This window comes from Alosa alosa, chromosome 3 (genome assembly GCF_017589495.1).
Source record: "Alosa alosa isolate M-15738 ecotype Scorff River chromosome 3, AALO_Geno_1.1, whole genome shotgun sequence".
NCBI classification, from domain to species: Eukaryota; Metazoa; Chordata; class Actinopteri; order Clupeiformes; family Clupeidae; genus Alosa; species Alosa alosa.
In genome coordinates this window covers 27,618,066-27,689,657 of record NC_063191.1, presented here as the reverse complement: position 1 = coordinate 27,689,657, position 71,592 = coordinate 27,618,066, and the positions used below count along the sequence as shown (strand labels likewise).

The 71,592-nt window shown below is 41.1% G+C and overlaps 5 protein-coding genes across 5 annotated transcripts; all 5 read right to left on the bottom strand.

The window, feature by feature from the left end:
* Positions 1-34,089: 34,089 nt before the first annotated feature.
* Positions 34,090-38,142, bottom strand: LOC125292159 (zinc-binding protein A33-like). Its single transcript, XM_048239348.1, has 6 exons — positions 37,594-38,142; positions 36,807-36,902; positions 36,492-36,722; positions 36,212-36,243; positions 36,026-36,135; positions 34,090-34,823 (listed from the first exon to the last, which is right to left on the bottom strand). Exons 1-6 carry the CDS (start codon positions 37,978-37,980, stop codon positions 34,288-34,290), a joined length of 1,392 nt encoding a protein of 463 aa, XP_048095305.1. The 5' UTR covers positions 37,981-38,142; the 3' UTR covers positions 34,090-34,287.
* Positions 38,143-40,224: 2,082 nt separating this feature from the next.
* Positions 40,225-43,765, bottom strand: LOC125291661 (E3 ubiquitin-protein ligase TRIM35-like). The gene is made up of 6 exons (XM_048238482.1): positions 43,718-43,765; positions 43,312-43,413; positions 42,990-43,220; positions 42,697-42,719; positions 42,493-42,611; positions 40,225-41,652 (listed from the first exon to the last, which is right to left on the bottom strand). Exons 1-6 carry the CDS (start codon positions 43,763-43,765, stop codon positions 41,105-41,107), a joined length of 1,071 nt encoding a protein of 356 aa, XP_048094439.1. The 3' UTR covers positions 40,225-41,104.
* A 2,672-nt stretch (positions 43,766-46,437) lies between these two features.
* LOC125292152 (E3 SUMO-protein ligase RanBP2-like) lies at positions 46,438-50,299 on the bottom strand. The gene is made up of 6 exons (XM_048239339.1): positions 49,842-50,299; positions 49,035-49,121; positions 48,396-48,865; positions 47,373-48,166; positions 47,071-47,256; positions 46,438-46,956 (listed from the first exon to the last, which is right to left on the bottom strand). The coding sequence occupies exons 1-6, from the start codon at positions 50,172-50,174 to the stop codon at positions 46,682-46,684; spliced, it is 2,145 nt and encodes a 714-aa protein (XP_048095296.1). The 5' UTR covers positions 50,175-50,299; the 3' UTR covers positions 46,438-46,681.
* A 4,678-nt stretch (positions 50,300-54,977) lies between these two features.
* Positions 54,978-59,736, bottom strand: LOC125292174 (E3 ubiquitin-protein ligase TRIM35-like). The gene is made up of 4 exons (XM_048239366.1): positions 59,451-59,736; positions 59,347-59,369; positions 59,143-59,261; positions 54,978-55,050 (listed from the first exon to the last, which is right to left on the bottom strand). The coding sequence occupies exons 1-4, from the start codon at positions 59,556-59,558 to the stop codon at positions 55,016-55,018; spliced, it is 285 nt and encodes a 94-aa protein (XP_048095323.1). The 5' UTR covers positions 59,559-59,736; the 3' UTR covers positions 54,978-55,015.
* Positions 59,737-63,239: 3,503 nt separating this feature from the next.
* Positions 63,240-67,202, bottom strand: LOC125292163 (E3 ubiquitin-protein ligase TRIM35-like). The gene is made up of 6 exons (XM_048239351.1): positions 66,937-67,202; positions 66,723-66,818; positions 65,904-66,134; positions 65,226-65,248; positions 65,022-65,140; positions 63,240-64,539 (listed from the first exon to the last, which is right to left on the bottom strand). Exons 1-6 carry the CDS (start codon positions 67,141-67,143, stop codon positions 64,001-64,003), a joined length of 1,215 nt encoding a protein of 404 aa, XP_048095308.1. The 5' UTR covers positions 67,144-67,202; the 3' UTR covers positions 63,240-64,000.
* Between the last annotated feature and the right edge of the window lie 4,390 nt (positions 67,203-71,592).

Sequence of the window (71,592 nt, the reverse complement as noted above, 5' to 3'; positions counted from 1 at the left end):
CTGTGAACCCAGACCGGCTCGACTACCTCTTTGATCTCCAGCCCCGGTAATCTTGACCTGCCTTCCGTCTCTCTTCTACTTAATACAGCCTAGCCCTTGACTGTACTGCTGCTTCGTTTCAATTGCTGTTGTGTGTGTGTTTCCCCAGGACTTCCTGGATCATCCAGCTCCTGCCATTGCTGCTCGGCTATGGGGGAACACACACGCAGACTCTTGAACTCCGAACCCCTGTAACCCCAACCCTTAAATAAACATTCTAACGTGGCGCTTTTGTGGTCCTCGTCCTGTTTGGTGTCTGACAGGGCGAACTTAAACTGTATGGCTATGCTGTGGTTCCTGTAGGCTTTGCGTGCGGGGGGGGGGATGGGGCTCTATGTCCATTTTGCTTGGGGCCCCCAAATTCCTTGAAATGGCCCTGCCTAGGTGGAGGTAGAAGTGCGTTTTTTTTTTTTTTTTTTTTTTTTTTTTCTAAAACTGGCTGATTTATGTTGTTCTGTCGGAGCATAGTGTTTGTTTCAGTGAATATGATCAAAACATCTTGCCAACTGCAGCTTTATGGTGGAGACATGAAACTATGGCTTGCCAGCTTTAAGGTGCAAACATGAAACTATGGCTTTCCAACTGCATCTTTAACTGAGTGTCTATTACACCCCTGGTACAAATAGCCTTGGCCACACAGCTGAGCTATTCATACCCTGTGACATAACAACAAAAAGACGTTGCTCACATGCACAAAAAACATGGCGGACATAAAGGTTTCGGCACTATATCTGTTCAGATTAAGTTTTAGATTGAAAAGTTGTGTTTTATTTTCATAATCTTGGTTCAGTGAACAAATACAACTGTCAGTTTGTTAGTTAACAGAAATTTCGTGAATATGACGTTTAGGCCTATAAACTATAAGTTTACCTGCAAACACTATTTCCTTGTGGAAGCAGATAGTACAGTGGTCACAGACAAGGGCTGGCATGCAGGAGACTGGGGTTTGATTCCCGTGTGATGCATTTTGGCAGAGTGAGTGTGCATGTGTACCAACGTCTCTGGAGAGAAGGCGCACAATTTGAACAAGAAATTGGTTCTCAAACGTAAGTTTTGATTGCAACAATTAGCTAGTTCATGCACTAAATAGCATGCAGTACTATAAACACCAGGGTACGAATAGCATCCACTTCTAACTGTACATTGATGCAAACAGCACACCTCATTGTCACGTGCCGTGCTGGGTGTGCTCACTCCACCTTTTGATATAATATGTTTGGCGGTCTCTTTCCCCCGTCTGAAGGGGGAGCTGTCTGTTCAGTCCATCTGGTCTAGACAGCAGCTGATTGGCGGGACTGTTTAAAAACCATCTCCTGCCAGTAGTTCACTCTCTGCCATGCACAGCTCTGTTTGACTGGGCTTAGCTCTGGCCTCCATGCTGGCGGCAGCCTCATCCTTTTTGCCTTTTTGCATTACACATAGTCTACACTTTACTGATCTGCACTACACTTTTGATTAGCTTTCTCTTGCTTCTCATTTACTGACTTGATACACTTATTTATGTAAATTATGTTTTCATGGTATAAGTTAATGTTTTAATAAATTACTTTGGATTTAATGTAACAAACGGTGTGGTCTCCCCATGTCATTGCTACTGTGAGCCAGGTAGTTATGACATATGGGGGCTCGATCCGACCATTTTGATCCCGAATTGTAAGTAGACTACTATAATTCGCACTTTTGTTTAGGCTAGGCCTAGTTGCGTGGGTAGTGCTACGTCATTGGTTCACATTTTGTGAATGAAACGTACTTGTAGTAGCCTAATCAGCTGGCACGTATTGTGTTTGTTTGTTGGGGAGTTCCACATCTATTGTTCAGTTAATGTGTTGAATGTTACTTTAGTATGGTGATCACTAAAGTTAGTTTTGGTTCTGGCAAAGATAAAGAGTATTTGCGCAGATTAGAGCAATTTAGCCAACCATTTTGTTTGCTTAGTTTGAGTGGCGAAGTGTGTTTGTACTTACGTTAAGGGATTGCATTTTACGGAGCCTGTTTTATCCCCAATTAGTGCGCTTCGGCGTTGTGGGTTTAGGCTGCTGGTCACTGAAGTCCGAACGAGGGCACCGCCGTGGAGCACCGGCTGGATTGACTTTTGTCGGGACAGTACGATTCCATCGGTATGGGTGAGTAAATTAGCCTTGTTCTTGGGCTTAGTGTGAAGATAGGTCAGAATAGTAGGGGGGTAAATATTTAGGGGGAAGCTCCGTTGTTGTCCTGTTGACGTAAACTGCATTTCGCTTTGCCCAATTGTAATTTGTGTGGTTGGAATTGTTTAGGCTAACCCAAAAGACGTGGAGGTATAGGCCTAGTTTTTGTTTGTTTGGCCAGTAGTATTGCTATTGGGTGTTTGTTTGTAGACCATAACCGGTTTGGATTGTTGACTGGTGACTTGTAATTCCAATTGTAGCCTAATAATGAGTACACTTGAGGCGTTTTTGGCTGCTCCTTCAGTGGCCTTGCTTGCGGCGTTGAATATCAAACAATTACAGTGTGGCCAAGCACTATGCAATTGTAGTGACATTGCCGAAGGGAGCTAAGAAGCATCAGCTGCTTGACTTCTTTTGTGCGTGCTTGGTTGACAAGAACGTGTTGCCTGACGAGAAATTGCCGGAGCGCAGTAGTCAGGGAGCGTCGGGTTCAGATAGTGAGCACACTCCAGATAGTGAGCCCACTCCGAGTTTGAATGTAGGCACACAGCCAAAATCCAGTGTATTAACGTTTGAACAACAAGTCAAATTGTTAAAACTGCAACATGATTTGCAAGTGAAACAAAAGATGTTGGAATTGGAACAAGAATTGGCAAGGGAAAAAAATAGATGATGAATTGGCTCAAAAAAGGCTGGATAATGAATTGGACCGTAAAAGGTTAAATGAAGAATTGGCTCAAAAAAGGCTGGATAATGAATTGGACTGTAAAAGGTTAGAAGCAGCACAGAAAGACAAAGATCGCAAGTTGGAATAGGAGAGGCTTAAAAATTTAGAACAGGATCATGAAATTGAACGCACTAGGCTGCAATTAGTAGCTGAAGGCAAACTTGGCAGATCGCAACAGTCTGGCCTGGCCGGTATGATCAAGTCCCTGCCTAAGTTTAATGAGCATGATCCAGACATGTTCTTTTCGTTATTTGAGAATATTGCTGAGCAAAATTGGAATGATAAAGATAAAATTGTTTTATTACAAACTGCGTTAATTGGCTGTGCTCAGAAGGCATTTGTCGCTTTATCGTCCTCTGAAAAGAAGGTCTATCGATGCGTCAAGGCAGCTGTGTTAGTGCTATGAGTTAATTCCCGAAGCTTATAGACAGCGCTTTCGATCATGAAAAAAGTCAGATAAGCAAACATTTGCTGAATGGGGTAGGGACTTAACCAGCTTCTTTCATCGTTGGCTTACAGCTGAAGAGGTCGATTCTTTTGTGATCTTATGATATTAGAACAACTTAGGAACACTTTGCCTGATCGCATAGCCACCTACATTAGCGAACATCACGTCAAAACATCAGCAGATGCCGCTGTTCTTGCTGATAATTATTCTCTCATACACAAAACTCCAGCTCGTGATTTTAGTCCGCGTTCTAACATTAACTACAAAGAACGTCGCTATAGTCGTGTTAATACGGACACATCTGTGTTTCCAATTCAGTTGCACGTGGTAAACCATCGGATTTCGATCTTAAAACAGACTGCAACCACTGTTATATAATAGGGGGAAGGGTGATGGAGGAAAAGTCGGCCTCTGCGCCTCATCTGTTCCTGCCGTGCGCTCAGGGAGTAAAGCTAAGACAACTCCAGCAAAGACATTGGATTGTGCACAATGTACAGTGTTAATTGCTAAAGGTTTGGGTGAGGTACAATGTGATGAGTTTGAATTTCCTGCATCTAGTATAACAGATTATGCACCTTTTGTCACAGAGGGTTTTGTGGCATTAATTGGAGACGCACATCGCGTTCCAGTGAAAATTCTACGTGATACGGGTGCATCAGAAAGCTTCATTTGTCAATCTGTCTTAACCTTTCTCGTCTGAATCTGATACGGGAAATTATGTGTTAATATGGGGAATTGGTCTCCAGTCATTTCCAGTGCCGCTGCACAAAATTCAGTTCTCTGGTTTTGTGAACGGGGAAGTAACCATTGCGGTGCATCCTTCCTTACCTATAGAGGGAATTGATCTGATTGTGGGTAATAACTTTGCTCATGACCTGTGTTTTTCCTGATCAGGTCTCACCACCTCCCGTGGTTAAGACTGGAGCTTCTTTGTTGGATGAGTCAGATAGGTGTCAAAGAGATTTTCCAGATGTTTTTACCGCATGCGCTGTGACGCTATGTGCTATGGCGCATAAGCAAGATGCTAACTCGTCTTATGTTTCTAAGAACAAGTCTGCTCAGGTATTTATTCCACAGTTACCAGTACCTTTATCTCAATCTAACATTGCTGAGGCTCAAAAGAGTGATCAGAGCTTACAGAAATATTTTGACTTGACTGCAGATGATAATTTGGGTCGCTGTTATTTTGTGGAGGATGGCTTGTTGTTAAGAAGGTGGTCACCCACTGCCGGAACTGCTGAGAGAGAGCAGATTTTGCAGGTGGTGATGCCAGAAACGTTTTGTGAAGTGGCATTAAAAACGGCTCATGGGGAATCAGCGGGTCATTTTGGGGTAAAGAAAACATACAATCAATTGTTGAAACATTGCTACTGGCCACGGATAAAGAGGGATGTTGCACAGTTTGTTCAAACTTGTCATGTCTGTCAGGTGGCATTAACTCATTGAATGCCAAGCTGTTTTCGGAAGCTTTGTCCTAGAGTGCCAGCAATCTAGACCATTGTTGATGATTTTTGTACAGCCACAGCATATTCTGTGTTATAGCTATGAACACATACAATGGCTCGTTTAAAAAAGGTGAGACTTTAAGCTCTCGGTGGGTGCAAACCGTGTATTTCTACACGACTCTGTTCCTGAGAAATCCAAAGCTAAACAGTGGCTATAGTTTTCATCAAAATTGCTGTTTTTTTCTAGAAATGGAGATATAACGTCTTTCATGAAATATGAAGTGTTGCCTGTAAACTTTCCGGGAAGTGATCAGCGAGACCTGGCGAGACTGCCACCCTAGTGATAGACCCACGAAAATGGCCTGGTTTTGACCTGACGTGCATGCGTCACTGATTCGACCCAAAGCGGCAACCGAGTTATGATAAAATGTCCAGATTGTGCGTTTTCATGAGTTTTCGATCGTCATATATTTCATTTTCATTCATCACAGAGTTCCCAAAATCACATATAAGGTGTGTTAGAGTGTCTAGTTTCGTAATTAAAAAAAAAAAAACTGGCACTCAACGCATGATTTTGGCACTCAATGAGTTAAGCCTGCACCTTTTAAAGCCCATTCCATCTGTTGGTAAGCCTTTCAAGCATTTGATCATTGATTGTGTGGGCCCCTCAAAATCGGGCTGTGTTTATTTGTTTACAATCATGTGCCAGGCGACCCGCTATCCTGCTGCATATGCTTTGAGGACCATAACTACAAGGTCTGTGGTGAAATCATTGTCACAGTTTATTTCAATCTTTGGTCTTCCCAGAATCATTCAAAGTGATCGGGGTTCAAATCCTGCAACATTCCTGCATGCCCGTCTCAATAATTCAGATACGTTGGCCAAATTAGAGGGAGTTTTGGGTCATTTGGATTTGCAACAGCAAGTAGAATGGAAAGTTACACAGTTAATAGTTGTTTATTACACAGCTGAGCTATTCACACCCTGTTATGTAACAACAAAAAAAACATGTTGCTTGTTTTTAAAAAAAAAATATATATATATATTATTACAAAAATATTATTACATTGTGTGATCAATATGCCAGAATAAATGCACAGGGGTGCAAATAGCATACACTGATATTTGTACCAGACGGGGTACTAATAGAACACATTGCTGTGTGCACCGGGGTACGAATAGCATACATTGATATTTGTACCAGACGGGGTACTAATAGAACACATTGCTGTGTGCACCGGGGTACGAATAACATACATTGGTATTTGTACCAAACGGGGTACTAATAGGACACATTGCTTGTCCCCACTCCAGCCACTGGATTCACTGCCTCCACTCTGACTCTCACTCTCCACTTCCCCTTTCCACTCTTCACTTTTCAGAGAAAGGTGACAGGGCAGTGTGGCATCAGCACCAGGAGATAACCCTGTGGTAACCAGGCTAAAACCTGTGGGGTAGAAGAGAGTGATCATGCTCAAAAACATGTAAACATACTAGGGGTGTAACGGTACACAGAAGTCACGGTTCGGTTCATATCTCGGTTCGGACATCACGGTTCGCTATGAGTTCGGTACAATGGAGGGAAAAGCAAAACAAAAATGCAGAAAGCATTTTATTTTATTGTGCATGTCTCAGGCTGTACCACATAGTGTCATACAGTCTCTCCCCTGCAACAGCCTGAAGTGTGTAAGATACAGTACAATAAGTACCCAGACTCCATCTCTAACTTGTAAACAAAATAAGACAATCAGCTATAAAACTGAAAATAGGCCTACAGCATCTCTTGTTTCTGAAAGTGCAAATTACATAGAATAATGATTTTTAAAAATCCACTTAAGCAAGACCTTCAACATCCATGTTTAGTTGTATATGGAAGGGTCTACAATTTGCCTCAATATTTTTCAGTGTGTGTACAGTAATAATCTACTAACTGTGAAAATATCACACTATTTCACACTATTTAACTCACCGTAACATGATTTGTTTATTATATATTAGCCTGGTTAGCGTTGACACTTTCTTTTACTGTCTATGCACTTATTAACACTGCCAGCTCCTCATGTGCGAAGTTATAAGTTACCCTAACATAAAGGTAATTACCACGCGATTTACATAGCTTTCTGTCATTACGAAATCATTTTAAGCCATAGGTTTTGGCCCTATTTGTATGTGTATCCAAAGGCTGGTGAAGCGCAGGGAAAGTTTTTTTTTTTCTCGTTTCAGTGATTGGTAGCCTACATTATCTGGGTGATGGCGTCGAATATGTGTACTTGTGTAGCATGTTCGATATATTTCCACTCACATAACGTTACCCAACAACTGCTGAACAACGCCGACACACAATTTCGTCTTATCTACCACTCTCTCGCCTGTACTACTGTAACCTAAGTTCTCCAACTTGCGATCTTAAAGAGCAGGTCCTCTAACTTTTATGGGTCGCCACCACTCGCTTAGTGCTGCTATCTCTGACTGACTGACTCGACCGACGACCTGACAAAAAAATAACATGGGCACCAATCAGAGCTAAGGCGAGGCTACAGATTAGCGTTAGGTGTCGCTAAAGAACTCTCGTAACTCTTGTATTTAGCAGTAATTCCGCATTACATTATTTAATCTGCACGCAAGTTTTATGTATTTTTATACCGTGTATTCTCCGTGTAAATTCATGCACCGAACCGTGACGCCTGTACCGTTTCGGGTTAAATACGAATACATGTATCGTTACACCCCTAAAACATACAAAACAACACAGACACATGTAAACAAACACATACAGAGACACATGTACTGTAAACATACACACACAGAGACACGCAAACATGTAAACACACAGAGACACACAAACATGTAAACACACACACACACACAGAGACACACAAACATTCCCCTACACAGGATCAGATACCAAAACATGTAAACATACACACACAGAGACACAAACATTCCCCTACACAGGATCAGGGGCCTATTGCACAAAAGCAGAATTAAGACATCCGGGATAAGTTACTGAGCTGCGCTCAATGAATCCTAAACAAGAGCGTACAGGCTTAATTCATAAAGACTCAATGCTGTTGACCACATTCATCACACCAGAGGGACGCTACTACTTAAGAGGCTCCCTTTTGGAATATCTTCGGCTCCAGAACATTTCCAGAAGAGGATTTCTCAGATGATTGATGGTGTTGACGGAGCCCTGTGCCATGCTGATGATGTCCTTGTCACAGGAAAGGATCGGGCAGAGCATGACGAACGGCTGCACAAAGTGCTACAGAAATTCAGAGAAGCTGGACTCACTCTGAACGAGAAATGCCAGTTTGCTATGGGTGAGATTCGATTCCTGGGCCATGTCATAAACTCAACAGGCATCAGAGCAGACCCAGATAAAATAAAAGCGATCCTTGACATGCCTGAGCCGAAGGATGTAGGGGACGTTCCCGTTTCATGGGCATGGTGAATTATGTGGGCAAATTTTCACCACGTCTGCCTGACCTGACAAAGCCCATCCGTGACCTGTTAAAGTCAGAGAACAGCTGGACATGGCAGGCACCCCAACAGAAAGCGTTCCTGGAGACGAAGAAGGATAGGGTCAGAGACTGTGTTAGCCCAATACAGCCCAAGTCACGAAATTATGGTATCAGCCGATGCCTCTTCCTATGGAATAGGAGGTGTGTTGACAGAAAAACAGCCAGACGGTGAATGGAGACCTGTAGTTTTCATTTCTAGAAGTCTGACCGAATCGTGATACGCCCAAATAGAAAAAGAGGCTTTAGCTGCGACCTGGGCATGTGAGTGCCTGCGAGGATACTTGAGTGGGCTGGATTTTACTATAAGGACTGATCACAAGCCACTTATAACCCTCCTGATACTTGAGTGGGCTGGATTTTACTATAAGGACTGATCACAAGCCACTTATAACCCTCCTGAAGTCCAGCTGGATTTCACTATAAGGACTGATCACAAGCCACTTATAACCCTCCTGATACTTGAGTGGGCTGGATTTTACTATAAGGACTGATCACAAGCCACTTATAACCCTCCTGAAGTCCAGAGCACTGGACGACCTCCCTCCGAGGATTATCAGATTCAGACTTAGATTGCTCAGATTTAATTTCAACATAATCCATGTCCCAGGCAAAAACCTGATAACAGCTGATGCCCTGTCGAGAGCGCCTCTTCCAGCCACAGCCATGGAGGGAGAGCAAGACCTGGAAAAGGAATGTAAAGCTTACCTGGACAGCGTAGTAGAAAGCCTCCCAGCCACACCGACAAAGCTGGAACAGATTAAGAGTGCACAAACCTCAGACAACCTGAACACAGACGAGATGTACACGAGCTGCTGCTGCCCTACTGGCCTGACAGGTCAGTCCTTCACGATGGAGGATTACTCATGAAAGGTGAGAGACTCATAATACCTGAAAGCATGAGACCTGATATCTTGCAGAGACTTCACCAGGGACATCAAGGTATCAACAAATGCCTAGCTAGACACTGCATGAAAAGTGTGATTTCCGTCAGTATGCGGCACTGTTGATTGTCGTGGAAGTTCAGTTTAATGGCTGTTCGCGGCAGTTTGCAGGCAATGCCGAAAACTGCCATGAATTGTCAGAAATTGACGTGGGCCTTGCTTGGCAGTCGTCCGCCCACGACCCCCCTCCTCCTAATTCTAGGGGAGGCTTTAACATGTAAATGAAAGTGAACTGTGCATGCTGGCATGACTGTGGCCTTTGGTCTTGCTTAAACAACTCCCAGTAATACGCTCAACAGGCAGAAATGATGCTGGGTATGACATGTCTGTTCCCTGCAAGCTCCAATAATATAACCTGACTAACAGTCAATAGAGTTTAGATTCAGATTTTCCCTTCACACCAACACAATGAGAATTTCAGAGGCAAATATATAAATGATTGTCTTTATCACTATCTTCATTCAACAAAAATATATGCAAAACTGCATATATTTTTGTTGAATAAGTAGTCTACTACCAGGGAAATAGTAGTAGACTATTTACACAGTCCAAAACATTCTCAGTCTATACGCCACAGCAGGGTCACTAAGTCCAACCGTTACGCCCCCACGCCAGCAGGGGAGACACTTCCTCTAGTGAGCAGTGGTTGCACTGTGGTCGGGCTTCCACCAGAACAGCTGATAGGATAAACAACAGTCAGTGTGCGGCGGCAAATTCAGAGAGGAGCATCTCCAAGCCTCGCCTTCCCACAGGCTGCAACGAGCTGTACTTGGATTCAGCAGAACAGAAAGGCTAGCCTACAGTTTCATTAGGCTATTACTTCACGTTATTTGGATGTATGTGGATGTGAATCATAAACAACGCGCCCGCGATTGTCTGCGCTCATTCCTTCTAGAAGAAGGGACCCTTTTTGCTTGGAAGAATGGAGAGCATTGGATCTAGTGCCAGATGAGTAGTTACTTGTCTTGCCAGGAGAATGGACATCTGCTTTCGGAAAATCAGAGCCAGCCGTAGCCTACCAGGGTTCACTCGGAGACACATAGGCGCTACCGGAGCAATGGTAAGATTTAAAGAATACTATGCTTTCATTCTGCTGTAGGCTATAAGGAAATAGATAGGCTACGTTGATAGATACAGATCTTAACTGTACATTTTGTTTTCACAGACTAACTTTGCCTCTTAATGGGGTCGGTAAGGTAAACTCTAGGTTGCTGTCCATAGAGGACCGGTTGGCTGCTCTGGAGTCGAAAAACTGTGCGGGAGAGACAAACTTTAAGAAGAGAAGACTGGTGCACAATCCCAAGCTTGCGGTAAGAATATGTTCGATGACTGCTAGCTAAGCTAAAAGTACCCTAGCCTAAAACCAAAGCTAAGAGTAGCCTAGTAGCCTTGCAAAAGAACAAGTGAGCAGAACCAGCTTTATTAAAGTCTATTTTTTTGTGTCGTCATTTACAGGAAGCAGTACGCCGTCTTCACAACTCGGAGACAAATTGCAGGCGCTACGAACAGGAGCAATGGTAAGATTTAAAGAATATGCTTTCATTCTGCGGTAGGCAAGAAGGAAATGGATACGTTTAGAGACCATAGGATAGATACCGATCATAACTGTACATTTTGTTTTCACAGACTAATCTCGCCTCATAATGAGCTGCGAAGAGTTCAGCTCTGAGTCGAGCGAGAAGAAAGAGGATAAGACTTTATTTGGTGACTATTTTTCAGGTGCATTGATAGATGTGTTGTATCCATACGCAGTGCATCGCATCACACAGTACTGATTCATTGTTTTTTTACAGCTGCTGGAATCGAGACAGAGTGTGCTAGCAGATGACGAGGTGGAACTCTGGAAGTCCGCCACCGTAGACCTCATGTCTGACGAAGAAGATGGCGTTGTTGGCAGGGTCTCTGGATGGATTGTACGGTCGCCGTCATTTCGTAGGCCGGAGCTCTCTGAACTCTGTGCGAAGCTGCAGTCCCGGTTAGAGGCGACGCCGAAGTACAGAGCCACGCACAATAGGCGTCTGCATAACGGACCTGCCTCGGAAAGAACGCCGCCAGTTACCTACAACCCTGAGGAGGCAAACGGACAGTTCACAGAGTTGTAGTTTTTGGATCATCCTCTACCCATGTGTGGGCAGATCCTCACTTTGTATATAGTTGTGTTTGTTTTAATAAAGCTCGCTCTTTGCATAAACATGTTCCTGGCAAATGTTAATTTCCTCTAAAAATTCATTCATGTCCTTGATGGTAGCCTAATAATAGTGTAGTAGCCTACATAGGATAACATGAATATACAGCATAATATGAATATATATATATATATATACATATACACATTATTACTGGGGATCTGCCAACCAATCACGAGTGATTTTAATTGTTCGAAAGTTGTGGTTTCATCCAATACTGAGTAAGGAAATTCAAGCCTGGCCTGGCCAGGTGTGGTTTTGCTGCCAATCACGAGTGATTTTTCTTGTTTGAAAGTAGTGGTTTCATCCAATACTGAGTAAGGATATTCAAGCCAGGCCTGGCCAGCCGCGGTTTCGCTGCATTCATGCTAATTAGGGCTATTAGCACTCTGAAAGCTCTCCACATACGTCATTGTCTGTTTCCGACAATTTATGGCACAGACAAACGGCTACAAGCGCGGGTTGCAAATTGTCGTCAACTACCGAAAATGAGGGAGATCTCCGGTCGTTTACGGGGACGAAAATCACACTTTTCATGCAGTAAGAGCTAGAGAATCAGTCTGGTGGCCAGGCATCACGTCTGCTGTGAAGCAGATGGTTGAGAGATGTGAGATTTGCGCACGGGAAGCTCACACAGCAGTCAAGCCTCTGCTCACTACCGACCACCCAAACAGACTATGGCAGAGAGTTGCAGCAGATCTTTTCCAATGGCAGAATGGGAACTATTTAGTCATGATAGACTACTTTTCTCGCTTTATCTAAGTTTGCAACCTACCCAACAGCACATCTGCAAAACAGACTATTGCAAGAATTAAAGCTGTGTTTGCTAGGTATGGATGCCCAGAAGTGCTTGTTGCGGACAATGGTCCACAATTTTCCTGTCACGAATTTGCTCTGTTTGCGCGAGATTATGACTTTATGCACGTGACAAGCAGCCCCCGTTATCCCCAGAGCAATGGGGAGGCTGAACGGGCCGTCAGAACCGTGAAGTCCCTTTTGGAGAAAGAGGGAGATTTCCACAAGGCTCTGTTGGCCTACAGGGCCACCCCATTGGCACATGGGAGCTCCCCAGCACAACTACTGATGGGGAGGAAAATCAGAACACCAATCCCTGTCACCGGAGCAGTTACAACCACAGTGGCCTGATCTCAAGAGATTCAGAGAAAAGGACACTGCCTTGAAACTGCATCAGCAACAAACGTTCAACCGGAGACGCCGTACTCAAACCCTGCCACCTCTTCAGCCCGGACAGCAGGTGTGGATCAGACCCACACGCACCAGAGGGACAGATGCGGCGCAACCGTTCGCACCTCAGAGAGGTACCAGTACCTCCAACATCAGGTGATGTGACAATGACTAGGTCAGGGAGACTGACCAGGGCTCCTGAGAGACTGGACCTTTGAACATCATACACACATGCACACCACGGTGGACAAGAGAGAAAAACAATAAGACATGTTAAAAAGAAGAAAAAAGTCACTATTTTCCTGTTTGAAAATTGGAATGTTTATTAGAAAAGACATGTTCTGATTATTGCAAACTAAAGGTTTACGTAATAGCCACAGTGAAATGGAATGTCTTCTGTTAGCCTCTCGGTTTACATTTACTGATGAATATATTACAATGATTTAAAGTTCTGCCAAAAGGGGGAGATGTAATGGCATGATATGACCACTTGGTGGTACTCTGAAGAGTTTACGTTGGAATATAGAACAAGCGAAGCCATATAATAAAAGTTATCCAGTTGCATCCTGATCGTTGTGTCCTTGAATATAGAGTATAGAGGAACAATACACATATAAAGGAATGACACTGAGCAAAGGCAGGCTCTGGGATGATAGGAACTGGACACTGGGTTGCTGATGGCCACATTTGTGATGATTATGCACAAAACTGGCTATGCCACAAGGCCTCACTTCTTCATTCTGCTTGGTTTGAAGGGGGAAACATATTTTCCCCACATTTATATCAAACACAGAGACAATTCAATGTGCATTATATAAACAAAGGCAAATAATAGTAAATTATAGTAAATAAAAGCATTAAAGGACAACATACAAAAACATGTTTAGTTTTAAATCTAAGAACAGGAACACATCAATATTTTGGGAATTTAGCTTATTTGCTTTCTACAACAACAGAGTCAGATAGAGGATATACAGTACCCTTCTCTTCTCAGTTTGTGCAAGAACCCAGTCTGACACTGTTATCTTAGCAAGAACCCAGTCTGACACTGTTATCAGCATAATTCACTGGAGGTGGGTTACGCCAGCCAGCCTCTTCCTAGCCTAAAGTAGAAAATGGTGTAACCTTCCAGTCACCTAAAACTGTTTGATGGTCATTTTAGGAAAACATGTGGAAAGTTCATCGCAGTAATCAACCCTACTGGTGATAAATACATGAATGAGTTTTCCTAAATCATGTTTTGACATAAAACCTCTTAGTTTGACAATGTTAAAAAGCTGATTTAGTTATTGCTTCCATGTGGATGTTAAAATTATTTTCATTCTTCTCCAACGCCAAGTAGGACATTTTTCATTCTGATTCTGCTCGGCCTTTTTGTCTATTTCCACTGTTTTTATTATTTCATTTTAATTTTCTTGAGCAGTTACAACCACAGTGGCCTGATCTCAAGAGATTCAGAGAAAAGGACACTGCCTTGAAACTGCATCAGCAACAAACGTTCAACCGAGACGCCAGACTCAAACCCTGCCACCTCTTCAGCCCGGACAGCAGGTGTGGATCAGACCCACACGCACCAGAGGGACAGATGCGGGCGAACCGTCAGCACCTCAGAGAGGTACCAGTACCTCCAACATCAGGTGATGTGACAATGACTAGGTCAGGGGAGACTGACCAGGGCTCCTGAGAGACTGGACCTTTGAACATCATACACACATGCACACCACGGTGGACAAAGAGAAAACAATGACATGTTAAAAAAGAAAAAAAGTCACTATTTTCCTGTTTGAAAATTGGAATGTTTATTAGAAAAGACATGTTCTGATTATTGCAAACTAAAGGTTTGTTTTAATAGCCACAGTGAAATGGAATGTCTTCTGTTAGCCTCTCGGTTTACATTTACTGATGAATATATTACAATGATTTAAAGTTCTGCCAAAAGGGGGAGATGTAATGGCATGATATGACCACTTGGTGGTACTCTGAAGAGTTTACGTTGGAATATAGAACAAGCGAAGCCATATAATAAAAGTTATCCAGTTGCATCCTGATCGTTGTGTCCTTGAATATAGAGTATAGAGGGAACAATACACATATAAAGGAATGACACTGAGCAAAGGCAGGCTCTGGGATGATAGGAACTGGACACTGGGTTGCTGATGGCCACATTTGTGATGATTATGCACAAAACTGGCTATGCCACAAGGCCTCACTTCTTCATTCTGCTTGGTTTGAAGGGGGAAACATATTTTCCCCACATTTATATCAAACACAGAGACAATTCAATGTGCATTATATAAACAAAGGCAAATAATAGTAAATTATAGTAAATAAAAGCATTAAAGGACAACATACAAAAACATGTTTAGTTTTAAATCTAAGAACAGGAACACATCAATATTTTGGGAATTTAGCTTATTTGCTTTCTACAATAACAGAGTCAGATAGAGGATATACAGTACCCTTCTCTTCTCAGTTTGTGCAAGAACCCAGTCTGACACTGTTATCAGCATAATTCACTGGAGGTGGGTTACGCCAGCCAGCCTCTTCCTAGCCTAAAGCAGAAAATGGTGTAACCTTCCAGTCACCTAAAACTGTTTGATGGTCATTTTAGGAAAACATGTGGAAAGTTCATCGCAGTAATCAACCCTACTGGTGATAAATACATGAATGAGTTTTCCTAAATCATGTTTTGACATAAAACCTCTTAGTTTGACAATGTTAAAAAGCTGATTTAGTTATTGCTTCCATGTGGATGTTAAAATTATTTTCATTCTTCTCCAACGCCAAGTAGGACATTTTTCATTCTGATTCTGCTCGGCCTTTTTGTCTATTTCCACTGTTTTTATTATTTCATTTTAATTTTCTTGAGTTAACATAGATAGTGAAACCGACACAGTCTGACCTCTCTCTCTCTCTCTCTCTCTATCTATATTTTACATTATGTACATTACATTAGAAACACATTTTTAGCCAAAGCAACTTACAACATGGTAAACAGTTTAAGGCTTTTTTAAAAAAATCTCTCAACAATTCTAGCACCATTTAAAACATTGAGAACAATAACAAAAGATGCATCAGTAAGTGCTGTTTTTATACAGTCAAGTGTCAATTCTAGTCAGGTGATAAGTGCTAGAATTCGCAAGGTTAGTTGCAAGGAGTGCTACGAGAGGAGATATTCTCTGAAGAGCTGGGTCTTCAGGAGAAAGATTGAAGATGGAGTGGGATGTTCCTGCTTTAGTAGGAACTGGTGGCGCGTTCCACCGATGAAGAACAACAAATGAGAAAAGTTTGGATTGGCCTGAGCGTACTGGTGGTAGAGCCGTCATATGTCTAAGGAGCACAACGGTCGGGATAGCAGGGTAGCATATGCCTCTATGAGGGCATTCAAGTAGGTGGGAGAAGAACCAGTGTTTATTACAGAAGACTGTTAAGAACACTTACCGCAGTCGCATTGTCCGGAGAAAATTCTTTGGTCACCTCTATTAACGATTTACGGCTCCCCCATTGTTTACATGTGTTGAATGGAAGTCAATGGGAGCCGTAAATCGTTAATAGAGGTGACCAAAAGAATTTCTCAGCATTGCGTGACTGCGGTGCTGGTAGGGGACAGTTGGTAAGTTTTCTTAACAGTCTTCTGTAATAAACTCCGGGTTCGCTAACTAGGTTGTTGGTACTTCGTTTTATGTATGCAGAAAAACACCCTTGGGTCAATTTTCGCTGGAATTACACTTTAAGTAATGGTGTTACCTGCACCGTTTTGAATGCTGTTAGAAATTAAGGTTAGCAAAGCACTGATTTCATGTGTGATAGCTGGTGTGATGATCGGGCTGATGGACTGAAGTAGGCTCATAGGTATAGGGTCCAATGAGCATGTGGTAGGACAGCTACCTGTCAGGAGTCTAGATACCTCACTCTTGGAGAGAGGTGTGAATGCAGAAAAAGATCTAATTATCTAATTCTGTCGCGTCCTGTGGACCTGTAGAGCAGTGTTTCTCAAACATTTTCAGACCAAGGACCACTTAACCAGTAAAAAATAACCTCACGGACCATAGGATGGATCATCATGTTGGATGATAGGATTCATATGATTTAAACTGGCGTAGCTTACATAGGAAGTGTTGTAGAACTGTTTGAATTTACATACAAATTTGTTCAATATTGAAAACAACTCATCTATATTATATTTTACCATGTCTGCTTGCGGACCACTTGGGATAGCTTGCGGACCACACTTTCAGAAACACTGCTGTAGAGAATCTGATTGCCATCACTTTGTAAAAAATGAGGCAAGGGTATCCGCAGTAAGGCTGGACAGAGGAGGAGGCAGCTGAGGGTTGAGTAGCGATTGGAAGGTTGAGAAAAGTTTCTGAGTATCTGTGACACTGTTGATTTTGTCATTGTAGAAAGCTATCTAAGCAGCAGTGATGCTGGCTGAAAAGGAGGATAGGAGTGTCTGGTCATTTTGGAGGTCGTCGGTTAGTTTATATTTGTGCCATTTCCTCTCTGCGGCTCTGAGTTTGGTTCGAAAGGGTATCAATTAGCCGTGGGTGAGTGTTTGGATCGAGCTGATTCAGAGGGCACAGTTTGTCTAGGTTTGAGCTCAGTGTGGAGCGAGTCTGTGCCATCATTAATGTCCAGAGAGGAGAAAGTGCTGAGTGGAGGGAGACCGGAGGCGAGCACAGAGAAGAAGGGGGTTGGACACAGGTTGCGGATGTGACCATCGGCTGAGGAGCCGAGAGGCTGTTCTGTCAGGCTGACGTTGAACCAGATGAAGAAGTGGTCAGAAAGATGGAGAGGCATCGCCATGATGGTGTCTGTGGTGCATTTCCGAGTGAGGATTAAATCAAGCTCTTTGCCAACTTTGTGAGTAGGTGGGCTGAGAACCAATTTGAGGTCAAAAGAGTGGATCAGGTCCATAAGGTCCGCTGAGCCTGGGGCGCCTAAGTGGATGTTCATATCGCCAAGGACGAGTAGCGGACAGTAAAGGTGTTTAAGTCGTGATTCACTCGGATCTTTCACCCGTGTCTTTAAATTAACCCATGAGTCGCGAGTCTCTAGTATCATTAACTCGGATCAGTTGAGTCCTACTACAATTCAATCTAAAACGATAAACAGTGCCACACACAAACCTCTTGCAACATTAGCTAGCCTCCTAGCCATAGCCATCGAAGCTGCCAAAAAATTTAACAATTTTCGTGAGGGCAACCACAACTCCACAAATTAACTCAAGCGAAAGTGAGCAGGCAGTCCGAGATAACTGGTTAACTTCCCGCAGAGCCGAAACATTGCAGACTCACAGACCATGAGACTCAGATTGAGCGGCTGAGTAGCAATCCGGGTTAGTCGGATCAGCCGGCCGGTTAGGCTACGTTGAGTAATGAGTCAGTCGAATCAGCCCGGCTACGCTTGTCATGAGTGGATCTGCGAGAGCGAGTAGCTCCTCCTCGAGGTGAAAAGCAATTCCACAACAAAAGCCATTTTTCCACTTCTGAAATAACATTCAATGTTCTGCATGTAGCCTAGACATAATTAGATTTGGTGTATAGATGTAGCATATTAAAATGCAATTAGGTCGTGCAGACAGTCCGAACTGCACGCTCATGGAGCTGCTTGAGTATCTACCTGGGTCAGTCGAATCAGCCGGGTGGTCGGTTACGTTGTTATGAGTGCGAGTCAGCCGAATCAGCCGGCTACGTTGTCATGAGTGGATCTTTAGAGCAGCGAGTAGCCTAACTCCTCGTCAAGGTGAAAAACAAATCCACAACAAAAGCTATGCTTTCACTTCTGAAATAACATATGTTCTGCACGCATAGCCTACTTTAAAATGCAATTAGGTCGCGAAGACAGTCCGAAACATTGCAAGCTCTGTATGGAGAGTAGGCTAGCCTACCTGGGTCAGTCGGATCAGCCAGGCGGGCCGGTTACGTTGTTGTTATGAGTGCGAGTCAGCCGAATCAGCCGGCTACGTTGTCATGAGTGGATCTTTAGAGGAGCGAGTAACTCCTCGTCAAGGTTAAAAGAAAATCCACAACAAAAGCCATGCGTTCACTTCTGAAATAACATATATTCTGCACGCATAGCCTTCTTTAAAATGCAATTAGGTCGCGAAGACAGTCCGAAACATTGCAAGCTCTGTATTGCTTGAGTAGGCTAGCCTACCTGGGTCATTTGGATCAGCCGGGCGGACCGGTTACGTTATGTTGTTATGAGTGCGAGTCAGTCGAATCAGCCCGGCTACATGAGTGGATCTGTAGGCGCTTTAGTAGCCTAGTTTCTACCGTGTCAAGGTGATAATAATAATAGGCATAATGAGAATAGTAGTAGTAATAATAATAATAATAATAATAATAATAACAATAATTTATTCACTGCAGGGCATTTCTATGTTCCTGTATCTATGTCTACATTGAAAGTCAATTGCTTAGGCTAGGTTAAGACAATAAATAAACAGTCTGGCTCAAACTGCTTTCTTTCCCGTGAGTGGGTGGAGGTTTTGATGCTATTATATTAGGCTATTTTATATTATATTATATTATATTATATTATATTATATTATATTATATTATATTATATTAGGCTACCTAACAGTATAGCCATGATTAATAGTAATATTAGTTGCCTAGTATTAGCAGCCTATAATACTTGTTAGAATAGATTCCTAGTAGCCTATTAGTAGTAGTGGTAATAAACATTGTAGCAGAGTAGCATTAGACCTAGGCAAACTTTTCTATTGTTAACAAAACAACAACAAATAAGTAATTATTATAATATAGGCTACCCTCTCTGTCAATAAGATCAAAGTTTCTGAACATGAGCACCAAAAAGATGAACAATGTGTGGATGCACTTTGACCAGGAGAGCAAAACTCTAAAGGCTAAATGCAAGTGCTGCAAAAACCTGGTTTCAAATCATGGAGGATCCACATCCAACATGAGAAGGCACTTAACTTAAATGAAGCACCCCACGGCACTGCTTGAACGTGAGGACTGAATTTCTTTTTGCGATGAAGCAATACTGACTCAAGTGACTCAAGTGACTCGTTCAACCCGGATCAGTTTAGTGAGTGACTCAGAATAACCAGGATCCTTAAAAGGAATCGAGTTTGACATGCCTAGCGGACAGGCATGCTCAGGGATGGAAGATATCAGAGTGTCCAGCTCGTCCATAAATCCATCTAGTTGGCCTGGTGGGCGGTAAATGACTATCACATAGAGTTTGACCGGGTCCATCATTGTGAGAGCATAGTATTCAAATGAGTTATCTACTGTATCTATCTATCTATCTACAGTATCTATCTGTCTGTCTGTCTGTCTGTCTGTTATGTGTATAAACATACAGTCAGCCGGAACGTCCCTCCCAGTGTTTAACTGAGAACAGCTCCATCTCCTCTGTGTTGTTCCTGATGCCATAACACTGGGAGACATGCTCTCTCTCTCTCTCTCTCTCTTTATCTCTCTACATTACATTACATTACATTACATTTGGCTGACGCTTTTTAACCAAAGCGACTAACAACATGGTAAACAGTAAGTTTTAGAACAATTCTCACAATTTTAGGACAGTTTAAAAAAACATTAGAGTACAGTAAGAATAAGTGCGTCGGTGAGTGCTGTTTTTAACAGTTACTTGTCAGTTTAAAACGGCTGGTGAGTGCTAGGATCAGTAAGACTTGTTGTAAGTGTTGCTATGAGAGTAGATGTTCTCTAAAGAGCTGGGTCTTCAGGAGTTTTTTGAAAGTGGAAAAGGATGTCCCTGCCCTTGTAGGAACTGGCAGTGTGTTCCACCAACGAGGAACAACAGATGAGAAAAGTTTGGATTGGCTTGAGCGTGCGGGTGGTAGAGCTAGGCGCCGTTAGTCAGAGGAGCCGCAGCGGTCTGGAGGTAGTTTAAGTCTGTATGAGGGCAGTCAAGTAGGTGGGAGCAGAACCGGAGACTACTTTGTAGGCAAGCGTTAGAGACTTGAATTTGATGCGGGCCGCCATAGGTAGCCAGTGTAGCTGGATGAGCAGCGGGGTAACATGTGCCCTTTTGGGTTGGTTGTAGACCAGGCGCGCCCGCGTTCTGGATCATCTCTACTGTACATCTCCTCTGTGCCGTTCCTGATGCAATAACACTGGGAAACATGCTCTCTCTCTTGCTCTCTCTCTCTTTATCTCTCTCTACATCTCTTCTGTGCTGTTCCTGATGCCATAACACTGGGAGACATACTCTCTTTCGCTCTCTCTCTCTCTTTATTTCTCTCTACATTTCAGCACACAGCCGTTTAACTGTGAGCAGCTCCATCTCCTCTGAGCTGTTCCTCTGAGCCCATGACCTTGAGGAGAGACGTGCTGAGTCTCTGGATGGCCTGCCTCATGTCCTCGGACTCTGACTTTCTGTCATCAAGCATTTGCCTCATTCTGTCCATCTCTCTGTTCTTCTCCTCCATCTGTCTGTTCTTCTCCTCCATCTCTCTGTTCTTCTCCTCCATCTGTCTGCTAAACTCTCTCTCCATGTCGGCCTTCACGGTGCTGATTCTGAGGAGCTCAGGGAGCAGGATGCTCCTGAGGCTGCTGTCCATCTCAGCTCTGGCCTCTCTCTCATAACCCTCTCGCATCGCTCTCTCCTCCTCGTGTCTCTGTTCCTTCTCCACTCGTTCTCTCTCTCTGCTCAACTTTCCCTCCATTTCAGCTCGTACTGCAGCTAGTCTGTGTAACTCTGTATCTGTCTCTTTCCTCTTCTTCTCGTCCCATCCCTCCCCTGCCTCACTGCCTTGATCTTGCATTGTCTCACTCAGCGTTTGGATCTCTCCCTCCATCCTCTTCAGAGACTCCTGCACATTTCTGAAATGCTCCTCTCTTCTCTCTCTCTCCTCCATCAGTTTCCTCTCCTTCACCTCTTGTTCTTTCTGCATCCTTCTCTCTATCTCTCTGAGTTGTCTCTCTGCCTCCTGGTAGGTCTCGCTGCTGTAGAATCTCTCTCTGTTTCCTGACACCATCTCTTCTATCTTTATTAGCAACTGTGTGATCTCAGTGTCATCAGGCCTGCCCTTAACGTTGAGAAGGTGACACCTGTTCCCACATTTCTCTACCAGCTGCTGGAGGTCCTGGCTCTCTGTTTGGAGCAACTCCTCCACACTCCTCTCTCTCAGCCCCTCAGCATGGGTGAAGAGGATCAGTGTGTGTCCCCAACAGCCCTCCCCAAAAATATCCTCCATTTTATCCAGCATCCTCCTCTCCTCCCCTTCAGACGGCTCCACTGGAATCACCAGGAGGAAGGCGTGAGGTCCTGGGGCAGACAGACGGATACAAAGCCCCACGTCCTCTCTCATGTCCTTCTCAGAGAGTCCACTGCAGAACCAGTCTGGAGTGTCCACCACGGTCATCCGTCTCCCAGCCACCTCCCCTTGTCTGCTCTCACTGTGCTGGGTCTCTGTGGATGTGTGTGTGAGTGTGTGTGTGCCCAGGATGGTGTTTCCTGCTGCCCTCTTCCCAGCAGTGCTCCCCCCCAGCAGCACCAGCCTCAGCTCAGACACGGCAGGACCAGGACTCTCTCCTCCAACTGGAAACACAAATACAATTTACTACACACACACACACACACACACACACACACCAGATGTAAAACTGTAAACTGAATAGAGTTTGAAATTGTAAATGTACTTAGTTGTAAATTAGACTTACAGTTTAGAGGAAGATCAAAACTCCTCCGTTTTCTACTGTGAGGAGGATCTTGATCGCAGAATATGGGCTCAGAGGGCCCTCCAGCTACTTCTCCCACTGGAAACAAAATTAAAAAATCAACCACAAAATCAAATGGCTGTTCCCTATCAATAAGAATTTACATGTTCAACTTCAAACAAACTACAGTTACACCTTAACATACAACATATTCAAAACATAAAGAATTTACATTTGATGGATAACATTTAACATATGAACTATTCGTAACACTTTACTTGACAGTATCGACATAAGAGTGACATGACACTGTCATGACACATGAAGCCTAACCCTAACCTTAACCCTAAATCTAACCCTAATCCTAACCCTAACTTGTTATGACAAAAACCGAATGACACAACAGTGTTATGTCATAAATGTTTATGACTTGTTTATGACACATTCATGGCAGTGTCATGTCACTCTTATGTCGATACTGTCAAGTAAAGTGTAACCAAACTATTTGCCTCAAATGTGTCCTACCTAATGCATGTATCCAGCATTTATCTAAATGCCACTTTGTCAGTGAAGTGTATGAATAAATGGAATTTGTACATTTTTATAGAATTTGCTATCATACTTTTTGTTTTCTCTGCAGCTTTTGGTATTCTAGGCCTAAAGCCTACAGACATTACTCATATGAAATGCATTGAGGATCATAAATAGATCATATAGATAGACAGATGAATAAATCTATCTGTCATGACAAGACGATGCTCCACCACCACCAAGCACTAACATTGAGGTTGGTATCCACCTATTGTATGGTAACTAGCTTGTATACATTCGCCAACTTTAGGCCACTGTTTCAGGACTTGAGGGATCCTGAATTCCCAATAAATGAAGACTGAGAGTGTAGGGGGAAACTTGCTTACATATCTTAAGCGCCCGGACAGATTCCTCCATCACCTTCCTCTCTTCTGCTGTAATCCTTCTGCGAGCTGCAGCAAGAGTGCACAGAGAAAAAAATAGTTGAAAAAAAAACAGCACATTAAAAAACAAATTAACGATAACTGTGAAAATAACTATAAAGCACGCACGTCCAAATGTTAAAGTTGGGGGCTGGACAAAAAGGGCAATACCGAATGAATGAAGCAAGTCCGCCACAGCAATGGCTCCCAATAAGTGATTAATTTAATGTGACGTTTCTGGCGTTACTGCTGGTGCTGGTTTTCAAATTAAAGTCCGCTACACCAATGGCTCCCAATAACTAATTAATTTAATGTGCCGTTTCCGGCGTTACTGCTGGCGCGTCGGGGTCTTGTTCGCCCTGTTGGGACTTATTTTCAAATAGGAAAGGGCTGTTTCTGAAGGCACGCATTGCCTTACTTTGTGTTTCGGATGTCAAATCAGTTGGCGCATACGACTTCTTCCAGCATTTTGCCAATCTGGCTGATACGTGTCTGCACTGTAAGATTCAGCCAGATCTGCACAGAGCTGCAATAAGTCCAACGTGCCCACTGATTTGTATAGTTAGCAGAGGTGGGAAAATCCAGCTTCAGAAAGTAAAGGTCCAACCATGTATTGGCTCTACCTGTGCACTTACAGTACCTTCCAGAATGATTGACGCCTTTGGTAAAGTATAAAACATAATATTTTGGTGATTTATTGTAATCTCACAATGGAAACAACAAGGAGACAAATTCAACCTTCCCTTATGAAAAAGAACTATAGTAATCCTATTAGAATTTTATGGTAGTGTATAATACTTCTGTGATGTTCTGTAATACCTCTAATATTCTCTAATATCCTTAGCCGCCTATAGTGTTTCTATAGTAGTCTTAGTAGTACTTCTATAGTATGTCCCAAAATAGTATAGTATTCCTATAGTATTCAAATGAGATTACTCATTTTTTTCCCCAAAATACTACAAGATTCCTATAGTTTTTATTTCATAAAGGGTTGATGGGAAGCAAATGTATTATTTATATATAATATAAATACATTTATTATATTATGTAAAAACATTATTTTTTTATGCCTGTTTTTAGTCAACTTTACCAAAGGTGCCACTAATGTAACACAGGTGAACTCACCAATTAAATGCTCTACCTGGCCGAAAAGTTGTGCTAATTAGAATCAGTTGGTTTATTGTCAGTGAATGGTATAGGCACAGATATGTGGTAGGACTTCTACTGTCTGAAGCTGGACTTTTCTACTTCTGGTTAGTAGTTAAAGCTGTGCTACATAGGGAGAATAACTTCACAGTAAAACATATACTTTCAATTTTGCAGACATAGTTAAGGGCTTTGATTTTACCGGTATTAATGTGTGTGTGAGGGAACAACAAAACAAACAAATCAGTAAATTCAAAATAGCCATCCAAACTGCCAACTTCCCCCCAAGACTTCACTCACCAGCTCTGTTGTAGCCTCTCTCTCCTGAAGAAGGATTGTGAGCATTTGTGCAAAGAAAAACACACACACACACGCACATACACAAGCATTTTAACAGAATGTCTTTTATCAGGATGCAATACACCTGACTTAAGTGAATGTAATATAATTACTTTTTGAGTTTTCAGTATGTTGTAATAATGTTATGTAGGCTACACTTATATTACCATGTGTACATACACTACTTTATGGAGTCCATTTCATTTTTGATTATTTAATTCAAGCTGTCTTATTCAACGTGTGGCTAAGATATTAGATTTTAGAGTTGAAATGTATATCGTAAAAACTAAAATGCCTAGCACTTACCAGGTTGTATGGCACCTCTTTCCCCTAAAGAAACAGTGATATAAGGTAATATTGAGTATTAGATTGACTACATTATTGAAACAGCTGGGTCCCACATCATAATACAAAGAAGGTAGTGTGCTGTTTGGTATGTATTCTTGTAACAACATCAAAGTGCATTATTACTAGTTAAGTGAAAGCTGTAGAACACTGTGGATTCCATTATCCGGATTTAGCAATTGAATTTGCAAAAATGTAAATAATTCCTCAAGTACAACTTTCTAGAAGTACCTCCACAATATTAACTGTTTATGAAATATGACATGAATAAAGCAGACCAGGACAAGATAGCCACGACACAAAGATGATCGCACCTCTGGAATGGACACAAAGATGATTGCACCTCTGGGAGAAATGCTATTTGTGTCCATTCCATTCCTGCATGCTTATTTGCAGACATACTGTAACTTCTATGCTCACTTAATTGTATTGCATACAGTATATAAGCAGTATATAAGCAAGTTTAGTTTTCAGTGCATGCTTTCCTGTTACTTATGTTTGCTGGAAAGCAAATCTGATGTTTCTCACTAGTTTTAGATAAATGTGCCAATGTTATGAGGTTATTGGTAGATAAATGTGCCAATGTTATGAGGTTATTGGTAGATAAATGTGCCAAGGTTATGAGGTTACTGGTATTTTAGATAAATATGCCAATGTTATGAGGTTATTGGTAGATAAGTGTACCAATGTTATGAGGTTATTGGTATTTTAGATAAGTGTGCCAATGTAATGAGGTTATTGGTAGATAAATTAATGTTATAAGGTTACTAGTAGATAAATGTGCCAATGTTATGAGGTTACTGGTATTTTAGATAAATGTGCCAATGTTATGAGGTTATTGGTTGATAAATGTGCCAATGTTATGAGGTTACTGGTAGATAAATGTGCCAATGTTATGAGGTTATTGGTAGATAAGTGTACCGATGTTATGAGGTTATTGGTATTTTAGATAAAGGTGGCAATGTTATGACGTTATTGGTAGATAAATGTACCAAATGTTATGAGGTTATTGGTATTTTAGATAAATGTGCCAATGTGGTTATTGGTAGATAAATGTACCAATGTTATGAGGTTATTGATAGATACATGTGCCAATGTTATGAGGTTACTGGTAGATAAATGGGTAACACTTTATAATAACTACACACAATTCATCATTTATTAAGCCTTTGTTACTTATTAGTTAATGGTTTGTTCATCATTAGTAATTTCATGTTCATACATAATGTATCATCAGTAAAGCATTTATTCACACAGTTATTAATAGTTTGTTCATAGTAAATAATCCTATATCTAAAATATGTTGATACATTATTGTTAATACTTAATACATGATGCAATAATATGTTTTTGATTAAGTAATATTTCCATTATTTAACAGTTGTTACATACACATGCACTAATGATTAGTTAGGGTGAGGATACATATTTTATAAACCACTTCCTTATACTATAATTAATAATTAACTCAGGAGTTACAGTATAAGTGGTGGTTGTCTGGGCCAAGGTAGTGTAGTGGACAAAGAGCTGGACTAGCATGCAGTAGCCTGAAAAGTTGCGATTCCGATTTCACTGTTATTTCAATGGCCTTTAATTTATTTGACATGTGTACATCGCTTGTCTGCTAAATTAATGAATGAATGTAATCTTTACAACTCATTTGAAAATGTTTTGGAAGGCATAGAGGGTCCTCACTTTAGATAAGCTCACAAAATATCATTAACTAAGCACTTGTAACTCCTGAGTTAATCATGAATTATAGGAAGTGGTTTATAAAATATATGTCCTCACCCTAATTAATCATTAGTGCATGTGTATTTAACAACTGTTAAATAATGGAAATATTACTTCATCAACAAAATATTATTGCATAATTTATTAAGTATTAACAATAATTCATAAACATATTTTAGATATAGGCTTATTTACTATGAACAAACCATTTATAACTGTGTGTACAAATACTTTATTTATGAGAATTAACATAGAAACAATGCTTTACAAATGATGAACAAAGCATTTTGTACTAGTTTGCAACTGGTTTATAATAAGAAAATTATTTCATTTATAAGTGGTTGTTTCATTACTTATTAAGTATAAATTATGTATGAACAGGAAATTACTAATGATGAACAAGCCATTAACTAATAAGTAACAAAGGCTTAATAAATGATGAATTGTGTGTAGTTATTATAGTGTTAACGATAAATGTGCCAATGTTATGAGGTTACTGGTATTTTAGATAAATGTGCCAATGTTATGAGGTTATTGATATTTTCCATCCTTCTGTGTATGTGCAAATATGTATCTGCATGTGCTACACTCTAAACATGCCTGCACTGCCCATATCACCTTTAGTCAGCACTGAGCTAAAGGCCCTGGATAGCACTGAAGTACAGAGACAGGAGACTTACGAGGATACAAGAACCCCACTCTCGCCTCCTCCTGGTGTTCTCCTTGGATGACCTGACACAGGAACCATCCTCTGTCTGTCTCCTGTGTGCCCCTCAGTCTCAGAGACACGTCTCCTCTCTGTAGCTCCTGGGGGTCCACACTCACTCTGCCCTCATAGCCCCTCCCCTCTGTCACCTGACCATTCCTGTACAGGTAGATGCAGTCTGTGTTCCTGAACCACCTGATCTCCAAGGGGAGAGCAGGGATTAGAGCTGACAGGTGACAGGGCAGTGTGATGTCATCACCAGGAGAAAACAGTAGAGGTACACCAGTGGAAACCACTTTGGACTCTGAGGAGAAGCAAACATTGTGGTGATATGTTGTACACACACATATGCACATAGACAGATACATACACACACACACACACACACACATACACATACACTGACATACGCACATACACTAGGTGGAGCACAGTCTGTACACAAATTTGGGTAGTGGTAGGGTGCAGAAATTTCCGACCCCAATTGCAAATCTGCACCCAGTGTGTTGGTCTGCATTACTCTGAGACGTCTCCAATATGGATGTAAACACGTACACTCCCTTACACACACACACACTTACACGCACACTCCCTTACACACACACACAGTCCATCAGAACTGTTATCTTGATGATACCTTCATCTTTGGACTCAGCTGACATGTGTGCTTCCTGAAACAGACACATACGTAATATTCTTTAGTGAATACTGGAGTACACAAACACAACAAAATGTGTGTGTGTGTTTGTATGTGTGTTTGTATCTGTGTGTGTGTGTTTGTATGTGTGTGTGTGTGTGTGTGTGTGTATTTGTATGTTTGGAAGTATGTAGCATTGGCATGACTTAAGGTCAGTGTGTAAAATATAAAGCATCTTTATATTTTTTCCCTTTCTCTAATTTGATTTGCCTTACGGTTGTATAGTGGGTGGAAATTAATTACAACCCTTTCAGAAACATAAATCACAGATGAAGGCATCAACATCATTCCCTTCATCAATCACAGCAACTGTGAGATGTGTTATAAATGTGTACATGTATGCAGATAGTTAATTTCATATTAAACCGACAAAAAGAAAAGTACCAATGAAAAATATTCACAAGTAGCCACACCTCACTGTCTATCCATGCTTTGGCTATGAAGTTGTGATTCCTCCTCTTCTTTGTGTCTCAAACACACTCACATATGCGGTTAGTCCTGCACGTCCATACATTCCTTCAGTTTGTACAGAGCCTGTGGACATTCACTGTACAGTCACAGAGACGTCCCAGAGTAAAATGTGTCCTTATTCCTCAAATGCCCAGTCACTTCTAGGTTATGGAGAAGCCACCTCTGACTAAGGGAAAAGTCCATCGTCTGTTTAATATATGAGTGCTGCCTTAGATCAATGATGCAGTTTTCTTTATTATTTTAATCATTAACTTACTATTGGGGAGTGCACCTGGCCTGAATAGCACACGCCCTTCACTGCATCATACAGATTAAATGACTCCTATTTGCGCTTAAGTCCCATAGTAAGTCAAATTACACAAAACACAGTGACAGATGCCGAAGCACCACTATTGAAAAAGCTGTTGGTAGCATCGGCTAACTAGCGCCAGATTTTGGAGTGCAGGGGACAAGCCGAGATGGACTATGAGACATACGTTCACACTCGGTATCATGTTTCAATACACTTTAGGTCAATATCACACCGGAATTCTCCTTTAAGGGCACAATGGTGGCTTCAAACGGGAAACTTCAGAAGGCTTTCCTTCTGTCCATTACTTGTAACCCTGAGCTTCTGTTTCAGATCTCCTCTCTGTGTCACCTGGTCAAATTCCCAACACTCTGTAGTACATGCCATCTTAATAGCCACGCACTATGAGTGAAATGCTGAATATTGACATTCTGTACTGATAACATACACTGCAGTTGACCCAACAGACTGGTCCTTTAGCATACAACAGTGGTGAGTAATGATTCAGAACCTAGAGAGAATAATTCAAGCCAAATAAAACACAATGCATACACGCACATGCACACACAGAAGGAAAGTAAATCTGAGGAAGACCGCAAGGTCGAAACGTCATGTGCCAAATAATGAGAAAATAAACTTAACAAAAGAGTACCAAGGAGAATTCTGGTGCACCTGAAGACCCGCTAAGCTGCTCTACCACCATTACCTGTTTAGCCCACTCACACAGATGAGCAAAGTCTCACCCGTAGAAGCACACCGAGACCCGCTAAGCTGTTCTACCCGTAAGAGCACGCTGAGACCCGCTAAGCTGCTCTACCCGTAAGCTTAACTAATAAAATCTAACTTTGTAATTACCGGTAATTAAAATGTTTTCAGTATAAAGAAACTTTGTTTAGCATTTTCTCATAAAACAATTTGACATAATTTGATAAGAGTTTGACTTATTTTAAGACTTCTCATCAAGAAAACAAGCAAATTTGGCTGCCAGTGTGTTAAGCAAATGTGTTGATAAACCCTTAAAAGAAGTCAAATTACTTTTAAATTAAGTCAAAATGGTATTTCAAGAGAGTTCTAGGTAAGTCTCTTTATACTGAAAACAAGACCAACTAGATTTGTTTGATCTTGATATAATAGATTAGATTTTAGATTGTATTAGATAAGCTGTTTTGCAGTGTATGTATTATGTACCTTTGGTATCTTACTGTTATTGTTTGTTTTGTTAATGTAGCCAGTTCACCTTGTTTCTGTCTTTTCCCCATGTCTCCCTGTTGTCCCTACATGTCCCACACTGGCCTGCTCCCGCTAACTAGGGGGGCTTGGTGATTAGTTACACACCGGAGTTCGTTCAAGACTGATTACTGGCCGGACAGTATAAAACCACCCAGGCACGAAGAAGCGTTGTAAACTCTGCCTGTAAGCGTGGCTGCCTGTTTAACCCCCATTAACTTCAGTGTCGTGGTCACCGGCTAGTCTACTCCTCCTGCCTGTGTTTGGGTATTCATTTACAGGTATGCACCTATGTTTGCCTTGCGTAGTTATTTTCTGTTTTTCGTAACACTTTCTCTTGTATTAGTAGAGGATACGGCGCGGGCATAATCGTGGCATATGCTTCATCCTGGTAACTAGGCGGCAGTAGAAGGCTTTAGGTTCTGTCTGGTGCTTTTGGGGTGCGTGTCATTTGCTGCTGTCTTGTTTGTTATTTTATTTTTGTCCTGGTTTTCAAGTACGTTCTGTGCCTGCTTTTTATCATTACCAGTGTAACGCCTGTTTATTGGCGTTTATGACTGTATGTTTTGCCGCATTAGTAGAGGAACGGGGCATAAGTGGCATATGCTTCATCCTGGTAACTGCTTAGGTTCTGTCTGGTGCTGGTCATTTTGCGTGTGTTTTATTTGTTTGTTTACCATAAGATGTATTGGGGCCCTGCTGTTTTTGAGGGAGGCTTTAGTCACCTGGTGGTGGGACCCTGTAGCTGCACATTTGTGGTGTCATTGTTGCTTGCGGTGGGCTGCTGTGTCACTGGTGAGTCACTTTCTTGCAGTGTGTGTGCACGTGTGATGGCTGGAACTTAGACTAACTGGAGGTGTGTTCTGTCTCCCTCAGGTAAGCCCCCATCTGCTGTATCTTTTTAGCTCCAGTGGAGCCTGGCCCCACTTTAGAAATCACCTGTTCATATTGTATCATAATAAAAGAGAACAATAATAAATATTTTTGTACTTTCATGACCTCTGACTCGTTTCAGGTATTATTGCAGGACACTCCTCCCTTCCCCCCTTTGGTTATTTAATAAACTTATGATTTGACTGGAATTCATGTTGTCTGCTTGGTGCTTTCGGACCTGTGTCAAACCTTCCTTAGCAAATTCTCTTGAAGTCCCAGGGTACTAAGCCCAGGGTGGTGTAGTCGGGCTACTGGGAGTGGCTTATAGCCTCTCTCTCTTCCCTCCTTACTGCTCTGGTCACATTAACACACTAGGTAAAAGACCTGCATTGTGTTGCTTTACCACACCTTATCATAGTGTTGCCATGCTGCCATACTGCTGAGTTAGTTATTCAGTTTTACCCTGAATAACTAACTCCGCAGTATGGCTTGCTACATATCCCCACCATACCATTTCCCTGTTGAGTTACAGGTCTGCAAAAGTGACATGCCACATCATACATTGTTTTCAGGGGATGATTATTGTGAAGACAGATGGTTGAGGACAGATTCATACACCGTACACAAACACATACACACACACATCACGTCACCCATCCATGACCATGGAAAATACTTTGTAAGCTTTATGTCATACATATAATTTTATTCAGCAGAAGGAGATGTGCATAAATGTTCCAAAAAAACAGTATCCAGTTACCCAACATGGGTGAAATTAATTGATACAAACATTGTCTTAACAACAACAGCAATAACTTCCAATTATATAGAGCTTCATCAAGGCACCCAAAACCTGTGACAGTGAAGGGGTAACCTCACTAACCACCACCACCCCCCTCCTAGGTGATGCACGGCAGCCATTATGCACCAGAATGCTCACTACACACCAGATTGATTGGGAGAGAGAGGGAATGAATGAATCAGCCAATTACACTGGGGATAATTAGGGGGGCAGATTGAATGAGCCAGGTAGGAAATTGCTCAATGTCTCAATGTTATTATCAGTGTAGATTACACCAATATGGTATAGACCGGTTTCAGGTCCCTAACAACCGTAGTCAAGAACGAACTTGGAGGACAAGCGTTAGTTTGTCACACGGACAGTGCATAGAAAGCAAGCTGGCTAAACTTGATAGATGAAGAATAAAACCATATTGCCTAAATATTTCGATTCTAAGGTAGATAAGACTGGTAAGATCCTCAGAGGTGAGCGTGTGAACAATAATGAAAACAGTTTCTCAGTGAAAGTGTGTACAGTAAGTGTTGTTATCAGGGCCAGGTCCAGCTGCACTCTGATCCTCTGGAGTTTCTGTTTCACTCTGATGGTAGCGTCTAGCTGAAAAGAGGAGAGTGCTGAATAATATCAAATATTATTGTGTATTATAACCACTAAAATAACACACTCTCCAAACTCCGCTGCTGATGAAATCCGATCCCCTCCACTCTCCAGACTCTGTCTGCACTCCCAAGATCCTGTAAATCTCTGTCCTCCCCAACCTCCACATCCAGCATCATAATGCTGAGTGCTTGCACTGCGTAAACAAACATGTGCCTTCCAGTGGCACAGAAAACAACATTGAGCTAATGGTAACTTGTGGACAAAAAAAAATAGTCAACATTTTGTTGAGCATTACATCCAACACAATGTCCAATTCGTTTTAATTTCAAAGTATCTGTGTTGGATTTTAACCAGTTTCAACCGGATTTGAATGTTTTAACCAAACCCTCTAGGAACAGATTGAAATTGTCTATAGATTGGCATTGGCATTTCACACATGTTATGTTCTGTTGAGCCCTATTTGCATATACATGTGGGTAGCCCCTGTTCCTCTATGGCAGTTAAGAATGTGACTGTGAAATATATGAGGAATATGACTTTCATAGATGGGAAACATTTTGTGCTTCAACAAATTTCCAATGAAACTTCATTTCCCTGGGTCTCCTCTCTGTAATGTGTGCAATGTAATGCTGTTTGTGTCACTCTGATGATCTGCACATAATAGAAGTTAATGTCTATCTTGTGTCTGACAGAATGGGAAAAGAAATTCCTGTCAAATACCTTACACATCCATCAAAAGCAAAATTTATTGAATTACTGATGTATTCCATTTGTAAAAGCAATACGGCAGGACAGTACACAGGCAGTACACTGTCAATCATGTTCAATCAAACGTGGTGTGGTGGATGCTGTGGTGCAACAGGTCCAAGTACCCACACAGACCCAGGTTCAAATCCGGCCTGCTCCCAAAACCAGGAAAATAATTTTGCAGTATGCAGTACACTTAACTGGCATCTACATAAAATACTTAATCTAGAACCTACAGCAACTTCTCATTATTTCAGATAGTTTCACCATGCCAGTGTTATCTATAAAATCAAACTATTTGAACCATAATAATAAATATTGATTCTAAGGTCACAAAGTCTGTCACCTGGATGCCTGGTGCACACACATACATATGGGAATAGCATCAGTTAAATGCACACATGGAATGGAATAGAATTGAATAGCACCCAACAGATGTTCTACTCAAAAGTACAACAATCAACAAACAATATTAATTAGTTATTAGCTAATTGGTTCATATTAAAGGTGATACAAACAATAATGCATAACTAATTCCATCACAATATGAACTAATCCAACTATTTAAAGGGGAACTTGGCAACTATTTCAACGTAATAAACCCGTTTAGAAATCATTTGGATGGTTAAATGACCTGCTCCGGTAAAAATGGTGACTTTCACCGCTGTGCCTAGCGTCCCCAGGCGGAAAACCAACCTTGCAACATTGAGACTACCGTCCCGGAAAGAGAAGTGAGAAACAATAAACTCGTTTTAAATCGTGTTTCTTACCTTGTAACATCCACATAGTTTTGCCAAACATATGCTAGCCGTTCGCTAGCTTGTAAACAAATCCATGTGCTTTATCGTTACCTTTTCCCACAGTTTAAAATAGCATAATGCACAATTTCTCCAGCAGAGGGGGAAATCCTGCCAAGTTTCCCTTTAAAGGATAGGAGGTGAGAAATAAACAGCATCCATCAGGGAATGAAAATCACCTGTTACCATACCACCTGTTACCATACCACCTGTTACCATACCACCTGTTCAACTCCAAACACACCTCTCCACTATGAGATGGTTTAGGGGAACTTCCCAGAGTCCTTCAGTGGTAAAATTCTTAGTGGGACACGTGTACACTGAGTACCAAAGTATGGAAACACTCTCTCAGTGAAAGTGTGTGTGAACGTGTGTAGATGTGTGTTATAATCAAGGTCATACAAGGACACCTTCCCTCTGTCCCAGTCCAGCTTAACTCTGATCCTCTGGGGTTTCTTCTTCACTGAAAGCAAGTACGTTGGCTGTAGGCTTGAGACTATGGTATATTGCCCATTTTTATAGAGGACATAGCCAACTCCACTCCTGTTGGTGATCACCCCCTTCCTCTTAGCCGACTCTGTTGCAAAGCCCACGTCCCAATAACTGCTATTCCCCACCTCCACATCCCAGTAGTGGGTCCCTGAGTTAAAGCCCTCAGAGCCCAAGACATTGGCCCACTGATCAAACCTCTCTGGGTTATCAGGAAGCTGCTGTCTCTCCTTACTGAATGCCACACTGGTGCGATCCTCAGAAACAATGAGACGTGGGTGTGCAGTGTTGGGATCCAGAGTCACAGAAGCTGCACAGAGAGAAAAACAAAGACATGATTTATTAAGTTGATGAGGGATGATGATGATGATGATGATGAAGATAATGATGATGATTATAAATATTTTTATTATTATCTCTTCTTTATCACATCAGAGGCTCATTAAAGTGTGTATAGTAAAGATAATCAGATAAACAAGTTGTGCTCTCAGAAACTGGAAGATAAATGACCAGAAAACTGAAGAAGTGTGCAGATGGGGTAAGTGTATGTTATGTGTCCCTATGTAGAGAATGAAACCCATTTAATTAATACCCCTCAACATGCTATTCTAACTTAGTTAGCAACTATGCTTTTGGGAAACGCACCCCTGCGTTTTCCAAAAGCATAGTTGCTAACTAAGTTAGTAACTTTGTTGGTTGCAGTGCAATTTCCCATTGCCAACCAAGTTGCTAAAAGGAAACGCACCCCTGATCACACTGATGAAGAAGCTGAAGCCTCAGGACCTGTTATAGACTTTACTGGACTGATAACTAACTCTATTAGGTTTAAGACTTACATGATAACAAGAAATGACCTTCACAAGAACTGACCAACAAATCCAAATACATTCTGAACTGCTGAACAGAAAAGAGTTCAGGCTGGAGCTCTGAGTGTCTGTGGAGCCCACAGATGTCTCATGATGAAGAGGAGAACCCTTACGGAAATTAACCATGGTTTACTATGGGAAATAACCATAGATCTCCAAATAACCATGGCTTCTCAGTTTCTATGGTTAACCATGTTTTTTGTAACTATGGAAACTATGGTTTATAGCCTGGGAATACCCATATGAACCTTTGGCAAATTTGGAATTTTGCTCTTGCTCTGCCAAGAGGCTATTGAAGCCCATTTCCATCGCTAATCGCTAATCCGGCATGGAGGTGTATTTCTTTGGAAACAACTGCATTTAAAACCTTCGCTTACAAGATTGCTGCACTTCTAAAATGATTTGGTAAGATTTGAATGCAACAATTTAAGTTTAGTTTCACTGCTAATTCCCTGCTGAAAGTTGTAAGTAAATTTACCTTTTCCAGGCCCACTGTCAATTCCTAATGAGAAGGTCTGCGTGCTAACTAGGCTAATGGTTTAAAACGACCATGGTTTCACTATCCTTACACCCGATGACTTTGGTCATAAACCTGAGACAAACCAGGCTTTTTGCCCCTAAGAAAAGAGAGAGAAACACAACACACTGTATTGGAAAATCTTTCTCATCCTCTCCCAAATGCCCATGTCTCCAAGGTGCTTTGCCAAATTGAGTGTTTCTGAAATCCTCTCTGGATCCTTCAGTGTGCGCTGGGCTCTGGAATAAGAACCATGTGTTACTGCTGTGGACTCAACATCATAGAGAAGACAGAGACAGGAGACACATCACTCACCTTCTCACTGTGCTCTCGTAGTTCTGTAAAATCTGGGGCGGGCACAGATAAGGCATTATTGGTGTGAGAACATGTTGTTTTGGGATGCTTGGCCAGACCCCAGACTGTCAACAGTTTGAAAACATCATTTCATGTTCAGCAGTAAAAATAGCATGAGTAAAATGAGGTTGAAGATTTTACTCATCAATATATTCAGATTGTTTTTTTTTTTCAGGTTTATTTCAAATCATTAAACATATAAGGTTAGAGACAACCTAGTTCAAAGGATATTTATATGTACCTGCAGGAATGAGACATCATCGCTTCTCATCCCCTCCTCTATGGCACTGATGGTGTCTGAAAGAGATGAGATGTCTCTGCTCATCTTCTCAATCTTCTCCTTCATCATCTGACTCTTCTGCTCCTCTTCCTCCCTCAGTGCAGTTATCCTGGCTGCCTCTTCATCTCGTAGAATCTGATGAAGCTTCTCAAACTTGTTCTTGATCTGCTTCTCTGTGTGTTGGGCCTGGACCTGTAACACCACACATCATTCATCAGTCAGTGTTGCTAGCTTTGCTGTTGGCACCACTGTAAGTTGTGGAGGTATCAGACTTACTCTAATGTTTTGGGCAGTGTCATCAGAATCACTTTTAGCTTCTTTCATCTTTTTCAACTTGTTCTGCAAAGGCTTCAGTTTGACTTTCAGTTCTTCCTAGAATAAAGTTTACCACATAAAAACATTCAAGGACTGAAATCAAACTCTGGTTTGGGTGAGAGATAGAGGGATAGAGAGATTTTTAAATTTAATTTTAGTTTATCCCAACATGCATTAATAATAAGTCTGATGTAATTTAACAGTCTTATACTCTATATGCTCTTCATTAATGTTAAAATACAGTACAAATGCCTTATTTGTCTTATTTAGAGCTTATGAATGTTTTATTAACTAGATGTACCAAACTAAATGTTTCCTTAAGTTTAGTGGGTCCAGCAAGTTTCATGTGCCTCCGTGTTTCGGTGTCCTGGGAATCATTGACCAAAATTCAGGAAGTCGGATGACGAAAAAAAAAAAAAAACGTTGACAATCCCTACATGACCTCTAAGCTAAGCCGATAAGCATCAGTCATAATGATGTTTTATTATATTTAAATACTGTCTAAACTAAGTGTCAACGAAGGTTTTGCCAGTTAGTAACTGAAAAAGTCAAACACAGTCTCTTAAACCATGAAAGATGAATTACGTGTTATAATAATGCCATCTAGTGTTTGGGGATGAGCACTACAGCAACCACATGACTGCTGAAGCATGTCAATTCCAGGAAGTTTTACAAACAAAATCCACAAAGTAGTATTATCATGCACAGTAGGAAACTGCATCAGTGGATGTCTAGAAGGCCATCTTACCTTACGCTCCAGTGCTGCTTCACTGATGGGACTGAAGTTGAGGTTTTTGTGCAATTTAGAGTCTCGACACACCAAACACACAAGCTGTTTGTCATCTTCACAGAAGAGCTTGAGTTCTGAACGGTGCAGACTGCAGAATGGTTCTTTCTGACTTCTCCCCTTTGGGAAGTTCTCACACAGGTTCTTCAGAAGGAGGTTCAGGGGGGGCTCAGCGTTCATCGGTCTTGTTCTGCAGACTGGACACTCCCTGGTCCCTTTCGTTCTCCAGAACTGCTGCAGGCAGCCTTTACAGACACTGTGACTACAGCTCAGCAGAACTGGATCCTTGAAGATGTCACAGCACACAGGACAAGATAAATCCTCTTCTGAGATCGACATGGAGGCCATTTTCTCTAATAGTTTTGGTTGTTCTACTACACTGTTGCCTGTTTTGCAATATCTACTTTCACTTTCACTGTTCTAAAAACGTGTGACGGATATGTCAATACAACTCTCCAACAGAGGCTTCCAGTCTTCCTAATACCTGCGACAAAACCACACTAATTTATACCTTTTTATCTTGACAACAACTATCATATCCTGTACTGCAACTGAATGGCAAGACGTCTCTCAGGTTCACTTCCTCAGTGGGAGGGACTCTTGAAAGCTTTCAGATTGGACAGAACTTCATCACTTTGTATGGCAGTTCTGCAGTTCATTCACCTGGCAGTTCTGCAGTTCATTCACCTCTTGCCCTGTGGGACAAAACAGGCCTGCCATCATTCCTGACCAAGTAGGCCTATTTTGGTTTTGCATAGACAGAAATGACTACATACTACATTATGTTTCTCATGTTGAAGTCTTCTGCCATGAATTTGTCTTTGTCATATGTCATGTGTGTCATATGTTTATCAAGGATCTATCTATAAAGTGTCATGTTTATCATGGATCTATCCAGGCTTGGAATTTCACCATTCTGGGGGCAAGGCCACTTGGCCTTCAGTTGGGCATATTTGGTGGGGGGCACAAAGGCCACATGTCAGGGCACCAAGGCCAAAGTTAACTATACAGTAGTAGGCTATAAAAATGATCAAAGTTTAGCCTATGCAGTAGACCTGCATCACTGTATGAAACATTACAAAAACATGAAATGAAAACATGACATATTACATAGAACTGTAAATCATCTGACTATCTAGGCTATATATATAACATTTATTTTATATTTGGCCTGTTATGAAATCATGTATTGAACAATTTAATCACAGCTCAGCTTTAAGAAACTCAAATAGCCTAGATGCATGCTTAGCATTTTGTGATCATTAAGGCTACTTTCACAAATTCTTAGTCAGCTGTACTCTGATTTACCAATATCTAGGCGATATTTGTAACATTTATTTTGTATTTGGCCCGTTATGAAATCATGTGGAACAATTTAAACACATTGTAAAACTTAAAGCCCAAATTTGGAGACATCCATGTATGTCCATGCAAATTCAAAACTGGATTACTCTGGAACGGCTAACTGTACAGGGAACTGCTTTACACCTTTGTGTTTACTCCTGTTTATTCTGAAATTCATGTGTTAAAAAAAAGTTCTGGATTACCGAGATGAATGGGTAGGGAGATCATGGGACATAAAACCTTCAGTAGAATGTATGATTAAATTTAATTATATTATTTACTTTTTCTCGCGAACCGTTCAAACAGCAATTATGTAAAAAAGCTGAGAAAAAGCTCTTTCATGTGATACTTGTGATGGGTGATGAATAGGCTTTTTACACCTTTGTGTTCGAGAATGGGTGAATTTGGACGTAAGGTCTCCTGTTTATTCTGATATATGGTTTGTAAAATTGCTATTAGTAGGACGCAAAAGAAATTGAAAGGGGGCACCAAGGCCAAAGTATTGTAAACCTCTGATTTTCAAAGGGGCCTCGCCACGGCCACGTCCGTGGCCACCGTGAAATTCCTACCCTGGATGATCTATCTATAAGGTGTCATATTATGTTTATCAAGGTTATATCTATAAAGTGTAATATGTTTATTAAGGATCATAAAGTGTCATATTATGTTTATCAAGGATCTATCTATAAAGTGTAATATGTTTATCAAGGATCTATCTATAAAGTGTCATATGATATCTAGGATCTATCTATATAGTGTCATATGTTTATCAAGGATCTATCTATAAAGTGCCATATGTTTATCAAGGTTCTATGCTTCTATCTACAGTATAAAGTGTCATATGATTATCAAGGTTATATCTATAAAATGTCATATAGTGATCTATCTATCATATGTTTATCAAGGATCTTATCTATACAAAGTGTCATATGTTTATAAAGTATCTATCTATAAAGTGTCATTTGTTTATCAATGATCTAGTGAGAAATCTTTGTTTGTTTATCTATTTGTCTATCTGTCTCTCAATTGGTTATTGGCTGTTTGTTTTAACAGCATCCTTGGTGGGTATTTACTGAGGGCCATGAGTGTTAGGATGCAGAATGTGAAAGATACGTGCTGCTCCTAGCACTGGCAGTGTTGTTGCTTAACCCTTTTTACACATTCACTTAAAGACAACTGTAAAGAGTATTAATGAGACAGAAACATACAGCATGAGCAACATTTCTGGACAAATGTATGGATGCATGCTGTAGACTGGTTTCACTGAGACAGAAATCATGTTTTGTTCTGTTTCATGTCACACTTTGCAGATGTTGGAAGGCACAACGCTGCTGATACACATGCATAAACTGTGACATATTTGTCTTGCCATGTATATCAGTGCTAATACACATGCGTAAACTGACACATTTATCTTGCCACCTGACCATATCATATCAGTTGCCACTTTAGACAGTGCAATCAAGCAGGACCAGATTCCACAGATTTCAAGAGTTCTTGTTCCTCGTTTACAATATTAAAAAAGTAATGGCAACAAAACAGGAAGTCAGTACAAACATCAACAGGGATATCAAAGCTCTAAGAACAGCAGCAGAAGACACCGATAAAGCTCAGCAACAAGTGGACTAAACTCACCACAGCATGAGCAAAAAAAATGTAAATGCACCAAAAGCTGAAAACCCTTGACAGGAAGGGACATGAAACTAGCTGTCAAAGCTACTTGACTACATGCACAAACTATGTGACAGTATGCAGAAAATGAAAGCAGTCATAGAACCACAGCCTTCTTATTTGTGTGTGTGTGTGTGTGTGTGTGTGTGTGTGTGTGTGTGTGTGGTGTGTGTGTGAGAGAGAGAGATGAGAGAGAGACTGTATCTTGTCACTATACCTTTAACTCCTTTAATTACATGCAGAGACTATATGACCGCATGCACAAATTCAAATGAAAGTATAGACATAGAACCACAGTCTTCCTATTTGTGTGGGAATAGGCTGGACTAGTCCACTGAAATCTTTCCACATGGTTAAACAAATCTGTTCAGAGTACATTATATATGATCCTCACCACATTTACACTGAATTGTTTCAACATTTCCTCCATGAGATTGCTGCAGTAGGACCCTGAACTCTATCTGAGCTGCTCTACTGTTTCTGCAGCCTTCACTGGTAAGATCCTGAGAGATGAAGAGGAGCTTAACCCAATCCAGAAATAAGGCAAGACACTCTCAGTGAATGTGTGTGTGAACGAGTGTAAGTGTGTGTTATTATCAGGGTCAGAGAATGACAGCTCTCGTCTATCCCAGTCCAGCTGCACTCTGATCCTCTGGAGTTTCTGCTCCACTGTCAGTAGGGAGTGCTGTTGGGTCGGATCAGCTGCTGTATACTGACCCCTGACCTGAAACACACGCCAGACTCCAGAGGTGCGAGACATACATCCCAGCCTTGTGCCGGACGCTGTCTTCACCCCCACATCCCAGCCTTTGCTGTCTCCAACCTCCACATCCCAGCAGTGAGTCCCTGAGTCAAAGCCCTCAGAGCCCAGGACACAGGTTTGGTATGAGAACCGCGCTGGGTCATTAGGAGGCCGCTGTGTTCCAAAACAGAGTCTCACGCTGGTCAGATCCCCAGACAGAAGGAGATTGGGGTGCGCAGTGTTGGGGTCCAGAGTGACAGGAGCTGTGGAGGCAAAGGACATTCAGGTGTTGTTATGTCATGCCATGTTATGTTATCTTATGTTATGTTATCATGTCATGTCATGTCATTTTATGACATGATGATTATAAAGAGAAAAAGACACACACACACACACACACACACACACACACACACACACAACACAACACACACACTCACACATAAAGAAAATAAGGAAGTCACTGGAACTACCACTGTGTCAGATTAATGTGGAAGACTCACTACATTGTGTACAGGATAACTGCAGAGGATAACTGCACACTCTGATCTCATTTTAAGTGAGAGCCTTGGTCTTGAATAAACAGCCTTAACTGAGACCAACATGAGTGGCTATCCTGTCCTTATTCATGGTAATCTCCAATACAGACCAACATGAGTGGCTATCCTGTCCTTATTCAGGATAATCTCCAGTAGAGAGCAATGTGACTGGCTATTGTGTCCTTATTCATGATAATCTCCAATACAGACCAACCTGAGAGGCTATCCTGTCCTTATTCATGATAATCTCCAATAGAGAGACCAATGTGAGTGGCTGTCCTGTCCTTATTCAGGATAATCTCCAATACAGACCAACGTGAGTGACTATCCTGTCCTTATTCAAGATAATCTCCAATACAGACCAATGTGAATGGATATGCTGTCTTTATTCATCTCCTGGCCATTATCTCTACTGTGTGCATTCTTCCTACTCGCTTGTTAAAGACTCACTACATTAACATTAGAAGTGCTATGTTTAGCTTTTTCTTTTAGTTTACAACAGAAAACAGAAAACATAAATGAGATCATTAGAGAATCAGAGAGGGGGGTGTAAACTCTTCTCACTGTATTGAACAGTCTCCTGCATCTTCTCCCAGACTTTGAACTTCAGGTTGCCCAGGTGCTTTGCCACATTGATCAGAACTCCTGAAACCCTCTCTGGATCCTGCAGTGTGCACTGGGCTCTGGAATAACATTCAGCAGTCAGTGCTGCTGTGGGTTTGGGTTCAGAACCAGAGAAGAGAGAGAGACAGGAGGCAGATCACTCACCTTTCCACTGTGCTCTTGTAGTTCTGGGGAAAAAACCCAAATAAGAATTAGGTTTCAATCTTCCTAACATGACGGACATATTCTGCTTTCACAGCATTCCATAAAAAGGGCTGACTGACAACAGTCCTTAAAGTAACTCAGTGTAGGAATTCCCCTCTTTATCAATTGTCAAAGTACTGGGTTGTTAGGTCGAACACGATTGCTAGCGTGCTTGACTCCAGACCCAAGGTTTTGCCAGGTTTTGTATATTCAGATATTAGACTGATTTTTTAAATGAAGAAACTGGTTCTTACTTGCAGGAATGTAACATCATCAGCTCCCATCTCCTTCTCTATGGTTCTAATTGTGTCTGAAAGAGATGAGATCTCTCTGTTCATCTTCTCAATCTTCTCCTTCATCATCTGACTCTTCTGCTCCTCTTCCTCCCTCAGTGCAGCTATCCTGGCTGCCTCTTCATCTCGTAGAAAACGGTGAAGCTTCTCAAACTCCTGCTTGATCTGCCTCTCTGTGTGTTGAGCCTGGATCTGTTACACCATAAGTGCATTTATTTCATGGCAATACTACAAACAACAGGCATTAGCTTTACTGCATACTATGTATAGTCATTAGGCTTACTTTTATGTGTTGGGCCTTTTCATCGTAGGTGATTTGAACTTTGCACAATGCCTTTAACTTCTCCCGTAAATTATTCAGTTTTACGTTGACCTCTCTCTGAAACAAATTATTGAATCAACCCAATGTAGGACATATGACACAGTTGTGACTGAACATAGGAAGCAAAGTGACAGAGTCCTGGTGTCATTGACAGAGAGACAGGCAGAAAGAGAAAATTAGAAGTTCTCTCTATAGGTATTATGAGAAATGGACATTCGATATGAATCATATGACAGTGGTAGGTAAAATAATCACAAATAGATGGTCATGAAAACCTTAGTTAGGTATAATTGTTAAAATAACACAAGGCCGTTCTTCTATCATAAAACAACAGCTTCAAACTAATTTTGATCCTACACAGACTTACAATACGGAGGATGGGGTCTCTGGCTTTGCCAAAGCCCACTTGAAGCATCTAGTATTGCACTATATAGCACTGTCGTTGTGGATAGGAACACTATACCCTTTTTGTTGGTTTTGACTAAGGGTAAAGCTATTCGTATCCTGGTGCAATTAGGCTACGTTCAGACTAAGCGTCTTTTTCGGCGTCCGTTTTACATTATAACCCTATGGAGTAGACCGTGTTTTCAAAAAAGCCGTCGGCTTCTTTTAAAACAAGACTGCAACCGTCTTTTTCTGCAGCTCAGAAGTTGAGTAATGTTCAACTTTTGTTCTTTTTTGATGACAAATCACAAGCAGATTACCGAGACCTGCATGACAACCAAGTAAAAAATGGAGAAGGTGACAGAACACCGGTCGAGAGACTCGTTTTAGTGTCTGAGCATATAGGGAATTGTTTGACATGACTTCACAACTTTACCATAACATACCAAAAGGCAATAGCTAACGTGCTTTTTTTTTCAAACTGAAAAAAGCGGTTTTCTCTTCCTTTAGTCTGACATTTTGTACCCACATCTGGTACAAAAATCGCCATTAGTCAGCAATGTGTTCTATTTAGGCTGGTACAAATTCAGTGTTGTTCAAATTTATTCTGGCAGATCACACAATGTTATAATTTAACATGTTTTCCAGAGAGCGTAATAGACACTCTGAATACACAATGTACAGTTAGAAGTGGATGCTATTTATACTCGTGAACTACCTGCCAAAATCCATCATGCAGGAATCGAACCCTGATTTCCCACATGCTTAACTGTGTCTGTGATCACTGTACTCTCTACTTCCACAATCAGAGGGTGTTTGCAGGGAAACTTATAGGCCTGAGCGTTATATTCACAAAATTTCTGTTAACTAACAAACTGACGGTTGTATGTGTTCACTGAACCAAGTTTATGAAAACAAAACACAACTTTTCAATCTAAAACTTAATTTGAACAGATATTAGCGCCGAAACCTTTCAGAATTCTTCACTTTCTGCTGACGAAAAAACGAATGTCCGCCATGTTTTTTGTTTACGTGAGCAACGCCTTTTTGTTATGTCACAGGGTGTGAATAGCTCAGCTGTGTGGCCAAGGCTATTCGTACCAGGGGTGTAAATAGACACTCCTTTTGACTAATTCCCCTTAAGTGCTTAATGGGAACCCAGTACATTGAAAACAATGTCCTACATTGTTGTTTGACAGAAAGATTTCTCACTTGTTTTTGTCATTTGCAGTGATAGTAGGTATATCCGTCTGTCTGTCTGTAACTATGTTTACGAATTACATATGCACCATATCCATTAAGAATTATAATTAAAAAATATTGAAGTAGTAGTCTAAAACATTACTTAGTATGAGCTTACTTACCAATGAAGAGTATATTATAGCCTTATTATTGGATATTACTGTAACTGAGTTTAAACCTTGAGCCAAAGAAAAATTTCCACCTTGGTGGACATTAAAGATTTATTCTATTCTATTCTAACCTTATCAGTATTCTTACCTTATACTCAAGTACAGTTTCACTGATGTGACTGAAGTTATGGCTTTCTCTCTGACTTCTGTCCTGTAGGAAAGTCTCACACAAGTTTCTCAGTTGCAGGTTAAGTGGAGGGTTTTCTTGTGAGGTTCTCTTCCTGCAGACTGGACATTCCCTAAACCCTCTGGTTCCCCAGAACTGCTGCAGACACATCTTACAAAAGCTGTGACTACATAGCAGAAGAACTGGATCCTTGAAGATTTCGCAACACACTGGACAGGAGAAATCCTCCTCCAAGAAAGATGTGGAGGACAGTTTCGTCCAGCAGCTGTAGTTGCTGTAGGCTACGGTACTGGCTGGTGAGGAAAGTCTCTCTTGTCTCCTGTAGTTGTTTGTGAGAAATGTTTCAGTGTGGTCTTAAAGTTATTCACAGACACGCCCACGGCCATGTCATTTCCTCATGAGATGAGGCGCAGTCTGTGGGCTGCACTCGGTGAAAACAAAACCATGTGGTTGTATTTATGAACTGAAAATGAATAGAACCATTATGATGAGCTAGACAAAAGAGCTGCAGTCTGAAGTTTATGGATTTAGTGAGTGCTCACTCATTTATGGGCTCATTTGAAGGCTCATCCAGCTGGCATAGGCTCATTTGATTCTGCATCATTTTATTATTCACTTCAGTTGCAATTAAGGGGAGTACATGGATGTGTTTGTGTTCACCTACTTGTCCCACACTGGAAGTGGCTGCAATGTTTAGAATATAATATCCTTCTTTACACAGTGTGTTAAACTTGACAACTACTGTTTGTTTGAGAGAAAAAAACACTAATTGGCATGGTTCTGTATAAATTATGTATGCTCTACATGAATGCTTTCTATTGAAGTGTCTTCTTTGAACTAAAAACAGAGAACTGAAACAGAGCTGAACAGCAAGAAGCTTCACTTAAATTACAGTGTTTCTGATTGGTCAGCACGGTTTCTGTTTTATTACTGACTGAGAAAGGGGTTGCCTAGAAACATCACATCATTAAATATTTGCTTGGGAGCTACATCTGGTGTGTGGACTTTACTGTTATTTCTGTGAGTTATTAATGTCATGTGACATCACTTGAGCAGGGTAATTCAAGTGCCCAAGGCCAATCCATACAGTTGTAATCAGCTGGTAGCTGCATGAAATGAGTTTATGAAATGAGTCATAAAAGGCAATAAAAAAAGAGACCAGTGCACAGGGAACAGGTTTACCAAAGGCTACAAAAGGAGAACCAGACAGAGATGAAAATTGAGATTTCCTAAGATGCTCTGCCACACAGAAGATTCAGCAAATAGACTTTAACAGTCCACCATATCAGGTAAGACTTGTGTTTAGACTGAGTTCATAGTGACCTTCAGATGTGTGATCATGAGGGTTGGTGTTCAGGACCTGGAAGAGGGATGAACTGTGCCACATCATTATAATCAATTTTATATTTCATTTTCTGCGTATGTGCCAACGCCTTGGGCGGTGACCCATGACCCCCATGCCCAGATCTGCCAGTGCCTTAGAGTCACCCTCAAACTTGAAACCTGTGGTGGAGTCCGACGATGCACCTCCAAACCTGTAGCCACCAGAGGCGGCGCTAGAAGGGTCAAATAGGGTACCACCAAATTTGAAGCCACCAGAGGGGGTGCTAGAGGGGTTTGAGAGGGGTTCACCAAATTTGAATCCTGCAGATGATTTGGAGAACATGGAGGAACCAGTTGTTGCTGTGTGGGGAAGAGATAGAACAAAACAAATGAGAGGTAGATGTTAAAATCAGAGCGAGATAAAAAATAAAACAAATACAATTTAAAGTACAGATAATGAGGAGTCAGAGGCACCTCCTAACTTGACACCCCTGCTGGAGTCTGACGATGCACCTCCAAATTTGAATCCACCAAAGGGGGCGCTAGAGGAGTCTGAGAGGGTTCCATCAAACTTGAATCCACTGGAGGCCATAGAGGTACTGCTGGAGCCAAATTTGAAACCTCCAGAAGAATCAGAAAACATGGAGGACCCAATGGCCTCTGTGTGGGGTAGAGAGAGAATAAGTAAAGAATGGTTATCATTTTTTAGTGGAAGAAACAAAGGATGCACCATGTACTGATAAAAGTATTAGATTGATTGAAGTTTTCAGTCCTACCTTCAGGCTCAGGTCTGGCTGCAGGCTTGTTGCTCTGGCAGGCCACACACTGTAGGTCTTTAGCCTTGTTCTGCACACTGCACACAGCACATTCCCAGCTGCCAAAATCAAAACCTCTTGAGGATGAGGGGGCAGAGGCAACTCCAAACTTGAAACCCCTGGTGGACTCCGAGGATGAGCATCTAATCTTGAGTTTACCACAAGCCACACACTGTAGGTCTTTAGCATTATTCTGCACACTGCACACAGCACATTCCCAACTGCCTTTTCCTTTCTGATCCCGAATGACCAGGCTGCCAAAATTAAAACTTCCAGAGAACAAGGGGTCAGAGGCACCTCCAAACTTCAAACCCCTGCTAGAGTCAGCCGATGCGCCTCCAAACGTGAGACCACCACAGGGGGCGCTAGAGGCGTCTGAGAGGGTTCCCAATTTGAATGAAAAAGAGGGAGTGTTAGAGAGGGTTCCCAATTTGAATGAACCAGAGGGGGTGTTAGAGAGGGTTCCCAATTTGAATGAACCAGAGGGGGTGCTAGAGAGGGTTCCCAATTTGATTGCCCCAGAGGGGGTGCTAGAGGCGTCTGAGAGGGTTCCCAATTTGAATGAACCAGAGGGGTCTGAGAGGGTTCCCAATTTGAATGAACCAGAGGGGGTGTTAGAGAGGGTTCCCAATTTGAATGAACCAGAGGGGGTGCTAGAGAGGGTTCCCAATTTGATTGCCCCAGAGGGGGTGCTAGAGGCGTCTGAGAGGGTTCCCAATTTGAATGAACCAGAGGGGTCTGAGAGGGTTCCCAATTTTGAATGAACCAGATGAACCAGGGGGTGTTAGAAAGGGTTCCCAATTTGAATGAACCAGAGGGGGTGCTAGAGAGGGTTCCCAATTTGATTGCCCCAGAGGCGCCTGAGGGGTGCTAGAATGAACCTGAGAGGGTTCCCAATTTGAATGAACCAGAGGGGTCTGAGAGGGTTCCCAATTTGAATGAACCAGAGGGGGTGCTAGAGGGGTGTTAGAGGGGGTTCCCAATTTGAATGAACCAGAGGGGGTGTTAGAGAGGGTTCCCAATTTGAATGAACCAGAGGGGGTGCTAGAGGCGTCTGAGAGGGTTCCACCAAATTTGGATCCACTGGATGTGCTAGAGGTACTGCTGGTGGTTCCTATAGAAACTGCTGTGGGGTTACTGTCCAATTTAGGGGAGGAGGATGACGATGAGGAAGATGAGAAAGTGTCAGGTTTGGGGGTCTGGCAAGTTACACATTTGGTGACTGCTGCAGAGTTGTGCAGGAGGCAGGAGCCACAAGTCCAGGAATCTGCTGCAAGCTTGAACTGGTCCCCAATGACCCCTGATGATGTGCCACCGTCAATCTTCTCCTTCATCATATGACTCTTCTGCTCCTCTTCCTCCCTCAGTGCAGCTATCCTGGCTGCCTCTTCATCTTGTAGAAACTGGTGAAGCTTCTCAAACTCCTTTTTGATCTGCCTCTCTTGCTCCTGAACCTGTAATATCAAACACCATCAATCTTATACATTACATTTCACACATTAAATCATGAATCTTATACATCTTGTACATTAAATTTTATAAACCTTACTGTATACATCAAATGTATATATCATAATCAGAAGACTAGTTGTTTTGCTATAAGTGTGTAGGCATCTCCCTTACTCGTCTGTGTCGAGCAGTTTCATCACAGGTGGTTTCAGATGTATCCAACTTTTGCTGTAAAGGCCTCAGTTTGACCTTTAGTTCTTCCTAAAATGAATTCAACACATCATTCAGCACTGGAAGGAAAAGGGGGTCAACATAACAGTGTGATATGATGATAGATCCATCATTCTTCCCAAGATGGGATTCTTCCTCTGCACTTGACCCATCCACGGTTAATGAACACACAATGAACACATGCGCACACACACACACACACACACAGGGCACCTCTGTGGATGTGGACATGGGAGAGCACTGGTCAATCACACCATGTTACATCAATCTGCAGTCACATGACCGATTCCCTAACCTGAAGACTATATATGCCCACATTTATTATATGATCTCCAGATGATCCCCAGTCATGTACACATACAGCCCACCGTACACAGGCAGAGAACACAAGCGCTGGCCACATTATTCCTACCAGTCTGGTCGAATCGACCACAACTCTGATTCCCTTACCAGAAGGCCAAGGCTATCCCTAATATGTGTGTTGATGAGATAAAAAGGCTGAGGCAGAGGGGTGGTAATGTTTTATCCAAGTAAATATTTCAACAGCCTTTGTAGTCTTGAGCAGTTTCCCACTTCTATCTCAGGTAGAAAACAAAAAACATTAGTTTAAGGACCTGGTGACACCTAGTGGTTTGGGCTGAGCACTGCAGCAACAACACAATCATGGGCTGAGCTGTGCCATCCCAGTGTAACAAGGAAAACCTCTACAAAAAAACACCAACACTTTAATACTTGACCAAGACGCCTTACCTTAAGCTCAAGTATCGCTTCACTGATGGCGCCAACACTGTGTTTTTTACGGAGAGTTGAGTCTTGACACACAAAACTGTAGAATGTTTCCCTCTGACTTCTGCCCTGTAGGAAAGTCTCACACAGGTTCCTTAGAAGCAGGTTAAGTGGAGGGCTTTCCTGTGAAGACTCCTTCCTGCAGATTGGACATTCCCTCGAACCTCTGGTCTCCCAGAACTTCTTAAGACACATTTTACAAATGCTGTGACTACACAGGAGAAGAACAGGATCCTTGAAGACTTCGCAACACACAGGGCAAGATAAGTCCTCTTCTGAGAAACCTCTGGTAGCCATTTTTACTATAGTTACCGCTGCGCTACAGTTCTTTCTGTGTTTCACAATCCCAGTTTCACTTTCTCTAGTCTGAAAATGATACTCAGTGAGCTTGAGCCAGAGCACTCAGTGAAAATACACCTTGGCTGTTGTCCTTCCTATACTGTTTAGATAAAAAAAAAAAAAAAAACACAAATGAACACCTTTGCTCCTTTCAAAATATATATTTCACCAAAACCCATCGAATGGAACTGTAACACAGGTATCACAAGTTCACTTTGTCATTCAGGTTTCTGGGGGAGTGTCACTTGTCATTACTTGCAGTCTCACTTAACCCTTTACACACTTGCACCTCTTCTGTTGTGGCACAACTTCATCACCGTAATTTGTTGTTCACTGTTTTTTTTAAATGAATTATAATTTAGAATTGACAGAATTTCATACAACTATTCTTAAGGACTGGTTGTAATGAGACAAACACTATGTATCCATCCATTTCTCACATCATTTTAAACCAATAAGACATAATTACCATTAGAATTATTAGCTTGGCTGTTGTCGTTTTTAAGCCTTTGTCCCTTGATTTTGTCACTGTTTCCCAAAACCTCCCAGGACAACTTTAGGCTACAAGGCCATCCTGAATCTTAAATTTTAAAATGAGTAATCCAGCCTGGATCAGACTCACACTGCTACACTCACATACACTACTTCTAGCCAGTCCATTGAGAACAGGGATCACTGGGGGGTTGCCCCCATGCCAGAGGGGTGTTTCACAAAGGCAGAATTAAGACATCCAAGATAAGTGATAAAGCAAGGTTTGACATAGCGTTGTCTGGTCATCCTAGCTAAACTCGTTTCACTAACGCCAATCCAAGATGAGTAGGAGCAACTATGTCAAGCCAGGTGTAAGTTATTCAGGATGTGTGCGCGTTCTCGTTTCTGCTCCAAAATGCCCACGGTTGGAATAAAAAAGACGCGGAAAATAGCGTAATTCACACAAAGTGAACAACCGCTTTTGATATAGACTAACAATGAAGTAAAGTTGTCCTTTTTGGAATGGGGAATCATGGCTATTTCTGTAAAAACGCGTGAGTAGGCGTGGTAGACCAACTGAATGCAAATTTACGTATGCACCCACGTGTGAGTGCTTCCTTGTCTCGGCACGCAACGTCATTAAGAAAGCGCTTGCCTCTGCAAAGATGCACATATGATATACCTTAATATTATAGTTGAAAATACCTCTGAGAACTTGCCCCTCCACTTCCAATCAACTACAGTATAGCTATCAAACGTCTATCAATAAAATAAGCAAACAAAGAGTACATAGGCCTATGTTAATAATTATAAGGCTATCACAATTAAATTATAATAACTATATGGCAATAGGCAGATAATCTGTTTTGTTTTGCGAGCAAATACATTTAGCAAATAGTTTATAAATGGAATAAAGCTCCTTAAAAATTAGCACGGCGGTCTGATGTGAATGACAGCTAGCTGAAGTTGCTGAACCAATAAGACGACATAATTACCATTAGAATTAACTTAGCTTGGCTGTTAGCCTGGGCCCAGTTCCCCAAAAGCATCTTAAGCCTAAGAGCGTCGTAAAGTCCCTCTTACGAACATCTTAAGATTTGCTGACTGTTTCCCGAAACCATCGTAGCTTAAGAGCGTTGTGAAAACACTCGTAGATCTACGAGTGCTCCAGAGTACTCGTTACCCGGGCTAAGAGCCGTCTTAACAGTACTTCTCACTGAGGTCACCAACAGGACATACAGAGGAATTACAACTTAGAATACATAATCCAACGTTCCCATTCTTTATTGTGTTTACCTGTGATGAATTAGATTTTAGCGTGCAAAACAGCATAGCCTACATTTAATGGTCATAATAATGTCATGAAAAGCGGACAAAAATGCAATCAAGTTATGAAACGAGACGTTGCCAGAATAGTTTGCCATTATCTTTGCTAAGTGAGGGCTATATTTTATTAGGCCTATAAGGGTACAAGCAGAGAAAGGAACATGTGGTTTAGTCTGTAGGCCTACTGCATCAAAATCTAAGCCTACACAATTCCTCACTTTACTCGACTTCTTTCTTATCTTCAAACGTGTTCTTAAGTGACAGCGAAAAAGTAGCCTATTGCATGGTGCAACAATCTAATCTTAAATAATTACAATTATTTATGTCTGTGTGTGGTATATAACCTACTTGGGATGCTTACATGCAGATGTCAAAGTGTTTCTATTTTCGTATTGATGTGAATTAATGTGTAGATCTAAAGCTTAAACGGTAGGCCTATAGCTGTGACGTGCAGTCACCTGACATCACCATCAAATCAGAGGATATTTCAAGTCAAGTCGAGTCAGTTTTATTTTTAAAGCGCATTTAACATGCACATAGTGCAACCCAAAGCGCTCCAACAAACAAGACACATAACAAACGATGCCGGACAGACAAACGATGCCGGATGGAGCGGCGTAGTCGCCAGCGTGCCCATGACATCAAGACATGACAAATACATTTAAAAAATAACAAATACAAAAATGCTGGACGGAGGGGGTGAAGTCGCCAGCGCGCCATTGACACCAAGACATAGGAGACAGACAACAAAACAAATAAACAAATAAAAAGTGAAAAAAAAGAAAATATATTTAAAAAGGGGAAAGGTGATGTTAAAATTAGTCCAATTTCCAAACCAGCTGAAAATGTCCAAGGGCAATGATGATCCGTGAAAACTGCACAGAGTGTCTTCACAACCGAACCGAATTTCAGAACTATTAACGTGGACAGCTCCCCTTAAGAGCGTCCACGTTAGCGTCCGCGCGTTCACGCTATGAGCATGTTCGGGAAACAGTCGGAAAACCCAAACAAACGATCGTAAGATGAATCGTAGAAAACCCTCTTAAGAGCGTGTCTCCGTCGTTATCGGGAAACTGGGCCCTGGTCGGGACCAGGCTAGGTGCAGAGAATAAATCACCATGGTAACTTATGTGTCATTTCTTTTGTGAAACCAAGTCAAGGCTAAATTCATCCAGGATAACCTAAAAATCCCAGCTTAATCCCTTATCTAGGTTTTGTGAAATACCCCCTGATGTGTCACTGTTTCTACAAAGTAAACAAACAAACAAACAGAAAACACAATAGAAGAATCCTCCAATCACAGCAAAACATACATGTGGCATACAAGTATCAGTGTGGTAATCCAGCAGGCTATGTTGGCAAGACTTCAATTCTGTGGCTGATGAGATGAGTGGCAACAGCTGTGTGGGCAGGAGAACTTGTGATAGGTTCAGCCCTGCGTTAATCAGTTAGAAACCAGAGGGGTATTTCACAAAGGCAGAATTAAGACACCCAAGATAAGTGATAAAGCGAGGTTTGACATAGTATGTCAAGTGATAAAGCGAGGTTTGACATAGTATGATTTACCTTAATATCATAGTTGAAAATACCTTCGAAAACTTGCCCCTCTACTTCCAATCAACTACAGTAGGCTCATTCATTCATCAAACGTCTATCAATAAAATAAGCAAACAATGACTAGCCTACCTAGGCGAACAAATACATTTATCAAATAGTTTATAATTGTAATAAAGCTCCTTAAAAATTAGCACGGAGGTCTGATGTGAATGACAGCTAGCTGAACCAATAAGACAACATAATTACCATTAGAATTAACTTAGCTTGGCTGTTAGCTAGGTGCAGAGAATAAATCCCCATGGTAACTTATGTGCCATCTCTTTTGTGAAACCAAGTCAAGGCTAAATTCATCCAGGATAACCTAAAAATCCCAGCTTAATCCCTTATCTAGGTTTTGTGAAATACCCCTCAGGAAATACAGCATCTAAAATAAAACATGGAGTGGATCCACAACATGACAAGACACAGGGAAAACATGGACATGGAGTCTGGATGAACTAGGCAGCGTTACACCAATTGATGAGATCAAATATGAGACAATGAGACTTTTAAACCACAGCCAGTATTGCATGGCCAGACATCAGACCATATAAACATATACATACTTGGAACTAAACTCTCATTCAGACGAATTTTGTTTCAAACAGTCTAGCAAGATAGCAACACAGAACGCTGTTGCCAGGTCACCAGAAAGCAGAATAACGCAATGTTCAACTTCAGCAATAGCTGCTCACAATTAAATAGAATTTGGACTTTGAAAGCAGCATGAAGGATACATCTATGCTGCCTTCAAAATCCGGCAGAACGAAGGTATCTTAGAAGGCAGCATTTCATAGAAATATTTAATTCCGACATGCATTGATGCCTCGCTCCCCTTTTAGATATCTTAAAAGGGGGCATTTTTTTCTGTTTCGGACACACACACACACTCTCTCTCTCTCTCTGATATAGTACAATATAGAAGTAATTCAAAGTGCTTTACAAATGTGTAGATAACACTGAATCCTTTATTACTTTAGGGCAGGAGGTGAGTACTGACATCAACAGGTGTATAAAGGCTCGAAGATCAGCAAAGGTAGTGGCACACAAAGGCTGATAATAAAGTACACTATGTGACAACCAGTAATATTCACAGGATTTACATAACTCAGATTACAGATTGAATCATTACATTAGATTAGAAACCTGGCCCATTGAAGGCGTCAGAGAGGGTAAATGTGATCCATTATCGAATACAGACTACATGCAGGTTGTCGTAATAAGCAACAAAATTGGATTACAAAAATAATGTAATGTAATGAATACTTTTTCATTACTTTTTTTTTAATTTTTTTTATTCATTTATTAGTTTATTTGTCAGGGACAATGCAGCGGACATTATTACATACATGATTATCAAAGTCAAAGGTGTGTATGTGTTGCATAAAAGGTTTCTGGCCAATTGGCTAATTTGCGACCCCATGTCCCTGGTCAGGTCTTTCTAGATAATAAAAAAGACAAAAAGAAAAAGAAAAGCCTGGTGTGAGTTACATATCATGCAGAAGACACATTGCAAACTAACACTGTACATCACCTCAACAACACAAAGGACTCAAAATTGTGTACATCAACTAAAAAGACACTGCCACATAATCCTTCCAGACATATTCCTTTTCTGTACATCTTTTTTGCTAGGTGCACACCTGACATCTACAGGGCTGTGTCTAAATGTTAAAAGGGCTTAGTCTGAAATATAACATATAATAAAATATCATATAATATAAGTTTATTGGTTTTATATAAGGCCCTAGATTTGGAACAAAGTGCAAAACTGTTGATATTGAGGGTCTTTTTTACTAAATTGTTTTGTGCCACATGGTATCAGTAATTTGTCTACAAATACTTTATTAATGGTTGGATTCTTTTGTTGCCCAAGGAAATGTTGCATTGTGTTTTGGTATCCATGTGTGTATTGAAGTTGACAGGCGGATCAGGATCATAAAGAAAGTGATTTATTGTAGATGGTAAAATAGCAAAAGCAAAGGGAAATGGGTAAGTCTCGAACAGTCAGACTGCAGAGTCTAACAGGCTATCTATTTATTAGTTGCTGGTTGAAGCCAACACACTCAGCACTCAGCAGAGGTGAGCGTGCAGTTGCTCCGTGAATCAATCTCAAAGCTACATTCCTGAGAAAAAGCAATTATACTAAAACTAGAAGGGTAAATCTGCCGTGTGGCAGATGCCTCCAATTGTACAAAACTGGACATGCCCATAAATGAGAATACCTTCATGCCCATGGCCTAAGAACAGAGGGCCTATAGGCCATATATATTGATATATAACTAGGCCAGGCCTCTGCATCTGTTGTGGTTGCTGACCTGGTGGCACCAAACTCCCAGATGTGCCAGGGCAGGGGCACTCTGACCTGCTGACTAGTAAATCTGTATCCAGCTGTTTACTTGGGCCTCACCAGGGGAACCCTACTCACACTTATGTGCATATGTTCCCCCCTGCATGGTAACACCCGGGTACGAGTGAAGATACAGCTGCACGTGTCACACAAAGAACATAGTGTACAGAATCACATCAGAATACATAAGCATTCTATACAGTGTACAGAATCCCATCAGTATTCTATATAGTGTACAGAATCACATCAGAATACATTAGCATTCTATATAGTGTACATAATCACATCAGAATACATCAGCATTCTGTATAGCAGAGGTGGGACCAAGTCACTGTTTGGCAATTCACAAGTAAGTCCCAAGTCTTAGCAGTCAAGTCCAAGTCAAGTCCCAAGTAAATACAGAGAAGGGCAAGTTGAGTCAAAGTCCAAGTCACATCAAAGCCAAGTCAAGTCCAAGTCCAAGTCCCAATCTTTTTCAAGTCCTGAACAAGTCATCAGGTACTCTTCTTAATAATGACTATCGATCATAATTTTAGCACTTCCATCTAATCCACAGTATTTTTTTTATAAATACAGATTAAAATATGTTCAATGTTTCTGTCTTGTAATCTTTTACGACATATGCATGTGCATACCTGAGTAATCTGTACAAAACGGATAGCTACATGACACTCAGCACAGCTGCAAATATATATATTGTTTTTGCAAATTGCGGAGCCCACTGTAAGGATGAGTAATAATTGACTGATGGCATTTCACTGCGCTATGCCACAGATTTGCTTGCAAACTATTATTATTATTATTATTATTATTATAGGTATTATATTATTATTAGGCTGTCTGCCAGTGGCGACTCATAAGGGAAGCCAAGGTCAACACTTTTATATTATTTAAAAGATAATAATGACAGTAATTTTGTTTTAAAGTATTAATTTATTAAGAAATACTACACATTTGATGCTGTTTATCTCATTTGTAAATGGTGCACTGTCACTTTAAGCCCATTGTGTGCCATTGTCCACACGTTCTCATAATGATCTTTTTTTACCAGCTCCATTCAAATATAGCCTATGGCTAGTCCACAAACTCAAACATTGTTTGTGCCACATGTATAGCACAATATTAACAATGATAAGCATGATATTAAGTTGGCTCAAACAGCTTTCATTCCTTTGGAAAGAGAAGCATGTATGACATGATGCTTGCTTGACATTTTCTGTTTGCAATTAAAAGTGAATTATGAACCTGGTAGCCAGTAGCCACCTAGCTACAGTAGCTGAGTGGAATGTGTTTCAGTCGGCATATCATGTGCTTCATGTAAATAAATTATTGAATACTTCAAGACTCACCAGTTCCATTACCATCACCACCAGTTCCAAGGCAAAGACAACTCTTCATATTCTTGTCCACTTTTCAAATCAGTAGGCTAGTGAGAACCGGATAAATTCGCAATCTCCTCTAATCTCGTATTTGTTGCCTTCACAATTTCCTTTTATACGTTTCTTATATTTAACAATGTTTGAGTTTAAGGCAGCTGTGGCCTACTAGTTAGCACTTCGGACCTGTAACCGGAGGGTTGCCGGTTCGAACCCCGACCAGTAGGACCGGCTGAAGTGCCCTTGAGCAAGGCACCTAACCCCTCACTGCTCCCCGAGTGCCGCTGTTGATGCAGGCAGCTCACTGCGCCGGGATTAGTGTGTGCTTCACCTCACTGTGTGTTCACTGTGTGCTGAGTGTGTTTCACTAATTCACGGATTGGGATAAATGCAGAGACCAAATTTCCCTGACGGGATCAAAAGAGTATATAAGCCAGCTGGAACCTACTCGTTTTCTCTCCCTCTCGTGCGTGCTTAGATGCGTTCTCAATTAAATGCAGTAGGCTAAGTTCAAGTTGGATCTTAATGGAGAGGACTAGAAAAATATCATCTTTATGTAACATGCTGTTGGTGCATTTTGACATTAAACATTCTCTAACAAGAGTGCAAATCAGTTTGCAGTAAAGCTACTAGTTATCGGCTAAATGTTGGTCCTTCCTCGGTCTCTTGGTGCCCTACACACAGTGCGTAACGTGTGTGGAGGTAGCGGCAGCACTGAACTGTGCTCTGGCCGCTTGTCTCCGCTATTTTTTTATTTATTTATTTTTTTTTAGTCGCGGAGGGATAGCGTCTCTGGGGTGACTGGTCCACGATCAGGAAATTTAGTTTTTGATTCGAGACATGTCAAGTCATCACAAGCCAAAAAGGCAAAGTCCGAGTCAAGTCTCGAGTGAATAGTATTCAAGTCCAAGTCGAGTCGCAAGTCATGCCGAATTTTATCAAGTCAAGTCTGAAGTCATTAAAATCATAACGAGTCTGACTCGAGTCCAAGTCATGTGACTCGAGTCCACATGTCTGCTGTATAGTGTACAGAATCACGTCAGAATACATCAGCATTCTATATAGTGTAGGCTACAGAATCACATCAGAATACATCAGCATTCTATATGTATAGTGTACAGAATCAAATCAGGATACATCAGCATTCTGGAATCACATCAGAATACATCAGCATTCTATATAGTGTACAGAATCACATCAGAATACATCAGCATTCTACTGTGTTGAGCCAATCTTTCAGGTCTCAACAACAACAAATGCATATGAAGATATTAAATATAACACGGGGTGTGATTGCATTTTTTGGTCATTTTCATAGGATTGAAATGGTATGTGGGGTAGCTTTATAAAAATAATTTTGTGAAGAGCTTAGTTTATGGTCACTGTGTACAATGTGCCAATGTTATGTTTCATTCATAGATACGCTTAGAATAGAAAAACCGCACTCTCAAGTACATTCTCTTTACTTATTTATTAATGCCATGTCCACAGACGCGTTTCGGCCTAAGCCATCGTCAGTGTGTGTCATTCATAGATACACTCTCTTGGTTACATATGCTTTTTCATTCTTGTCCCTGAGGTAAAACAAATATTTTGACTCTATTTATCTATGGTACGACATTTCCACTTTGTACACTAAATGATCATACAACAAGCTACGCCCACATAGATTTTCACATACATACTACAGTAGCTACCCCACATACCATTTTAATCCTATGAAAATGACCGGAAAACATAACACACCTTCTCTTCATGTGTGTGTGTGTATGTGTGTGAGAGAGAGTGTTTGTGTGTGTGTACTCACTGTATTGGACAATCTCCTGCATTTTTTCCCAGACTCTGAACTTCAGGTTGCCCAGGTGCTTTGCCACATTGATCAGAGCTCCTGAAACCCCCTCTGGATCCTGCAGTGTGCACTGGGCTCTGGAATAACATTCAGGAGTCAGTGCTGCTGTGGGTTTGGGTTCAGAACCACAGAGAAGAGAGAGACAGGACGCAGATCACTCACCTTTCCACTGTGCTCTTGTAGTTCTGGAAAACAAAAGGTGAAATCCTTTGATAACTCACCAAACCAATATGTTTTCTCAGTTTACTTCATAATGACAGTTATACCTTTAAGAATGTGATGGCATCATCATTTCTCATCTCCTCTATGGCTCTGATTGAGACTGAAAGAGATGAGATCTTTCTGTTCATCTTCTTGATCTTATTCTTCATCATCTGACTCTTCTGCTTCTCTTCCTCCCTCAGTGCAGCTGTCCTGGCTGCCTCTTCATCTCGTAGAAACTGGTGAAGCTTCTCAAACTCCTGCTTGATCTGCTTCTCTGTGTGTTGGGTCTGGACCTGTAATACCACACATCACCACATGATGGTGCCTCACATTTGGTATGTGTATGTAATACTACCCATACATCAGAAGACTTTGACAAGATTTGGGAAAGATTCTTAAAAGATTGGAGTCTTTTAACTAATACCCCCATTCAAGTTTTACTCAAAAGACTACAATCCTTCAAGAATCTTTCACAAATCTTGTCAAAGTCTTCTGGTGTAAGGATGGCTTTAGTTGTGGTGTGAGGACTGTAATTATCTTACTCCTCTGTGTTGGGCAGTTTCATTGCAGGTTCCTTTTGTTTGTTCATAAGAATCCAACATTTGCTGTAATGCCCTCAGATTGACTTTCAGTTTCAAATTAAATATGATTCAGGACTGGGAAACAAACAAATAGTCAAAGTGTTTTTGAGGAGCGCTGGGATGGGACTGGCTATCTGGCATACGGGGCATTTTGCCCAGTTGGATAACGTAGGCTACCTTTGGTAGTTTAATTTAAGTTATTATCATTTATTTTTTAAAATGGCCAACAATCGGCCTAGAGCAAGGACAGTCAGTGACCCATTGATTCATTTTTCTGTATTGACACTTGGCAGGCCAAATAGCAAATGCCCCACCTCTCCCACTTTGGTTAAAACCCAAAACTCTGTGAGTGCCTCAAAATGGATGACAAAGCACAAGTTGCGGCAGGTAGAGGTGGTTGGTGCCATTTGTGTTATTAAAAAAATAACACAAATGTAGTAGATTCACTGCAAAAACTGCTTTAAAAATAAATAATGCTAAAATCTAACAAAATCTAACCCAGTGTTAACCTTATATCGAGATAAAAAAACTAGTTGGTATTGTTTTCAGTATAAAGAGACTTAGGCCTACCTAGCGTTTTCTTGTGAAATCATTTGACTTAATTGTTTTTTAAAAAAAGACTTATTTTAAGACATCTCATCTTGAAAACAAGCAAATTTGTCTGCCAGTGCATTAAGCAAATTTGTCCTAAAAACAAGCAAATTTGTCTGCCAGTGCGTTGAGCAAATTTGTCTTGATAAGACTCCTTAAAATAAGTTAAAGTCTTCTTAAATTAAGTCAAAATGATCTTTTGAGAGGGCGCTAAGTCTTTTCATACTAAAAACAATACCAAATAGATTTTTTAATCTTAATATAAGATCAATAACACTTAGAATTAATTTTTGCAGTGTTCAACTGTACCCGAAATTTCAAGTAGTTTATATGTCAATATCAGATTGAACCTCGAAGGGGTAGTAAGCATATTACAGGGGAGACAGTAATCAGCTGCAGGCACAGTAAGTACAGAGTAGGCTAACTTATAAACAGGGATTCACAAGGAGAGAGCAGGTCTGATTGACATGCTGCTGCTGCTGCTGCTGCTGGTGATGTGGGTAATTCATTTTTATAATATGACATAAAGGGAGGTTGTCACATATACTGCTGTGGTTATTAGGTTAGTAAATATCAAATACTGCAGCATACGTTGGGGTGGTGGTAGCACAGTGGCTAAGGAGCTGGGCTAGCATGCAGTAGCATAGTGGATTAGGAGCTGGGCTAGCATGCAGTAGCATAGTGGTTAAGGAGCTGGGCTAGCATGCAGTAGCATAGTGGATAAGGAGCTGGACTAGCATGCAGTAGCATAGTGGTTAAGGAGTTGGGCTAGCATGCAGTAGCAAAGTGGATAAAGAACTGGGCTAGCATGCAGTAGCCTGAAAAATTGTAGATTCAATACCCGACTTCCATCATTCCATCTTGAATTTCCCCTGGAGATCAATAAAGTATCTATCTATTTTGTGACCTTGAGCAGGGCACTTTTATGTCGAGTTGCACCAGGGTCAACGGCCCTTGTAATATAATTGAGATATGTAGTTGCTTTGGATAAAAGTGTCTGTGAAATGTAAATGTGAAGTTGCACTATTTGACATTGTTTTTTGTTACAATTAAAGCTTATCCCTCCACTTTAATGTTTTTTTTATGTTGCTTTGTTTTTGACAGGTTTGTTTTTGTTACAGTTACTGTATGAGCTATTTGATACCTTGACACCTGTTTAATTTTCAATCAAAGACACCTGCTTGTTTCTCCATTGGCCTGATAGCTTTGTAATATCTATGGTAAAAGTCTTTTTTATGTTGGCCTTTGTTTTAGTTGGTTTGTCTACATGAAATGGGTTTGACTAGCAGAGCCTCCTCTTTGGCAATAGCTTGTTTTGATACTTGAATATGGAGATTATGTACCCCACAGCCACCTCTAGTTACCTCCTCAGCACTTAGTTCAATAATCAAACTGCCAGGGATTGGGGGGACTATTTGAGTCCCTGTCCAGGTGGGAGGAGTTGGGACACACACACACACACACACACATACACACACATACACACTTGCTATATACGGACGGACTGGTTGCCAATACAAAAAACATATCATGAGCATATTTGCTGCTTCACTGGGGGGACTGAAGTTGTGGTCTTTATGGAGTTTTGATTTGACACACCAGGCACCTGTTTGTCTTCACAGAAATTGAGTTCTGAATCAAAGACAGAATGGATTTGTTTCTCCATTGGCCTTGATAGCTTTTACATGATAGGACCTTCTGCAGATGGTAGACACACTTTACAGATGCTGTGAGAACATGTCAGAATAACGGGTTCTTTGAAGATTTCGCAGCAAACAGGATAAATCATCCTTTGAGACTGACATGGAAGCCATGTTTTTTTCTCCACAGGCACAGTTGTATCTACAGGTGAATTTGTCTGAAAAGTTGGTTTAAATGTGATTCTAGTCTTCTTAACTACTATTTAGACAAAACCGACATCTTGCCATAAAAAATATGAAATTTGGGCTAATTATCAGAGGGAAGGGTCCTTTGAAATGTTGTGCCCCTGGAACTGCAGTGGAAGTGTTATCACTTAACCCATTATAGACAGAATATGCTGCATCTATAACTTTTTGGAATGAATGAATGAATTTCCAGATATAATCCAAGACATATATATTCCAGATATTCAGAAATAATGTTTGTGTGTCTCATGTCATACACATACATAAGGTGTGATAACAATACTATAGAATATCCATTTAATACCAATCTTGATTTTTGTCATGCTAAACTAATATCTCTGGTGGTGACCATGGGATTACATTCAAACATTAGGGGGCAGCCTTGGCCTACTGGTTAGCACTTCGGACTTGTAACCGGATTCGAACCCCGACCAGTAGGAACGGCTGAAGTGCTCTTGAGCAAGGCACCTAACCCCTCACTGCTCCCCAAGCGCCGCTGTAGCAGGCAGCTCACTGCGTCGGGATTAGTGTGTGCTTCACCTCACTGTGTGTTCACTGTGTGCTGAGTGTGTTTCACTAATTCACCGATTGGGATAAATGCAGAGACCAAATTTCCCTCACGGGATCAAAAGAGTATATATACTTATACTATATACATCTCAGGTCATCGCTCGCAAGGACCAAGAATACAGGGACAAATACAATCAGGATATGAGTTCAGATGTTAAAACAGTTAAGTCCACTCTCACAAATGTGCGAAATCATGTTGTTTTTATTGTCAGTTCTAGGTCATTTCTATCAATTACACAACAATGTTTTTAATACTAAAGAAAAAATTAAGTAAAATCAACACAAACAAACTCAACGTCAGTGTGACTGATATGAGATTTGTACAAAATATATATGCATTTTTTTGACAAGTCTTTCAGAGCCACATGTACATATTAGAGAGATAGAAAATTAAGCTGATACAAGCTAGTAAGATATATTAGTTTATTATCCACAAAGCATAACAGTATACATTAAAATAAACAAATGTGATTTTCTGTTGTTGTGTGATATTATTAACTGTTGTAGGTGCCATAATGTGCATGTGCATGAGTAAAATCAGCCTAAGCACTTGTTAGCCTATAAGCATTTGTTAGCAAAGCCTTTATACAGTATATACTACAGCAACAACTTGCTGCGTCGACCTCAAAATGTATTATTGTTATTATAATTTTCTTCTCTATTATTGTGTGATACATAACCAGTATATGTCCTTGTTTAGCCATTATCAGGTGATGTGTGTGAGAGCGTGAACATAGGCCTACTGCTCATACACTTATACCCCAAACACTCATCAATCCTTGCTTTAAAAGAGTAGTACGGCAATTTCTCACATAGATCTCTGTTTTTAAAGATGCCCCGAGATTGTAGCACTGTAGCTGCCTTGTAGCTGTTTGCTGTAAGCTGCAGCAACTCAAACTAGGTAGCCTATGCCCCCCCGACATTACTTGGTGACCCTGAGAAACAGAGATCTGTGAAAAATTACCAGAATTCTCCTTTAACTTTTTAACCTTTGAGCTTCTCTACCGTTGCCGATGCCTTCATTGATAAGATCCTCAGTTGAGGTACTGTGGCAAAGTATGGAAACACTCTCTCAGTGAAAGTGTGTTTGAAAGTGTGTAGGTGTGTGTTATTATCAGGGTCAGAGAATGACAGCTCTCCTCTGTCCCAGTCCAGCTGCACTTTGATCCTCTGGAGTTTCTGCTTCACTGTTAGGAGAGTGTAGGGCTGTGGTGGAGCACATGCTATGCATCTAACATCTGTGTACTTAACATACCACAGTCTGCTTTGAGAGTAATGCTCTCCCTTCCTCTGACCAGACTCTGCCATCACACCCAGGACCCAGTCTTCATTGTCCCCGACCTCCACATCCCAGCAGTGGGTCCCTGAGTTAAAGCCCTCAGAGCCCAGGACACTGGTATACTTCTCAAATCTCTCGGGGTTATCAGGAAGCGGCTGTCTCTCATCAACACACCTCACACCGGTCAGATCCTCAGAGAGGAAGAGGTGTGGGTGTGCAGTGTTGGGATCCAGAGTCACAGGAGCTGCATAATGTAAAGAACACACACATGATAGATGGGAAGCCTGGACAGTGGACACAGTGGCGTTAGCAGGTTTTCATTGGGGGGGACCCCTGACCCCTCCTATATTTTACAGCTATGAGAGATCTTAAAGGACTGTCACCACCCTAACCACAATCTTTACAGCTAGAGATCTTAAAGGACTGTCACCACCCTAACCACAATCTTTACAGCTATGAAAGATCTTAAAGGACGGTCACCACCCTAACCACAATCTTTTTAAACATCTGCCCTGTGGAAAGCGCCTCCAGTCCCTCAAAGAGCCAGAGCTGGAAACCTAAGAAGGTCATGAATGCATAACTGTCCTAGCACTTTTCCCATGCAAGACCATTAAAGCATTTATTTATTTTTATTAATTTAACCCCCTCCACCTTTTTGTTTCTGTGCAAATATGAGTGTGAGTGTGTGTGCAGATACAGTATGTGTGCACACTAGACTGTACTCACTATATTGAATAATTTTCTGCATCTTCTCCCAGACTCTGAACTTGAGGTTGCCCAGGTGCTTTGCCACATTGATTAGAGCTCCTGAAACCCTCTCTGGATCCTGCAGTGTGCACTGGGCTCTGGAATAACATTCAGGAGTCAGTGCTGCTGTGGGTTTGGGTTCAGAACCACAGAGAAGAGAGAGACAGGAGGCAGATCACTCACCTTTCCACTGTGCTCTTGTAGCTCTGTGAAAATACAAATGAGGGTATAAACGTTATTGTTTAAAAATTGTTGTTATATAGTTATCCATTCTGTAAATCATGATTTATGCAGATATGTCTGTTTTCCTTCATTTTTCTTATAACATCTGACCTTCCTCATAATACAATGATACATAATACATAATACAATGTATTATTTGCTTACTGACTGAACATTTCACACACACACACACACACACACACACAAACACACAAAACTAATATTCATAGAACACAAAGTGAACACTAAAACATTTTTAGGAAGTTACATCACTTCCTCTAATGAATGGCTTCTTTGTGCATAAATGACATTTGTACTCTGTGTTTGGACATACAGTCTCTGCTCAGTTAACTTAATTTGCTCTCCGTCTCTGTCCACTCAAGGCTGACAGTTTGGAAATATATGAGGAGTAGGGCAACATAGATAAGGGATGGATACTTTCAGCAGCTGATATGTTACCATGTTATTTGATAGCAATTAGAAGTATTTATTTTTGTGCTAACGATTATAGCTGATTCTATGACGATTAATAAAGAATGACTTGGTATAAGCAGGTCAGAAAAATATAACAGAAATTGTATCAATAAGAAAGCTATCAGAGTTTAAAATCTAACACATGTCATTATAAACAGTTCCTACCTGCAGGAATGTGATGTCATCAGCTCCCATCTCCTTCTCTATGGCTCTGATTGAGTCTGAAAGAAATGAGATCTTTTTTCTCATCTTCCCAATTTTCTCCTTCATCTTCAGACTCTTCTGCTCCTCTTCCTCCCTCAGTGCAAAAATCCTGGCTGCCTCCTCCATTCGCAGGAACCGATGAAGCCTCTCAAACTCCTCCTTGATCTGCTTCTCTGTGTTTTGTGCCTGAGTCTAGATAAAAGCAATTTAAGTTTATTCATTGAGCAGATGTTTTTATCAAACACAATTTACAAGTAGCCTAATAAAGCAGAATTCAATCCAACCAAACAGACAAGAAACATAGGCCATAAAGATTATATTAATTTCATTCATTCTGTACATATATATTTCTTTGTAGATTTACTTTTGTTAGCACATTAAGCATTTCTTCACAGTACAGATTTCTTCACAGATACAGTACAACAATTTATTTTACACCACATCAAATCTACAGTATAAATACACATGCTTTTTATACATTTACTTTTTTTATATAGCACATTTGGCAAAATATCATGCTATAAAAGCTGCTTTCAATGGTTTCCAGTCTGGAATCATAAACTATATTGTGGTTACTTGTGGGTATCTTAATCTGTTCATCACATTATCACACACCATCAACCTAACTTCCAAAAGATGATAGAAATACTTCTTCCATACAAAGGCATTCCTGAATGAGCACCAAAAAGTGTTTAACATGATTCTGAGAAGTCAAATACACCAGGTTACATCTGACATGATTCACAACTGCAACATTAAGTGGTATGTGACATATCTCACCTTGATATGTTTCGATGTTTGATCATAAGCAACTTTAGCTTCCTCAAACATCTTCAGTTTCTCCTGTAAGGGCTGCAGTTTGATCTTGAGCTCCTCCTGGGATCAGTGAAAAATGTCAACATCCCTTTATCCCTGATTCATTGAATATTGATCTTCTCAATCAATCAGGTGGTAGCTTTTCTAAATCCCCATGACCATCGGAATAACTGCTCACCTTATGGTCACATGCTGTTTCATCCATTGGGCGTATGTTGTGGCCTATGTGTTTTATGGAGTCTCTGCACACATAACACACAGGCTGCTTATCCTCCAGACAGAAGAGTTTGAGTTCGACACTGTGCAGACTGCAGAGCACCTCAGGTCCGACTGAAGCCGTGTCACTGTCCTGTAGGAAGGGATCACACAGGTTACTCAATGACATCTTAGGGTGAATGTCTCTTGAGCGCTCTGCTAAGTTGATTTTGTTAGACTTGCTGTCTGTCTCGGCACACTCAAGGCTGACAGTTGGGAAATATGTGAGGAGTATGGCAACATAGATAAGGGATGGATACTTCTGAGAAGTTGACTTGTTACCATGTTATTTGGTAGAAATATTATGACCACTGCAGAGTGGTTTGTCTCTTTTTTTTCCTGTTTTTTTCCCACACATTTTGTTTTGCCCATGATCATCAGGCCACCATGCACATGATACTTGGTATGCTTAGTCCTTCGTGGAAGATAAGAAAGACATTTTGTGAAATTTCGCCCACAGGGATTGCTGCAATGGACACATTGTGGGCAGCCGTGGCCTACTGCTTAGCGCTTCGGACTTGTAAGCGGAGGGTTGCCGGTTTGAACCCCGAACAGTAGAAACGGCTGAAGTGCCCTTGAGCAAGGCACCTAAGCCCTCACTGCTCCCCAAGCGCCGCTGTTGTAGCAGGCAGCTCACTGCACCGGGATTAGTGTGCTTCACCTCACTGTGTGTTCACTGTGTCCTGAGTGTGTTTCACTAATTCACAGATTGGGATAAATGCAGAGACCAAATTTCCCTCACGGGATCAAAAGAGTTTATATACTTATACTTATATTAAAATATATCAAGAAACGTTGTGATGGTTTGCTTACACATATGCAAGTTCTTTCAGGCCCACTGAACAGACCGAGACTGCAATGCTGCAATGTTGACAGAAATGTTTTCAGTACATGCTTGTTCCCCGAACATTGCCACTTGCACATATATTAAACGCTCTTTTTAAGAAAGCATATTTCCATGTTAGAAATGTTGATAGTTTAGATGTACAGGTGTAAATTAAATCTCCTTATACAAGGAGGTTTAGGACTTACTCTCAGTTACCCTAACTAGTCACTAAACAGTGTTCTTAGAATACCCTAAATATGATCCTCAAGACACAAACACATCAACAGAGGGAGAGGGGCTTTAATAGAGAAACAATCTGATTGGTTAATCCCGAAACAAAGAATCTGTTGCTTTATTATCTCGCACCAGGGGTCACTGACATCCAGGTGTGTTGCATGATGAGAGTATATTATTGTGGGTTATACATGGCCTCTTTCCACAAAGAAGTGCTCTGAACATATAGAGTATCTTCACCCTGTATCTTCGCCAATTGTTTATTTCTGCACAGTTGCGCTCTCTGGACGTACATGAGCTCAGAGACACGTGAAGACATAAGTGTTAACAGATCACTACGCAGTCTGGCAGCCTGATAACAATACAGTAAACACAACTAGATATTCTACTTGATTAATACAAACTGTGTGATTGACTGCACTGCATTTGATAATATTGTCTTGCCAATAGAAATACGGTGAAGAAAGAAAAATAATGTCTTAGGACATCCTCTGTCTGCATGTCTCTCCGTATGCCAGTCCTTCAGACAATACCAGCTCTAACAGGGCTGCTGTACTATACTTAGGCCTTCACTGGTACGATCCGCAGAGGAAAGTCACAAGTATTAAAGTATGGATACATTCTCCCAGTGGAATTGTAAGTGAGAGTTCTGGCAAGGTTCTGGCCAAAGACCCTCTTATTGTGTTATTATCGACAATACTACGGCAAATGTAAAAATACATTAAGCTAATTCTACTAATTATTTTAACCACAAGCACTTCAGTTTTAATGTGAACTTGGGAATTTGCCGTTTTTGTCATTTGAAAGCTGCATAGGCCTAACTTTCTTTCACAAGCGTCTTACACTATATTTTAAGCAAATTTGGTTGTGTATTTAGGATTAATGAGCGTATGTTTTAATCTTTGTTATGGTATCCATGTTTGTCACATATTCCGACCGCAAAGCACATGATCACTTGCTGGGGGAAAAATGAATCACGGGGGAGGTCCTTGTCATTCCCAGGTGCCAGGTCTCAAATGGAAAATGAACTGATTGGTGAAGAGAACTGTGATGGTGTGGAAGTGTTTTTGCCTTGTCATTGTCACAGTAGCCTAGGCTTAGGTGAAGAGTGGACGGAGTGTTTTTTGGTAAGTAGCCTAAGCACATGTAAATTATTCGTTGCACCTACTTTGTAAATTATTTAATGTGGTGTCAAGGGGTATCCCCGGGAATGACGTCGCTTGTAGTGACGTAGGGGGAATCCCATTGATTGCAGTGCACCTGGATATAGCCCCGTTAGGTAAGCAGGTGAGAGCAGATGATTGTGTGTGTTTGCACGACCGGCACGCCCTCTTCGTCCAGCTGGATGTTTGCCGACGTTTTGAATGTTTGTTGAGGTCCAAGGTAAGACGCACAGATCTTTAAATGTGATGGTTTTGACATTATGGCGAGTCGGGCACCGGGTGATATCGCAATGTGTTTTGTAGTTAGTTTATGCAGAGAGCTGTGGTATTTATCGCGAACGGTGTGAGCGACATAGCGTGAGAAGGGTGAGTTGGGGCCTTGTTGCAATTTTAATTGATTTGTCTGCTGATTCCTGTGGTGAAGGCTGCTTGATGTGTGTAGCGAGGAAGCATGGGAATATCTGTAAGTGATGTGTTTTATGTTTGTTTTAATTACAGGCATCGTGTAGGCTACGCCACTGTTTAATCTCTGCTGTTTCCTACATTATCAATTGCAATGATCAATTTAGGCATTAGTTAATATAGCGTAAGTCTTCAGGTAGAACAAGGAGATTAAGGAGATTGTCCTATGTTCACATTTCTACCTTTTGTTTTTGTTCTTTTTCTATGCAGTGCTGTCTTTTCTTTTCTGTATCACAATTACATGGTCTGTCAACAATGAACAGTAAAAGCGTCAATGTGAATCTTGTCCAGTCTCTTACAATCAATACAATACAGTCAATCAAACACTAAGGTTGTCAGGATCTGGCCTGGACGGTTGACTTTGTGCCACACTGGTGGCCAGTCTGTGTATTGTTTTCTGTCATGTGCTCTGTGTTTACCTGTCTGCTGTCATGTGACCGTCTCCACCCCCCCTTTCTCTTATTTGGTATGCTTCCTGTCTTGTATAGAATTACCACAGCCACAGGTGGCACTGTGGTCACACTATATAAAACATTTGATCTCAATGGGGCATTTTGCCCATGTTCAGGGTGGAAAATAAAAAAGAAAGATTTGCATCTTTCTTTTTTTTTTGTGGAACTTCTTTTTATTTTCATTCTTAAATTGCAGTCATACATTACATTAAATCCACAGCATAGGTCAAAACACAGCAAGTATATCCACAGGTATAAATGTCTTTGAGGTATTCTCAGTTTCTTGGTTGCTGGTCTTGCTTATGATTTGATTTCCAGTCAGTTTCAGCAGTAGTTGAGTCAACTCACAACATACAAATACTCCACAAACGGCAATATTTCACACCACTTCACAAATTCAAACCAATATTCTAAGGTTAGTTCTATAAGAAAACAAAAAAAGAATGAAATACAATAAAATAACTGTACAGCATATAAAAGCAAAAGGGATAGAAATGGTGGTCATTACTATATTAAATGAAAATGTAGGACAATTCTTGTCCATTTCCAAATAAAAGCCTCTGTTTTTAAATGTAAGAATGCGGTCAGATTTTCTGTTATAAACCTCTTGGATTCGATCTTTCCATTGTGTAATTGTTGGAGGTTGTGGCTGCAACCACGAGGCTGTAATAACCTTATTAGCAATCAGGAGAAGTGTTCGTAATAGATCTGTGTCATAATTTTCTTCATGATCATCTGGTAGTACCCCTAGTACAAAATATGATGGTTCTAGAGGCAAGTCTATTAGTAAGCGTTTGTTAATTTCTTTTTGCATTTTGCCAGTAACCTGAGAGAATCGGGCAATCCCAAAAAATATGTGTATGGTCCCCTACCATACCGCATCCCCTCCAACATTGCCCTGAGGCATTGCTCCATTTTGATGTTATTTGTGGGGTCCTGAAGTACCTCATTCTCATCTTCCATCCAAACTCTCTCCAGTTGGGGCTACTGGTTAATTTATGTCCACGTTCGCAAGTATTTACCCATTGTTCATCAGAAATTATGACATTAATTTCTAATTCCCATTTTTCTTTGATATCCATACTATTATCTTTCAAATCTTCTTGCAATATACTATAGATATGTGATATGAAGTTGGTTTTTATTGTGCCTTGAATAGTAGCAATAAAGAAGTGTTCTAATTTAGATGTTGGGTTACAAAGGCTTTCCCATTCTTCATGTTTATATAAGTAATGTCGTATTTGTAGATATCTAAAGAAATCCTGTTGCGGCAGTTCAAATTTGTGTCTTAGATCTTCAAATGATCTTACAGTGTGTCCCTCAAACAGCTGATCCAAAAGAACTAAACCTGCCTTCTCCCATCTTTTAAAGCACCCATCAAGACCTGCTGGCACAAAGTCCACATTGCTTGCAATCCTTACAGCCCTGGATATGGTCGTAGG

Coding starts and splice junctions, on each gene's coding strand:
- LOC125291661 (XM_048238482.1), bottom strand. CDS start 43,765: ATGCTTCAAGTGGGCTTTGGCAAAGCCAGAGACCCCATCCTCCGTATT. Junction 42,720..42,989: donor ATGATGTTACATTCCTGCAA/GTAAGAACCAGT, acceptor TTTTTTCCCCAG/AACTACAAGAGCACAGTGGA. Junction 41,653..42,492: donor GCAGGAGACTGTTCAATACA/GTGAGAAGAGTT, acceptor TTGCCTCCACAG/CTCCTGTCACTCTGGACCCC.
- LOC125292174 (XM_048239366.1), bottom strand. CDS start 59,558: ATGATGAAGAATAAGATCAAGAAGATGAACAGAAAGATCTCATCTCTT. Junction 59,370..59,450: donor ATGCCATCACATTCTTAAAG/GTATAACTGTCA, acceptor TTTGTTTTCCAG/AACTACAAGAGCACAGTGGA. Junction 55,051..59,142: donor GCAGGAGATTGTCCAATACA/GTGAGTACACAC, acceptor TTTATTATCTAG/AAAGACCTGACCAGGGACAT.
- LOC125292152 (XM_048239339.1), bottom strand. CDS start 50,174: ATGGCTACCAGAGGTTTCTCAGAAGAGGACTTATCTTGCCCTGTGTGT. Junction 48,866..49,034: donor AAACTGCTCGACACAGACGA/GTAAGGGAGATG, acceptor TTGATATTACAG/GTTCAGGAGCAAGAGAGGCA. Junction 48,167..48,395: donor ACCCCCTCTGGTTCATTCAA/ATTGGGAACCCC, acceptor GGTTCATTCAAA/ATTGGGAACCCTCTCAGACC.
- LOC125292159 (XM_048239348.1), bottom strand. CDS start 37,980: ATGGCCTCCATGTCGATCTCAGAAGAGGATTTATCTTGTCCTGTGTGC. Junction 36,136..36,211: donor TACGAGAGCACAGTGAGAAG/GTGAGTGATGTG, acceptor TTCTTATTCCAG/AGCCCAGCGCACACTGAAGG. Junction 34,824..36,025: donor GAGAAAGATTTTCCAATACA/GTGTGTTGTGTT, acceptor CTCTCTGTGCAG/CTTCTGTGACTCTGGATCCC.
- LOC125292163 (XM_048239351.1), bottom strand. CDS start 67,143: ATGTCATTGAGTAACCTGTGTGATCCCTTCCTACAGGACAGTGACACG. Junction 66,819..66,936: donor AAACAGCATGTGACCATAAG/GTGAGCAGTTAT, acceptor CACTGATCCCAG/GAGGAGCTCAAGATCAAACT. Junction 66,135..66,722: donor AAACATCGAAACATATCAAG/GTGAGATATGTC, acceptor GCTTTTATCTAG/ACTCAGGCACAAAACACAGA.